This window comes from Arachis stenosperma, chromosome 8 (genome assembly GCF_014773155.1).
Source record: "Arachis stenosperma cultivar V10309 chromosome 8, arast.V10309.gnm1.PFL2, whole genome shotgun sequence".
Lineage (NCBI taxonomy): Eukaryota > Viridiplantae > Streptophyta > Magnoliopsida > Fabales > Fabaceae > Arachis > Arachis stenosperma.
In genome coordinates, this window is record NC_080384.1 from 46,598,028 (window position 1) to 46,658,975 (window position 60,948).

General features: G+C 33.5%; 6 protein-coding genes across 13 annotated transcripts; 3 read left to right on the forward strand and 3 right to left on the reverse strand.

Annotated features, from left to right (window-relative positions):
- The first annotated feature begins 6,718 nt into the window (after window positions 1-6,718).
- LOC130943634 (transcription factor bHLH130-like) lies at window positions 6,719-11,016 on the forward strand. Its single transcript, XM_057871599.1, has 7 exons — window positions 6,719-6,847; window positions 7,417-7,955; window positions 9,494-9,816; window positions 9,988-10,158; window positions 10,418-10,483; window positions 10,594-10,662; window positions 10,798-11,016. The coding sequence occupies exons 2-7, from the start codon at window positions 7,442-7,444 to the stop codon at window positions 10,855-10,857; spliced, it is 1,203 nt and encodes a 400-aa protein (XP_057727582.1). The 5' UTR covers window positions 6,719-6,847; window positions 7,417-7,441; the 3' UTR covers window positions 10,858-11,016.
- A 423-nt stretch (window positions 11,017-11,439) lies between these two features.
- Window positions 11,440-15,911, reverse strand: LOC130943635 (putative pentatricopeptide repeat-containing protein At3g23330). 5 transcript variants are annotated; one of them, XM_057871601.1, is made up of 5 exons: window positions 15,542-15,911; window positions 15,044-15,111; window positions 14,489-14,718; window positions 13,672-13,995; window positions 11,440-13,139 (listed from the first exon to the last, which is right to left on the reverse strand). In XM_057871601.1, the coding sequence occupies exon 5, from the start codon at window positions 13,114-13,116 to the stop codon at window positions 11,599-11,601; it is 1,518 nt and encodes a 505-aa protein (XP_057727584.1). In that variant the 5' UTR covers window positions 13,117-13,139; window positions 13,672-13,995; window positions 14,489-14,718; window positions 15,044-15,111; window positions 15,542-15,911; the 3' UTR covers window positions 11,440-11,598. The 5 variants fall into 5 exon arrangements, with proteins under 5 accessions (XP_057727584.1, XP_057727585.1, XP_057727587.1 ...); XM_057871602.1 differs by lacking the exon at window positions 15,044-15,111 and having other exon boundaries at window positions 14,512-14,718; XM_057871604.1 differs by lacking the exon at window positions 15,044-15,111 and having other exon boundaries at window positions 11,440-13,108.
- Window positions 15,912-23,597: 7,686 nt separating this feature from the next.
- LOC130943435 (dehydrodolichyl diphosphate synthase CPT3-like) lies at window positions 23,598-26,624 on the forward strand. Of its 2 annotated transcripts, none has more exons than XM_057871311.1 (2): window positions 23,598-23,834; window positions 25,270-26,624. In XM_057871311.1, the coding sequence occupies exon 2, from the start codon at window positions 25,325-25,327 to the stop codon at window positions 26,321-26,323; it is 999 nt and encodes a 332-aa protein (XP_057727294.1). In that variant the 5' UTR covers window positions 23,598-23,834; window positions 25,270-25,324; the 3' UTR covers window positions 26,324-26,624. The 2 variants fall into 2 exon arrangements, with proteins under 2 accessions (XP_057727294.1, XP_057727293.1); XM_057871310.1 differs by having other exon boundaries at window positions 25,284-26,484.
- Window positions 26,625-29,108: 2,484 nt separating this feature from the next.
- LOC130946909 (ras-related protein RGP1-like) lies at window positions 29,109-31,030 on the forward strand. The gene is made up of 3 exons (XM_057875805.1): window positions 29,109-29,504; window positions 30,154-30,650; window positions 30,785-31,030. The coding sequence occupies exons 1-2, from the start codon at window positions 29,131-29,133 to the stop codon at window positions 30,611-30,613; spliced, it is 834 nt and encodes a 277-aa protein (XP_057731788.1). The 5' UTR covers window positions 29,109-29,130; the 3' UTR covers window positions 30,614-30,650; window positions 30,785-31,030.
- A 305-nt stretch (window positions 31,031-31,335) lies between these two features.
- LOC130946910 (pathogenesis-related thaumatin-like protein 3.5) lies at window positions 31,336-32,177 on the reverse strand. The gene is made up of 2 exons (XM_057875806.1): window positions 32,104-32,177; window positions 31,336-32,000 (listed from the first exon to the last, which is right to left on the reverse strand). The coding sequence occupies exons 1-2, from the start codon at window positions 32,150-32,152 to the stop codon at window positions 31,336-31,338; spliced, it is 714 nt and encodes a 237-aa protein (XP_057731789.1). The 5' UTR covers window positions 32,153-32,177.
- An 11,784-nt stretch (window positions 32,178-43,961) lies between these two features.
- On the reverse strand, window positions 43,962-60,684 carry LOC130946948 (clustered mitochondria protein). Of its 3 annotated transcripts, none has more exons than XM_057875857.1 (28): window positions 60,575-60,684; window positions 60,184-60,479; window positions 59,972-60,033; window positions 59,253-59,442; window positions 59,014-59,154; window positions 58,734-58,890; window positions 58,457-58,650; window positions 58,266-58,367; window positions 56,929-57,064; window positions 56,632-56,760; window positions 55,672-56,044; window positions 55,150-55,254; window positions 54,802-54,920; window positions 54,267-54,375; window positions 54,087-54,185; window positions 51,891-52,025; window positions 51,574-51,744; window positions 51,019-51,105; window positions 50,506-50,640; window positions 50,144-50,290; window positions 49,470-49,538; window positions 48,562-48,720; window positions 47,915-47,971; window positions 47,794-47,834; window positions 47,431-47,550; window positions 46,909-47,218; window positions 46,726-46,833; window positions 43,962-44,729 (listed from the first exon to the last, which is right to left on the reverse strand). In XM_057875857.1, exons 2-28 carry the CDS (start codon window positions 60,470-60,472, stop codon window positions 44,262-44,264), a joined length of 4,212 nt encoding a protein of 1,403 aa, XP_057731840.1. In that variant the 5' UTR covers window positions 60,473-60,479; window positions 60,575-60,684; the 3' UTR covers window positions 43,962-44,261. The 3 variants fall into 3 exon arrangements, with proteins under 3 accessions (XP_057731840.1, XP_057731838.1, XP_057731839.1); XM_057875855.1 differs by having other exon boundaries at window positions 58,734-58,896; XM_057875856.1 differs by lacking the exon at window positions 60,575-60,684 and having other exon boundaries at window positions 58,734-58,896; window positions 60,184-60,562.
- Between the last annotated feature and the right edge of the window lie 264 nt (window positions 60,685-60,948).

The window sequence follows — 60,948 nt, forward strand, 5'->3', positions numbered from 1 at the left end:
ATAAATATATATTCTCCTTCCTTCTAATTTTTAAAAAATCACCTTTTTAATCTATTTTAAATTGTGTTAACTAATATTAACTTTATCCAATTTTTTAAGAAAAAATAAAATATTTTTTAAAAATATCCATTAACAAAAATTTTATTTTTTATCATTAAATTTTGCTTACCGAATATCCTTTAATAAATTATTTTTTTATTGATTAAATTATATTTTTATCAAAATACTTTTAAAAAAATTAATAATTAAATTATTTTTTCTAAGATACCTACCCTTCAATAATTTTTTAATTATTAAATTGTTATTTTACCAAAATTTTTGTTAGCAATTATTTTTATATTTTACTATTAATTTTTCGATATCAATATATATATTATTTTAACATTAAATAAAAAATAATTTACCACTGTTAATATGTATAACAATTAATATATATTGATATTGAAAAATAATCTTACTAAAATTTTTTATTTAATGTTAAAATAATATATATAGATATCAAAAAAATTAATAGTAAAATATAAAAAATTGTTAATGAAAATTTTGGTAAAATTATAATTTATAATTAAAAAATTATTGAAGGGTATTTTAGAAAAAATAGTATAATTATTAAATTTTTTTAAAAATACAATTTAATCAATAAAAGAATAATTTATTAAAGGGTATTTTAGTAAGCAAAATTTAATGATAAAAAATAAAATTTTTGCTAGTGGGTATTTTTTAAAAAATAATTTATTTTTTCTTAAAAGATAGATAAAGTTAACATTAGTTAATACAAAAAATTTAAAATTGATTAAAGATGAGGTTTTTTAAAAGTTAGAAGGGAGGATAATGTATATTTATAAAATAGAAGGAAGAGGAATGTCATTTTAGCATCTCGTAGGAGAGAACAGCAGAATTTTCTCTTATTTATTTTATTGAGTAATATTATATATTTAAATTTTTTTATGAACTAAATCCAATCAAATTAAATAATAGGACTTAGAATAATGTTAAATATAATTAATTTTTTTTATGTTAAACAAACTTGATTAAATTTAGTTAAAAAAAAGTTTGAATGTATAATAATATTATTTTTAATGTAATGCTCTAACTTGTATATTCAATCTATCATCATTAATTAGTTTGTGGTTTAATACCAAGATTTTGTTATGCTAGTGAATTTCAAAACCTAAGGTAAACAAATTTATATTTTAATGGTTTTTTTTAATTGAAGGAGAAAAATCACATCAAACTAATATTAATTTGATCTAATTAAAGATGATAGATAGACTAATTTATCCCGCTAATAAATTTTGGTTTGTCTTGTCAAGAAAGACAATGAGAATTTCTCTCTCACTTATTTTTTTGGCTGAGTTAATCCACCATAATTTTTTTAATTAAAAAAATTTAAAAAATAATATTATTATCAACTGAATTAAAAAATAAAATTCATAACTTATTAACTAATTAATTATAAAAATACTTAATAAAATTTACAAGTTAAAAAAAATTAATTTAAAAGTATACTTTTATTAAAAAATAAATTAATAGACATCTACTAACTTATTTTACTCCACCAAAACTCACAAGTTAAGCGATACAATTTTGATAAATAATTTTTTTTTTTTGGGACAAATTCAATTTTCAAGTTCAACCTATTTGCTACCCTAGATCCAACCACATATTACAGTATTTTTGTACCTGGAGACATAAATAAGTAAATTGCTATTGACTTATTATCACTGTCCGTACTCCTATAGTTTAGTATAAATTAATTATCACATACTCAATGCAAGTAGCTCCATGAAATTTGCATGAATTATTGTGGCACTGCATTGCTTGCAGCGATAGTAATAATGAATATTTTTTGCGAGTAGACTTTTATTTTCAACTTTAACTTTGCAACTCTTAGAGGGAAACTATGATCCATTCAACAACAAGAGTTGACCTTCAATTTAATTTGCGTAAAAAGTTAAATAATTCACGAGATAAACATGTACAATAATCGATCATCTACTAATTAATAAACATATAATTAATCATTTTTTTTATGTTTAGTTATATATAGCTTTGTATGTGGACTTTCCAATATGGGATGGTAATACCAAAGAGGCAAAGACCTTCTTCCGTGTGTAAGACTTTTCTTTTATTTACTTATTTATTTTAATTTTAGAAAAGAACAAACTTTCTGTGATACTGGTGTTGGAGGCTAGCACATTTTTTTTTCCATGATATGTTAACTCAGTTCTTTAAATTTAAAATTTAAGATTTAAGATTTATAACAAGATTTAGAATTTAGGGTTTGATTTAATATTATTAGGCTCTAAAATTCAAAAACACTGTACTTCTTACATTTTAAAAGACGCATTAACATTCGGTAATGTAATATATATCTTAATGATATTCGGACGAATAAATTAATGGGTTCAAGTTAAAGTTGATCCACTATCAAAATAAATTAAAACTTTCTCTATACTAGTTTTTTTCCCATTATTTATAATATTTAAATATTTTATCTGAAAATTAGATATACTAAAGGTTTAAATTATTTTTTAAAATATATTTTTCGATTTAGCAGATGTTAAGAACTTTATTCTATTTTATGATTAAGAAATTTATTTAATACTTAGCTTATAAAATAACCAAACCATTAAAATCTTACGTCGAAAATTGTATATTTTATTAGAAAAAGTATAGGTAAACAATGAAAATACTAAATAATGTAAACAATAGATATTTTGGATGTTCATTTTATTAGGTGTGTGGATGGTTATTCTAATATTAAAATTTAGGTGAGTAATTTAGACGTGTAATGTGTTTTTATTTTATCGGTAATTGTTCATGCTATTCAAAAAAATCAGTAGTTATCTAATATAACCCTTTATTATTTTTATTATTTTATTATAAAATATATAAATATTTAATTAATCTCATATAATACGTACATTCGAACATATATATATATATATATAACGTGCCCTTAAGATATACGTACTACTTAATTATTTCTCTTCTTATCACTTCTTTGAAACGATTTTGGAAATCTGATGGTCTTGCCTTGTTTTCATTTTCATGGTCAGCAAAATAAAACTTTCCACACATGATGATGGACTTGCCTTATTTAAATTGGAAAAAACATTCTTAATTAAAAAGATATATAAATAAATCTACTTGCTACAGTGTGAAGGCAAAATATTTTGACTGTAACATAATAAAGATAGGAAAGTGAAAGAAGCTACTCAATCTCAGTCAGCAAATTTGTAAGACTTCAAATATTTTTTCTTTTCTCCCTCTTATTAGTCTTTTCTGGGCTACTATACTCCAAGGTGAACAATGATGGCTTGCATGAACAGGTCCTTTTCCATTCACATTTGTATTTCTTTGAATTTGAATACTTATATTATTCAAATTTAGAACCTTATTCAAAAATTAGAAATATAATTAAAAAATTAGTCTTTTTTTGTCTTACTGAGTCAGCAGTCTAGATGGTAGTGTTAGTGACTATACTGGTGTCTATGCATAGAGATTATTTTTTCCTTAGTTTTTTTTATACATTTTTTAAATAATTATTCAAATCTTCTAAACGAAAAAATAAATGCATAGTTTGTTTATTATTTATAAAAAAGTAAAACATTTTTTCAAATAAAAGAATTTTTAGAGCTAACATATCATTTTTTCTTTTAAATACAGTTTATATAGAAAAATGATTTTTTTTTTACCAAAATAATAATTTAGTCATATTACTTATAATCTTTTGAATAAAATAATTACTTTTTGTATTTTTCTTTTCATTTTATTCTAAGCATGAAGCCTATCTATCATTTTTTAAGGGTGATTCACCTACATAAAATAAATAGAATTTAAAATTACACAAATATTTTAAATTATTAGAATTGGTTATATTTCTGTCTTAAATATTTTTATATATATCGAATTAAATTAACTCAATTTATACTATTTATATATAAATCAAATTAACTTAATTTAATTTATTATATATATGCTGTATCAATAATAAATCTTTAGTATAAATCAAATTAAGTTAATTTAATTTACATAAATCGAATCATTATATAGAGATAATCAAAATAGGATATATAACAAATTCTAATTTAAGATATCTACCTACTTTTAAACTCTAATTAAAAACTCTTATTAGGCTCCCATTTTAATAGTATTCAAAATCGTCACAAATGGATTATAACTTGCCACGCCATGGTGCGAAATAGTTTATTCATATCACAGTTTTTCATTGAAGCACATACTCGAAGGGAGGGAAGTAGAAGTTTTCGAAGTTCTACATGACTCTTTTAACTTTCAGATAGAAAAAAAAAAATTATGAATTTCTAAATAAATCATACCCTTACTCTCTATAAATTAAATTTCGCCTAAAGTCTAAAATTTCAAAATTTCTAACACATATTTGTCATTATTTTGAAATTATATATTTTTCTCAACCATGTTAAATATATACTAAAATCAGCTATCAAAATTAGCTACTAGTATAAAATATATGTTAAAATATAAATACATATTAAAAATAATTGAACAATATATATTTTTATATACAAATACATTAGTGACTAATTTTTTTTTCTACAACTATCATTTTTATTTCTCTCTAGTCCAACTTTCAATAATCCATTTCTAGTTTGGTCATGGTTTTTTCCTTATTCTTTTAATTTCAATAATCCTGTGGTGTATTTTGTTCTTTTTTGTAGTGTTTTCTTTTTTCTTTTATTGGTGGTGCAATTACTGTTTATATCTGAAAAAAATATATCGGAAATAATATTTTGTTCATTGAACATTTACAGATCAGTAAAGGTTTTAGATTTATTCAGAGAAGAAAAAGAATATCTCATAATATTGTAACACTTTTAATTTTATGACATATTAAAAACAAAAGAGATTAAAATTTAACTCTATTTTTATATATTAAAGATTGTAAAGAATCAAATATTGAGCTTAATTTTTTATTTTAGTTTAACATAAAAAATATTTAATTTTTCCTGGACGTAGATCTAAGATTTTTTTATTGTCTATAAATGTCATATGGTTATTTATTTATTTCTATGTCATATAATATATATATAATCATGTAAGTTTTCTTCTGCTCATGTAATAGTGTCCAGTTGGGATAAACACAAAATTTAAAAAAAAAATCATCTCTATATTCTAATTAAGCAATTTTTAAAAATATATATATCAAAAGTTTGAGATTGATTATTCAATTCAGTTATTATATTTTAAAAGTTTTATAATTGAGCCTTTGCATTAAATAAAAAAATTTTAATTAATTGTTTTTTTAAATAAAATATTCTTTGATTCATTTTTATGTTTGATTTAGCATAAACTATAGGATATTTTAGGATTATATTATTTTTAAAAAAAATAGCAGCCAATACAAATTAAATTAAAATTTTTATATTATATATAACTAAATTATAAATTTTTAAATTGTAAAAATTTAATTAAAAATTTAGTAAAAATATAAAAACTAACAAAAGAATATAAGAAATCTTGAATCGTAAAATTACTGCTGAATTATTTCAGTTATGAAAAACTTTATTCATTTTATTCCTTTTTTTTCTTCTCATTCCACCGGTCCACCCTAGCATACCCTAAATATAAAATGGTCCATATTAATTATGTGTTTTCCAACCAATCACTGGGGTTTGCCCAGTTGTTTTAGATCACTAGAGGTTAGTTGTTAGTAGAGAAAATCGAAATTTTAAGTAAAATCGAAAAAGTAAATTAAATACGTAAAACATAAAATTTTAACAAGATTTAAATTGTAAAATTATTAAATTTAATATAAATTTTATAAAATCAATTGACTTATTTAAAAATCATAATATTAAAATTCTAACCACTATGGTTGTTAGTACTCTCTCTCCCCATTTCCCTAGGTCTGAAAACCTTTTCCTAACAAAAAAAACATGTTTTCAACCAATTACCACTTCTTAACAAGTAAAAGTCATTGCTAAAGTTTAAGGACAACAATCGTTATCAAAAAGTGCCTTTTTTTCATGTTAATAATTAATTAATAATTGCTTAGAAAAATGGTGATAATTATTTTTATTAAAGTAAACAATGAAAACATTTAGTAGGATATAATGGAAGAACCTAATAAAGCTAAAAGATAAATTGCCCCTTCCAGAAATCCAAAGAGCACCAACCATAACTTTGGCCTTTTTTATTTCCCACATCATCATTAAATCCTTATTAATTATTTAATCCCATATACCGCGAGGTATAGTTAAAATAAAGAATGAACTTTAATACCATTTATATACAAAAAAATGAACTTCAATAAATTATTTAAATAATTAATAAAATGATAAAAATATCTAGTAGAAAAAAAAACCTCTATGCCAAGCATATCTTATCAAATTAATTATTGTACTTTCCATTCTTCTAATTATTTATTCCAGGCTAATTTAATTATTTGTATAGCATAAGTCATAAAAAATAGCATAGCTAAATGTATTTTATATTAGTTATGATTATGATAAGCAAACATATTAAGATCCCTTAAGCCAGATTTAGATCCCTTAAGCCGGATTTAGAAGTTTGGGCATTTCATTGGTTTTGGTTGGTCAACGGGAAATAAAGATAATCTGAAGATTAAAAAGTTATATGATGGACCACCATATGTCAGCAAGCAAGGGTATTTTGGTAATATTGACAAGTTATAAAGGGCTATTATATTGAACAACACACTACATTATATAAACATGTAATATGCAATGTTCCAATGGCAACACCAAATTCTCAACTTTAATTTGTTCTTCAAAGCTCTCTCTTTTCTATATGCTTCAGTTTCCAAACTCAAATGAATATAACAAAATTTGAATGAACACATGTAAGCTCCTTTATTGTCTCTTCTCTCAAGTTCTATGTTCCTTTTGAGCTTTTATGGTACCAAACAAAGGCTACACAGAAATAATTGAAACCATGTTTTTCATGATGATGATAATGTCTTAACAACGTTTTTTTAGCAGGTTTTTATGTTCTTTGAATTTTGTTGTTTAAAGCCAGAATTTGCATTTCCCTTGCAACAAATTTGAACACAATTTGTTTGTTTTTAATCTTTTTAGTTTCTAGTGTATCTTGTCTTGTGTCAATTATGACTTTATAGTTTTGTATTTGAGTCTCTATACTTTTTATTTGAAATTTTGTAAGATTTTTAACTATAAAAATTTTTTTTTTTGAGATTAATTTATATCTAATGTTTGGACATTTTTAACCTAAATTTTATTGTGCGATTGAGTTAAATCTAAAATGACATAATTTTTCTATATTCATATAAGAGGTCGCGAATTTAAATCTCTCTATCTTTAATTAAAAAAAAAAAAACCTAAATTTTATTGTACGAACAAGCAAAAAGAAAGTTATTTTGTTTAATTACTTTTTTTGGCTATTTTTTTTCAGGTAATTGTGAAGAAGAGATATAAAGATGAGTGTTGTGTATAGTCATGCTTTAAAATACTCCCAAGAAATGGATTCAAACAACATTAATTCTGGATTATTAAGGTACCGTTCTGCTCCAAGCTCAATGCTCACAAGCCTTATGGATAACATCCATCACGGCGGCGGCGGTGGCGGCCACGAAGAAGCCTTGAGAACTGAATTGGAAAAGTTGATCTCATCCAACAACAAAAGCAAACATGTTAACAATTCTTCAGAGCATTTGAAGAGAGAAGAAGGCAACAACAATTATAATTACTCTTTTGGGTCTCAGAATCATGTTATTTACCAAAACAACCAGCACTACCATCAAATTCATCAAGGGTTGGCAATGGCATCATCATGTAATAATGGTTTTGATGGAACATTTTTTGGTGCAACGAACTCAATGGATTCAGAGAATAATAATGATAATGGCACACAAAATAAAATGGGTTCCAATCTCATTAGGCAAAAGAGTTCTCCAGCTGGTTTTTTCTCCAATTATTCAATTGATAATAATGGTAAGTATTATATTATATGCTTTTCTCTGTCTTGTTTAATATAATTTCACTTTTATTAGCGTACTTTTTTTTTGGTCGTTGACCATTTGCCAAAAATAAAATATTTTGTTACATTTTTTAAAATTTTTAGTCGATCTCCAATCATCTAAATAATTGGTTTAAACAGTCCTTATAAACAGTGATATGATGATAGATAAGGAATTGCTTAGACCAGTAACAAAGATAAATTAGGTCAATTACTTAGATAATTAAAAAATCGATTATAAATTTTTAAATTATAAAGAAATACTTTATTTTTTGGACAAATGGATAGAGAAAAAAAAAAGAAATTTTTACTAACCGGAGATTAATAGGCTAGACTCGTTAGGTTGGTCCAATCGTCTAAGGAGGGAAGCCTTCGAGTGGGTTCACATCTTCGGGGCCTCCGTCTGACTTGTGAGCGTGAGTGGATGGGGGGTGGTATCTGCAAAGACATTCCGATGCCTAAGTCAGCAAGAGTATGAGTAGATCTAGAGAGTATTGGGACTTAGAAATACCTGAGGGGTGTCAGTGTATTTATAGTGGTGAACCAATAACCGTCCCTTTATCTTAGGGAGGTTGCGATGTGGCTCCTGGAAGCGGGTTAAGAGATTTTAGAGGCAGTTATTATCGCTTTCGATTCCTTAGAACAAGTCGTAGGGAGCACTGACTTCTTAGGGGAAGTTCGGTGTACTGTGAGGCTCAACCCTGTGGGTTAGGCCTGTCGTTTGGACCTGGGCCTTAGCGTGAGGTGAGAGTATGAACAACTATGATTTCTCATTCTCCTCTAAGGTTTTGTTATTGTTAATGTGTTGTGGCCTAAGTTTGAATCAAAATTGTGTGATATTAAATTATTAGTTGAAGCGGTATCATGTGTTTATTACATTTGTAACACTGTTGAATTAATATTTAATACAGAAAAAGCTGACCAAAGATTGAAATAAAATCTGATTCCTTTTTTGAGCAGTATAATTTGAAAGCAATTGGGAGTTGCATGTCTGGAATACAAAGATAGATCACATTCTTCTTGCGAAGAGAGTTGACTTAATAATAATAATAATTCTTATCAAGAAATTATATTAAATTAATAAATTTCTCTGATCCAAGCTAAAATTAATTTTTATTCGAAATTTTGGCTTTTGGAGAAAAAGGAGAGGGGTGGAGAGGGAATCTTAGAAATGAATCCCCCCAAAAAAAAAAGCAGAAGAATTTGCTTTTCAAAGTGCTAAAATTTGAATCAAAATGAGAATCTTCTAATTATATGAATTTTCTTCTTTTTTTTTATGACTTCGATAACTTTTTTTTTAAATATTATATATTTTATCATAATGTTCTTTCTCTTAATATATGGCTTTTGTCCCCTTCTTATTTAGGAAGAGATGGTCTGATTTCAAGTAATAAAATTTCATTTCAGATTACAAAGAAAGACGAAAAAGAATATTCTTTCTATTGGTAAATATGTTTTCTTTTTTTTGGCATTGTAATGTTCAAAATAAATAATTAGTATTTTTCCATTTTAGGTACAACAACATCATCAAGAAGTAGTAGTGGATTGCAATGCACTTTGAACTTCTCATCAAGATCATCTTCTTGCTCCAAAAGCCGCATGCCTCAAATTGTTGAGAGTGGAAATGAAGGCATGGAATCAAATTGTGTTGAAAATAGAAACCTAATAATAAGGAGTGATGATAGTAATAATAATAATAATAATAATGGCAGTACTAAGTGTTATATGCCAAGATTCACTGGTGACGTTTGGGATGCTTCTGAATTCAATTCCTCCAAAAGAGGCGCTAACAATGGTGAAATCATGTTTTCCACTTCAAATGCTATGGAAGCTCAGGTATATAGCTCAGATTTTGTTAAATTTTACTTATTTCATCAGTTCCATTATTTAAACATAGTGATTTAGACCTCAAAATTGATATGTGACAATATTATAAATATTTAATTATTGTCACATAATGCTTTGATGATTGTTTATTGATTTATTTATTTTTCTATGACAAATTAGGATGTAGATTTTGGATATCAAAAGGTTGGTTTGACCCACCATTTAAGTCTACCTAGTTCTTCTACCAAGATTGGTGGCATGGAAAAGCTTTTTCAAATTCAAGGATCTGCTCCATGTAAGATTAGAGCCAAAAGAGGATTTGCCACTCACCCAAGAAGCATTGCAGAGAGGGTAATTTAATCATACATACTTGAATTACAATTTTGTTTTAGAAATTTTTTTTTTTCATAACACTCAAATTCTCGCAGTCCGTTTCAACACTCATTATGTCATTATAAATTTAAGTATAATTCTTGCTATACACCCTAAACTTTTATTTTCTTTTACCACTAGAGATTGAGTTTGATGTCCACAAGCGTCAAATTTTTAAGCGTTTAAATATCACATTTTTTTAGACAAATTCATATGTCATTCGATTTAAAACTTTTAGGAAAGAAGAACAAGAATAAGTGCAAGAATCAAGAAACTACAAGACCTTTTCCCAAAATCGGACAAGGTAACCTTATTAGAACATGGATTTTTTATTTTACTTTATTTAATTTTATTTGAAAATTCATTAGGCAATTTGATTGATGATATCATGCTTCTTTCCCTTTAATTTGGCAGCAAACAAGTACTGCAGATATGTTGGATTTGGCAGTTGATTATATCAAAGGCCTTCAAAAACAAGTCAAGGTACAAAGAAATTTAACATAGATCCTAAGAAAAACTTTAAGCTTACATATGCACTATCCTTTTATTTTAGAATGAAATAACAAAGTATAGTCATTCAATAAAATATATTAACTCACTTTTTTTGTGATAATGTAGATACTCACAGATACAAGGGCAAAGTGCAACTGTTCAAGTAATTATCAGAAAGAACAATAATATAGAGCCATTGCTTGATTCCTTGACTTTGTAGATAACAAAATGAAGAAGGGAATTGTTTTTACTTTTTGTATTTTTTTTCCCCTTCACTTATTATATAAGATAGTGCTGATAGTGAAGATCTGATATTGTCACTTCCCTTTATAACTTTTCCCCTCACTGTTTTCTCTTGGTTTTGTTTGTCTCTCTCTCTCTTTTTTTTTTTTTTGGTTTTTGGGGGGGGGGGGGGGGGGGGGTTGGTTTAAGTATATCCAAAATTAAAGAAAAGAAAATCAAGATGTATTAGCATGTTTACAATGATAATTCTTTACTCTCTATTTTTCTTATTATGACTTTTGATGATATTACACAACATATAATGAGAAGCTTCAAAATAAGATCACTGTTCGAAGGGAGATATGCTAGAATACCAACATTTTAGTAGAAAAAATGGAATAAAAAATACAATGGCGCCTTTTGAAGATGGAATTAACTCTGTTCATCTTCATCAAAACTATGAACACCAATTAGAAGCTAAAGAATGAAGGTAGAAGTTGAGTGTATAATAAAGTCATGAAAGAAATATAGGGTAGAGGAAAAAGAAAACTGTAAAACTAAATGTCAACTACATTCAAAGTAAATGTTTCTTAGCTATAAAGTAAGCCGAATATAATTATGTTCCACAAAACGTGTTGAAAAATTCATGATGTATAAATTACATGTTCCATGCTATAACTTCGTAAATAAACTAGCTTTAAAGATCTACAAAGCCATCATGCAGGTATCATCATGAGTAACACTACCAAAATCATCATCCAACAACTGAGTGTTGCTAATTTGATGCGTTATTCTTTCAATCAAATGAGACAATGGATGAGACAAATCACCTTGATAGAATTTATGAGCCCTTCCTCCAATACAGATCCAGCTACAACCAGGGGTTTTAATCAAACCTTGTTCTCTCATTCTTTCTCTAACAGTGGCAATTCCATCAAGCATACCATGAGACTGATAGATGCCACATAGGGCTATGTAGTTACTAGCATTATTTGGTTCTAATTGGAAAAGATGATGAGCTGCAATTTCTGCAATCTCAACATTCTTGTGCATTACACAACCAGCAAGAAGCGCACCCCAGACACTTCCCGTTCCCAACGATTTCATGCTCCTCAACAACTCAAGTGCTTCAACAAGATACCCAGCGCGGCCGAAAAGATCCACCATACATGCATAGTGTTCGGCACTTGGCTGCAATCCATAACCGGAACTAATTGAATTGAAAATTTTCTTTCCTTGGTCTATCAGACCAGAGTGGCTACAACTGGCTAACACTGCTGTAAGTGTGACAGAATTTGGTGTAATTCCTCCATTAACCATCTTTCGAAATAGCAAGAGCGCTTCCTCCCCATTTCCGTGCATACCATAACACGATATCATGGTAGTCCACGTAACCACGTTCACGCTGCGCATTGTCTTGAAAACCTTCTCTGAATCATTTAAGCATCCACACTTCCCATACATATCAATTAAGGTGTTACCAATGGGAGTATCCACATCAAACTCGCAGTTCTTAAAGACATACCCATGAACTTCTTTCCCTTTCATTAAGTCTCCTTCCCTCCCACAAGCAATTAAAATGCTAGGAACAGATATGGAATCCATCTTCCCCCCATTTGTAAGCAGCATTTCTCTGAAACAATTGATAACACGCAAATACAAGCCAGCCCTTAAAAAGCCAGAAATCATCAAATTCCAAGCCACAAAGTCCCTACAGAGCATCATGGAATACACCGAGTATGCCTCGGTTATCAACCCAAATTTCACATAAAACTCGAGCACAGAACTAGCCACAACAACATACCCCTCATAGCCAAGCTTTATCACCCAACCATGACACACCTTACCAAAACAAGCATCACCTACTCCTACACAAGCCTTAAAAAGTTGAGGCAACGTATAATGATCTGGAACAAGATTGCAACTCTTGAACTCCCGAGAAATAGCTAAAGCATTGGAATACAAGGAATTCTGAATGTAGGAGGCGATCATGATGTTCCATGAATGCATGTTTCTTACGGGCATTGTGCCGAACACCTTCCGAGCATGGCGGAGAAGACGCAATCTACAGTAGGCTAGCAAGAGATCTGTCTGAAGAGTGAGATGCGGAAGCAATCCTTGGAGAATAGTTTGGGCATGGCATTGCTTGACTTGCAAGACAGCAGAACACCACACACAATTTCGGAGCAGAATCGACAACTTCAAAGCTTTGTTCCTACACATTTTGATCGTGTCATGGGTTCTTCCTATAACAAACAACTAATTAGTGATCACCGTGTAAAAGATTGATCAATTGTGCTAAAAAGTTCATGTTTATCCTTCATCATGATTTAGGGAAGCCTGGAACCTTTTCTGTGAAATTTTCATATAGAAACATCTCATTTCTGGAACTAGCCTTGTGCAATTACCTAGATGTTACTTGGGAGAATGTTTAATCCAGCAGTTGCAACTTATCATAGAAGATAAATAAATAATCATATTTTCCCACATGTCCACAAGCAATTATTAAAGAACTCCACGATAACTCAAAACGAAAGAGCACAAAAGTTTCAAAAATAAAATGACGCAATAATAATTGATACTAAAAAAGTAAAAACTTAATTGCTTGTTATTTGTTTAGATGAAAAGACGAAGCATATATTATATATACATGAAAAAATTAGAGAGCAAATACTTTTTTTTTAATCAATATTAACTAAGATTTGAAGTCAACAATTTATTATACTATTATGATTAGGTTTGGAGGAAGAGGAATCAGTTGATTTTCAAAGAAAATACCCCTTATCAAGCGACAAGTTCGGTGGTGGAGGATGGGTGGTACAAGGTCAACGTTGAGGGTTCCGTGATCCACGACAATAAATCGAGGAGGGCAGGGACGCAGGGTGCTTCAAATTAGCGGCGAGAGGAGCAAGGAGAAGGAGGATAAGGGTGACACGTGGCACCGCATTGAGCGAAGCCTGAGACGGTTCAGGCTTCCGGAGAATGCTAAGTTGGAGCAGGTGAAAGCTTCCATGGAGAACGGGGTGCTTACTGTTACGGTTCCCAAGGAGGAAGTTTCAGATCACCTGCCTCAAGAGCCTTCAAGAGTTCAAGTTAAAGTCCCTTCTCACCCAAAAAAAAAAAAGAAAACTACAGTTTAGAATTAAACAAGTGTAATAAGCAGTGCTATGCATAATTTTAAGTTATTTTATTAAAATTATTTTAAATTATAATAATTTTATTAATAAAAAAAATAACATATTATCAAGGTTCTGAGAACCGAACCGATCATCGAACCGTTTTAGTTACTGGTTCACTAGTTTATTGGTCTAACCGGTTTGACTGTAGTTCAACCAAAAAACCATTTTAGAATAAAATAATAAACAAATTACAAATAAACATCCTAAAATATAATTATAGTCTAATATAAATCTTAAAGTATCTTCTCAATTTAAAATACTACATGAAATGTCATTAACCAAAACCATATAATCTTATCAAAATACAAACTCAGAATTAAATAATAACAAGTGAAATTAAGATAGTGCTTGGTTGAATGTTCTAATATAATCTTATAGCATTTAAAATATGAATGTTGTCGTACAGTAGGACTTACATTCAAACTGATATGCTACATACCCAGAGTATCATACTTCTCTTGTATTTATACTTAGTTAGTTGTTGGCTATGCCATAACTTCTTGGGAAAGGGATAACATCCCTAACATTGGTAAGACCAGTTATGAAGAGGACCATAAGGTCGAATCGCAAAGTGAAACCAGAGTTCTTCGCAGTTCCATTTCGCTGAAGATCAAGGAACCATTCGTACTTCTCTCGCGGCAAGATTCTGACATACAAATGTAGAAAGACAAAGAAAAAAAATTATTTCTTATTCAACAAGAAAACAAGCAAATTCTTCAATAGAACTAATACAAACTGCCACCTGCAAAGAAACAACTAATTTATCATGAGTTTGGTTTTGTGTACAATAGTACAAAAACTCAAAGAACCAGAAGACTTTGAGATACTGAAATTGAAACCAAAATTTCAGTATACTTACAATTGTGCCAACAGACACATTCAAAATGATCCGAAATTTATATAAATTTGTTACAAATAAACCTATAAGGAACCTAAAGAAAGATAACAAATTTGTACAAGAAGATCCTTACCAAACTGGAAGTCCGATAATTAACAAGTAAATGATCCCAAAACTACACCCAAGATGAACTAGCAGCACCTAATGCAGCATAAAATCACAATCCAGTTCAAAACAGATCCAATCACAAGACATACACACTTCAAACAGGTAACCAACAATTCTACACCAAAAATCCACACGAATACTTTGAACTTAATAGGATCGGATCAGATCTAATTTGATCTCAAATCAAACTACAGACAAAACAAATGCAAAATTTTGACTCAAAACCAGAATTTATAATCGGGAAAATACTATCAAAGAAAATATATGGAAGCAAATGAACAGAGCATAAAAATTAAAAAACAGCAACAAATAATCACCCTAAAACCTAAAATCAATAAATCTATCAACAAAACTTCAAAAACAGCAGATTCAAAAATTAAAAAACACTAAAACAGCAGCCTGGAAGGTTCAAAAATTAAACAGCAGATTCAAAATTAAAAAACACACAGAACAAATTTTATACCTAGGGTTAGAAGCTGGAAGCCTGGAAAGAAGCAGAGCTGGCGGGGACCGTGGCTGGCAAGAGGCAAGACAGTGGCTGACGGGGTGGAAGTGAGAAACAGAGCTGGCGCCGGCGGGAAGTATCTGCGCGACGGAAAGCGGCGCTGGCGGTGGTTCCGATTTTCGAAGATCAAACAGAGCTGGAAGCGCGACAGAAAGTGGCTGTGCAAACAGAGCTGGCTGACATTGGCTACACGGAATTTGCGACGGCGGCGGTGGCTGAACGGAAGTTGCGCCGAAAGCTCGAGGTCCAGCCGTCTAGGTGAGTACTGCTTCGCGTTCCGCTTTTGCCCGTTAGTGGAGACTGGAGACTGGAGACCGGAGAGGAGAGGGGTATTATTAGGGTTCACTTTCAGCAAGCAAAAATGCAGCCGTTTTTAACACATTTCAAAAACCGGTCGGGTCACGATTCGGTTCAACCGACCGGTTTTCGACCGATTTGACGGTCTATTGTCGGTTTTTAAATTTGGTGGTTTTAAACTTTTAATTTCTGTCCGAACTTTGTATGACAGCGGTTTATGGTTAGACCAGTTCGATCGACCGATTTGAACCGGTTGCATATTATGCTTTTAAAATATTTTTTTAACTTGGTATTAAGTGTATCAATTCTAATGTAGTTATTAATTATTTTTATTAATTTATTTTTTTTAATAAGTCAAACATATATACTCAATGTCAAATTAAATAACCTAATAATAATTAAATTTACCAACAAATATTTATATATTATTTTATTGTAAAGTAAAAACATATAAAAATTAACTCAAAATAAACAACAATAAATTAGTAGAAATTGAATGCACAAATTTCTTTAATAAATAATAAATAATTTAAAATCACTAAAAAATAACTTAACGTTCTCTTTTGATGTCTCCAAAACATGTACCTGAAATAACATTATGATAATTTTAATATCCTCAATATGTAAATGTGGAATAAAAATGTATTATCAATTAGCACCTAGAATTTTTTAGTTTTTTTAATTGATAGTAATAAATTTTAATAAATCTGACTAACAGATTTAGAAATTACCTTTTCATTATAAGTTCTCAAAAATTTTTCTAAATACCACATTCATTGTACAGTTATCTTTCAAGTGTCAGTGATCTTGCAACAGATAGACTATCTTTATTCTTTACTCTTGATAATGCAACGTATAATTGGCCACTTATTTAGTTTTAGGGTTGTTTGTGGATTTGGTTGTAAGAGGTAGCAATTATTAAATTGATAGTTGAAGTAGACTCAAAAACTCTTCTGTAAATAATTACTAAGGGACCCGAAATAAAAAAGCACTCAGATAGCTTAGTTAAGTGCATAGCACAGTGCAACAAAACATATAGAATTATTTTTTGTAATATCTATTTAGTTTATTTTTTATTTTTATCGTAAACTATAGTTATTTTTAAAATATTTATTTAATATATCATGTGTTAATATTAAGAGTGTTTTCTAAAAAAGATATATTTGTAAAAATAGAGATAATATGATTACAAATATAATAAATAAATTAAATAAATAAAAGGTTAAACTAATATGCTTACCAATACCTTTGTTAAAATTTTTAAATTAGAGAATAATTATGTATTCCGTTGCTTGGTGATTACGTAGATGATTGAGTAACTGGATTGCAAATTGATTTGCACCTTATTTTTTTATTTCTCAATGAAAGCAAAAAATAAGAGAGATAATAAGTAGTAATAAAAAATGTTGCATAAAAAAATAATTGTTACAAAAAAATCTCATTGTGATATATTAAAATTTTGCATATGTGACTCCTTCTTAAAAGTTATTCTGCACGCGTATGCAGTGAAAAGATATATTCCACTTGATTCTTCAATCACAAAATTTGGAAAGACATAGAACCTTTTTCTCGATCAGTTCATTCTCAAACATCTTTGATAAAAAAATTTTGATTGAACAATGAATTTTATCACACTGCAAAACAAATTAAATATAAAAGCTATTGACACTTATAAAGCTATTAAATCGCCATATTTTTTACTCGTGTAATGGTTTACTTATCAAATAAACTTAAAGTACGAACAAAAGATATTTATAAACCTATCATCACTTAAAAGAATTATGAAAATAATCAACTAATCTTATCATCTATTAGAATTAGAATCATTTCTATGTAAGCTATCTTAATTTTATCAAATTTGGATGGAACTTTCCATAATCTTATTAATTCTTGCTTTTTTTTATATATACTTTTTTATCACATAATCTACCACACAGGTGACACTATTAATAAAATCGTAGTTAATATACTCTAATATTTTTTATGGAGATATTTATCACAATTACATCAAAATTATGCCATTATGTATTATTATTAATCTTTATGATTAATTTAATACACATACTTGTTTGGTATATATATTATATACATTAATTACATGATTATTATTCATTATTTGCTTCTCCCATTTTGTCAACTTCTCTTATTTAGCTCTTTCGAAGAAATATATTACTATTAATTGTAGATATTTGTTATAATTATAACAAATTTAATTATTACTCTAAATAAATAAAATAGATAACAATTAAAATTATTTTTTAGTCTTTTATATTCAATATTTATTATAAATATAAAAAGTATAATAACTAATGAATAGAAATATAAATAGAAAATAAAGCATATCAATTAAAATTAAACTTATGAAATGATTGAAAATGAATAATATTTGGCAATTATTTTAGCATTTAATTAAAATTTATTGCTTTGTAATGAAATTGACCAATAACTTTTTAATTATTTTTATCGTATATTGCCTAATATATTTTAATGAATAATATCTAAAATAAGTAAATCAATAACAATGGTTGAAAAGATATTTTTAACAAATTAAATGTGAGAAATAGAAATAAAAAATTAATAAAAATAATAATTATAGGTAAAAATAGCATTTTTATTTTGGAAGGAAAAAGAATACGAGCAATTGTTTAATAACCTGTGACATGCACGTGATAATGAATTGTTCAATAATTCATACTATACATGTGATAAGGTTGAAATTATAATTTTAAATTATTTTATTGAATTAATTTGAAATGTAATAATTTAATTAAAAAAAATAACATATTATGCGTTCATTTTTTCTTAATCTGACATTAAGTGTATCAATTCTAATGTAGTTATTAATATTTTTGTTAATCTACTTTTTTTTTTCTAAATTTATGATTGAAATAACAATTATAAATATTAATAATTAAATAAGTCATTATATTATAAGTATTTACGTTTTATTCCCAAAATTAATAACGTACTATTTCTTTTTTATTAAATGGTTTTTTTATTTATATTACCCATATATGTTGATCATTTGGTAAATTATTTTTTATTTGTAAGATATATTTATTTTTTTAAATAATTATAAATATTTTCTTATTTAAGTAGACATATATATATATATATATTAAGTTATTTATGTTAATTATTTTTTGATTTTCTAATTATGAATATTTTTTTGGGCCTACAATTATTCAATAATTTTATTATTCCATTAATATCATCGTATATGTAATAATATTTATAAATCATAGTAATTTTTTACTTATATATATGTATATATTAATTGGTTAGTTAATAGTTTTCTTATTCTCATAATATATTTATTTTGTTAAATAATTTTAAATATTTTTTTATTTAATGTATACATATATATTAATTGTATGTAAATATATTTAATTTTTATATATTAATTATTTTCTAATTATAATTATTTCTTTTTGTGCCTACAATCGTTCAATAATTTTTTTATTCTTTATTATTAATGTCATCGTATGTGTAATCTTTATAAATTATAATAGTTTCTTTATTTATGTATATGTACATATTAATTTTTTTAAATAATTCTAAATATTTTTTTATTTATGCATACATATATATTAATTATACATAAAAATATTTAAATCACATATATTAATTATTTTTTGTTATGATTATTTCCTTATATATATATGATTATTTTTTATTCTATAATCATGCAATAAATTTTTATTTTTAATATCATATGTATATTCCCCGATCTCTATTCATACGCACGATTAACAAATTTTTTTAAAATAGTGATGTTTTAGTTTTTTTTTTTTGTTTCACATATCTTCATATGTTAGCAAAAAAAAAAGTAAAATCACATATTGTGATTCTTTTCCTTTTACCATACCTTAATCTTAATTAATCAATCTTGTGTTTACACAATATAATTAAATTTTTAATCACTCTAATCTATTAATGAATTACACTTCTCTTAGTAATTGCTACTAATCTATAATACAAAAGAAAAAAGTGATACATATATCTAGGAAAAAAAATAAACTTAAAAATCAGAAAAATATTTTTTATTAAAAATAACATATTCAATAAGAATAGTCGTAATATATAAATTGAAGCAATAATTTAAATTTATCAAAAATTAATTTAATCAAATACCAATAATAGAAATAAATTACTTAAATAATATTTAATCTATTCTAATCCTTAGACATGTATAGATTATTCATCATTTATGATTATTAACAAATAGAAATAATAACGAAATAGATCTTCCATTATTCATGACTTCTCTAAATATTTTGGCAAAGTAAATTAACAATTTTTTTTTCTTGATTCGTTACATCTGTAAAAATTAAGAAAATTGTGTTTGTGGTTATTTATTTGACACAAATTGATTGATAAAAAATAAATAATGTCAAAAAAATCGATCGGAAGTATAATATAATCCATTGATTTTTTTTTTCTTTATTTCTTAACTCAATTAGTAGGAAGAGTATAAAATCCCAAGGATTTGCGTATCTTAGTTCATATGCAATACATGAATCAAGACCTACATTATACAATGCAATTCTTAGAGTATCATCAATATCGACTTCTACTTGCTCACTCATGCTATTAGCATCTCTCTGCCAATAAATACCCCTTAAACTTTCAATCTCTTCCCATATGCTCCTCCTCGCCCAATCTCATTGTGATATTTGTGCTGCATCTTCAAATTTTTGAAATAAACTTGTACTCTTTCAAAATTTATTTTCATGAAATTGTCTTTCCACATTTTGTTTTTTTTTTCAGTTTTTTTGTTTTATAATTTAACTAAAGATAGTAAGATCATCACTAAAGTTTATATAAAATCTAAATAGAGAATCTTAACCGAGTTAAAAGTTGTACAGAGTGTAGCATAGCTATTTCTTATCATTAAAGACTCAAGAAGGCAATAGGATAATAGGGGATCTTAAAGGCACATTAATTCCAAAATATGAAAGAAACAAAAGTTTCACAACCACGCAAAGTACAAACAAAAAACAAGTGAATTATAAAGAGGAAGAGGAGCTTCCAATAAGTAATCATGGCTGACAAAGCAAGCACTCAAATGAAATAATACATACAATTGATTAATTTGTACAAAATTTACTTTTTATCGTAAAACATATTTTATTCATGGATTAATTGATTGTTTTAGTAAAACAATTGACTGGTTTAAAAAAAAAACATATGTTTTCACTACTCAATGGATTTCATGAATAATAGAATCGATTGTCTTACTGAGGAATTGCAAATTAAAAAATTTTATTCATTAACCAATGGATGAATCAATTCAACGATGTAAGATGAAAAGGGCTCTTTCTCAGTTTCACAAACCAATCTATTACTGTAATAAAGAAATCAATTAGATCTCTATTTTTATGGCCGTCTTTGTCAAAGTTGTCGAAAAAGCCTTGCAGCGAGTAGCGTCCAATGCGTCAGCTAAATATATCCGACTTTTGAAGTTACTGAAGTAATGTTTCGGATCAGTTGTCCCATTGTATAGGTTCATGTCAGGACTATTGAAGTTCTTAGAAACTTTAGCCCTCATGATATCCTCAGTGAACGGGTCTTCTTCCCTCAAATGGGTATCCTCCCGATTTGCGCGAGAATCCTTATTTCGGAAGTTAGATTCTAGTTTCGAGAGATTTTCTTCGAGCTCTTTTTGTCCTCGATTTCTTTCCTGAGACTCCTCTCCACCTCACGTTGTCGCTCCAGCTCTTATTCTAGTTGCTCGAGTTGACCTTGGTAGCCATGTAGTAACCCTATGAGATTGGTGGTATGAGGTTGACCCTCCCCTCCGGGTTGATGAATCTCAGAGGAAATTTTCTTTGATCCCTGAGCACCCGAGAGGCTTTCACCATGCGGTTCCTTCGTCTTTGATAGAGGTACTGTTGCCTGGTCATTATTGACCACGTCCTAATGCTCTTGATCGGACTCAGATGCGGTGTGTCCGTCTTCATGTTGGTCGTATGTCGTTGTGCATTGATCTCGGGTCCCCGACAATAGCGCCAATGTTCCGTGGGATACTTGAAACCGGATTGATTAGGCTTGAATACGTGGCCCAAATGTTTAAAGAGGTGGGCTCCGCTTCGGTTCACGTTTGTGAGTCGTCTTTCGAGTTGTTTGTATGCTTGAATAGGTGGGGCGTGGTACCTGCAAGACACTCTCCGATGCTTAAGTCAGCAAGGAGTAAAGCAGGCTTAGAATATTGGAACTTAGATGTACCTGAGTGTGTCAGGGTATTTATTGGAGATGAGCCAATAACCACCGTTGAAGTAGTTCCACTTCTGATGGTGAATAACCGTCTCTTTATCTTATGGTTGTTGAAATCTCTCTTTTAGAAGTGGGAGAGAGATTTACGGAGGTAGTTATTCACTTAGATATGTGTTAAGCGTTGGCGTTGATCCCGACCTCTTTGTGGAGGTCGGATTGGTGGTAATGGCCAATCTTCTAGATTGGGCATTTTAGCTTAATTTGGGCCTGGCTTATCATTTGGGTCATGGTATGATCAATACTAACAAAAAAAATTATTATATTCTCATGGGATGAAAAATATACCAGCATAAAAATTTTAGAAAAATACCAAAAAAATTTATAAGTCATTGAAAATAAAGAAGGGTTTAAAATAAAAAAATACCTGAATGTAACAAAAAAAATAGAACTCAAATTTTATACTATTTAATATTTCAATTTAATTTATAAAAATACTAAAAATTTTTAAGTAAGTCAAACAAAGTTTTATGAATCTCTTTTATCTTTGAATAAAAGAGAGCTAATAGTAATTAGTAGAAGACAATTAACAACATAAACACGAGGATGAAAGAAAAGATAAAAATTAAATTTGACACCATATTAAAATCTAATTTTAAAAAATATAACAACAAAATAAAATTTAAAATAGATCTTTTACCTTTTAATAGATAGAACATAGAAGAGAAGGAAAAACTCGATGAAAAAAACTACAGAATTGGAGAGACTGGCTTTGTGATTTTCATAATAAGTAAAAGTGAGTATTTAATCTTTGTAGGTAAGATATCAGAGGAGTGATGAGAGATGAACACGATAAATTAAGAGATTCTCAACTGTAAATATCGTGTTTTTTATTAAAAATATTTTTATCGTTTTAAAACTCTAAATCCTAAACACTGGGCTAAGTTTGTTGGTAATATATTAAGTGATGGCCATAAAGATGATCCAATGGGTTGTACTAAAAATATCGTGTTTTTTATTAAAAATATTTTCATCATTTTTAACTGAAAAAACTAAAAATAAAAAATATCATTTTTAGTTTTCTACTCCTTTTTAAAAATATTTTCGTTAAAAACATTTTTAAAATGTTTAATTAATTATATTTTTATACTTTATTTTTATTTTTATCGAAAATGAAAATGAAAACTAATCAACCCCTTACTATTTTTGTAAATATATAACACTAGTCTCTATATATAAGACATGATTAATCTTAAAAAATAATTGAAAAATCTAACTTATCCATTTAATTATCTTTTTAATTTTAAATTTTTTTATCAGTTATTATTCTTAAAAAATAAATATTTGAATTTTTACTCTGAGAAAAATAATTAATAATAAAAATTTGTATGCAGTATATGTAAGAATGATCATATAATTTAATAAATTCATAATGAGCGGAAAAAATTGGATGTGGTTAAAATAAAAAGAAGTTGAAAAGTGTGGCACTGAGATGTTACATGTATTTTATTTTGACGTGGTAGCGTTCCCCAATCTCTGAATCTCTCAGACTAAGTCTCACTTTCCTCCTCATTGCGCTGCCGCCACCCACCTTCACGGCCTCGCCTCTTCTCCTGCTTTCTTATTCCCTTCGCCGTTGCCGTCACAGGTGTGGCCATCCGGTTCTTCTTCTTTCCCTCTGGCCGTGTGCCGTTGCTTCTCCTCTGAATCGAACCCTGATCTACGTATTGTGGTTAATCTGGTGAGCATTTTTTCTTTCTTTCGTTTTAATTTTTTAAATTAGTTTATTGGTGTTGGTAAAGATGTAGAAGAAGGATCAGAAAGGTTGAGAGGGAAGACTATATTTTGGGTATAAGAATGAAAGAACCATTACTGCAGAACAAGAGTGACCAAATGTTTCTTTAGGTTTATGGCAGAACAATAGCAGTAAATTTGTGGTATCTATGGTTTGAAGAGAAGGAACCTTTCATTTGTTTAGGGTAAATTTTATAACTTTTTGTAAGTAAATCTCTAATTCTGTGGTATCTATGCTTGATTTTCACCTCATCCCCCAACCCTAAATTTGGGTTGTGAGTGTTTCTCAAATCAGAATATTATTCAATCTGTGTCCCAAGTTATGATCAAATTTGGTTTTGCAACATTTTAATTTGCACGGGCTGCTTGGATTTGTGAATTAACTCAAGTTTTGATAGTTGAACAAGCTTGGATATAGTCATGTATTGAATTTAGGACCTTTAATTAGGATGGTGATTTAATTTTAGCCAGTTAGTGTTAAGAGAGACTAAGAGTATTGGACCACTGAAAAAAAATGCTTGCATATAAGGTAGGATAATGATTTAATCTCGTGCTTGAAGGACTTTACTAAGAAAAATATGCATAATTGTACCAGGGAGAGAACATCCTCACAAAATTCATGATGCATTACTATCCCCCCCCCCCCCCCCCCCCCTTTTTTTTTTGTGGGTGGGTTGGGGGTGTATGTATGTGTGTTTGGATGTAATAAGTTCAGTGTGTTTGGATGCTAATTTTGAGTTGAACATGTTGATTTTTTAGTTGAGTATAAATTTTGAATTAAAAAATGTTATTTTTTTATGTTAAAATGCTAATTATTAAGTTAAAATTGCTAATTTTAAATTTAAAGATTAAAGTGCTAACTATTTTGTTAAAATTGTCAGGGGTATCTTTCAAACACACTAATATATTATGCTTGGCAATTAACATTTGGAATTGAAAAATCAATCTGTCTATGTCCCCTCGAGGAAAACTATGACTAATGTCAAACTAATAAGCCTTTTAATATTTTTCTAACATCTTTGCTACTAACTAGGAAGAAACAGGTATCTGGAGAAGCAACTTTTAGTATTATAACTCTTTTGGCTGATACTGGAATGATGCTTAGATCCTCTATAAAAACTTGTAATCCTGAATAGAAACCATCATTATTGACAGAAAATATTCTCATCAAATGTAACAGTAAAGTTCCTAATTTTAGAAACCTATTAGCTTGCACATGATTCAAGTTTTAGACTAAACAAGCAATCATATAAACTGTTAATTACTGATTTTCTGTATTGCATTTATGTTTGACATTGTTATTGCTTTTAAGCTGTTGAGCTTGTATCTTGATAATGTGCTCCTGTTGCTTTAACTCTTTCTAATGCTAACTTATAACAAAGTTTTCCTCTGGTAGGTTTATCTTAGACACTTTGAGTTGCATTGCTGAACACATCCATGCACAAAGATACTGGAGGTATTACAAGCAACCTGCTTGGAGGTTTATGCAGCTGTCTTAGGAGATGCATATTTGGCATATTATCTATTGGTCCTGTGCCAAATCATATTGCTTTTATCATGGATGGGAATCGAAGGTTTGCAAAGAAGACTAACTTGGCTGAAGGGATTGGCCATAAGGCTGGATTTTCATCTCTCATTTCCATGCTTAGGTATTGTTATGAATTAGGAGTGAAGTATGTAACTGTCTATGCATTCAGCATCGATAACTTCAAAAGAAAGCCTAAAGAGGTGCAATCCTTGATGGAATTGATGCGAGAAAAGATTGAGGAGTTGCTTCAAGATGAAAGCATTATCAATGAATACGGTGTTAAACTACATTTCATTGGAAACTTGCAGTTATTGGCTGAACCTGTGAGGATTTCAATGGAAAAGGCAATGAAGGTCACTGCCCACAACAAACAGAGAGTATTGTTAGTTTGTGTAGCCTATACTTCAAGTGATGAGATTGTGCATGCTGTTGAAGAATCATTCAAGGAAAAATGGAATGCAACAGTGTCCAATGGCACAATTGGACAACTTGACAGGTCCCCGAAAAGAAATGGTATCCGAGTGAATGCTCAAGATTCTTGTGAAGACTATGCAAAACAAGATGCCGATGGATCCACGGATAGATCCGGAAAAACTGAAACTTCATCATGCAATGGGATGGTTGAAATAGCAGAAGAGGGCAAGCATGATCAGGGCGAGCTTCCGGCTATTAAACTGACCGATGTCGAGAAGAACATGTACATGGCAGTGGCACCTGACCCTGACATCTTAATCCGAACTTCTGGAGAGGTTCGTCTTAGCAATTTTCTTCTTTGGCAGACTAGTACCTGTCCTTTGTATTCACCAGCTGCACTTTGGCCAGAAATAGGGCTAAGACACTTAGTCTGGGCAGTGTTGAACTTTCAGAGACACCATTCTTACTTGGAAAAGAAAAAGAAACAGTTTTGATTGTAAGTCTTGTAAGTCTTGTAAGTTGTAACACTAACAATCAAACTTCATAATGTAAAATTACAAATTATTTGTCTTATTCAGATCATCTTTCTTTGACTAGTGTTGCCCATTTTTTATACTCTTGACTATCGAGTGTGCACGGGATCATGAAGTTGGCACATATGACCAGTGCCAGAGGATCAACAAATTCTCTTTTTTTTCCCACTATAGCCTTTCCCCCTGAGATTAAGAGGAACAAGGTAGTGTGCTTGAAGAGTTATTTATTTGAATTATATTCCTGCATCTGGTGACTTTTACTTTTTCTTGAAATGGGTTCTATTTGATGAAGAACATCATCTTTGAATTGACAGAAGGAACTTAAAGTTTAAAAAGTAGCCAGAAATGCATCTCATATAACCCTTTCTTCACGTTGTTCATAAAGCCAAACTACCTCACATAATATTATATCAAGTGCATGTACGAACTTTAAAAAAGGTTACATTGAGGACAAGAAGAAGGATGTGGCGCCTAAGGTTGGGAAAAGACAATGGCTCAGGTGGTTGGTTCTTGTTTGTGCATGAGAATGGATTGCAAGCCGAAGACGTTTATGTCTTTGAACTGATTAACATGGAAGATTTAGTTTTTAAAGTTCATGTTTTCAAAAGGCACATCCACTTGCATCTGATTCCCTTATAGATGAATTGAGACATTTGTAGTTAATTTTGGAATATACGAAGTAAGCATCTATGGTCATGATTAGCTTAAAACATGCATAATTTTATTTATCAAACTTTGTGAATGATTTTAATTTGTGAAGTTTGACTACAGTTTTGAACGTGCTTGATTGTAACCGAATTTCGAAGTATAATTTTGAGAATGTTTGATTATTATTATTATTATCTTTAGTAATGTTTGATTATAATATGAATAGCAATGACCGCCAAAACTGAAGTGGTTCCAACTCAATACAATCAAGGATTAACTAGTTAGGCATGAAGTTTCTGCAGATAACATTCATATACATAAACTTAATTAGAACCTGTTGATTATCAGGCCAAGCTCCAGAGAAGAAGGTATCTGCTATAAATATCAGTCTAGATCAAAATTCTCAAGAACGTATCACTACAAAGTTCTGTGGTCTGTGGCATGCTCTTCTAATTGGGGCTACATTTTCATTCGTGTGGGTGCACGTTGTACATGATTGCACAAAAAAAGTCTAAACAGTTGGGTATAGATTGCCACTGCTATTGAGGAGCTATATGTTTTGCCGCGTGTATGATTTCTTAGGCTGATATGTATTGTATTTTTATAGGTATAAAAATAGAGTGGCTAATTTTAGTTGAAAGGTACCTGAGGATAGTTGAAACTAGAACTAGTAAAAGGAGCAGAGAAAAAAGCAGAGAAAGAGAGAGTTAAGAGAAAAGATAGCTGAGTCCAGAGTTAACATCTGCATCTGAATTTTGTTAACATTCATCACTGACTGAATGATAGAGTATAGAAACTATCTATACTCTAAATGTGGAAGGTGGTGAGACAGTGAAACTATTCTAACTAAGTAACAGATTAGAGTAACTTCCGTCATTAGTGACTGATTTGAGTGTATAAATAGTATTTTTAATTGGATTTTGATTTTTATTTTGATAGATTGAATTGGGGATTTAATTTCCAGCTTGTCATTTTAAATAATAAATTATAATGTCAGATCATTATGTACTTCTCAGAACTAGCCATGTTATCTCTTCTATTAGCTAACTGAGCATTTGTTGTCAACCAAAATGGTCTCACTTGATAGATGGGCACTTTTCTTAAATTTTAAAATTTTTAAGGGATTTATTTGTCATTAGTGTATTTTAGAGTTATTTTTGTTATCGATAAAATTTTTTGAATATTATTTTAATAGTTTATTCGGTTCATAAATAATAAATGTTATATTTAAGATAATTAAAGTATTATATTATCATTTTATTAATTTTGCCAACTTTTTTATTTTAAAAAATATTTTTCAAAATTTTGATACTTATAAAGTATTTATTAAACCAATTTCCATCTACCATCTCGGTTTTCCACTTATTCATAGGAAAAAAATGACCTAAGTAAATTTTTAATCTTTATAAATGGTTTAAAATTCCACTTTGGGCTTTGAAATTTTATTTCTAGTTATTGATTATAGAAAATTCAAATTTTTTTATTATAGAGTTTATTCTTAATTTATTTCGTTAAATACTAATGTATAAATTAAATGGTAATTATATAATCAAATCATTTTGATAATTAAGTTTAATTAAGTTGGTCTAATAACTTATTCGCACAACTAATCACCCACACATATTTGCGTAAATTCACGCTACTTTTTTTTTCTTAGAAGGTAAAAATTAATTAAATTTGGTTATAAAAATAATTTATTTATCTAGTATTTTTTAAAATTAATTTTAAATATCAAATTTAATATATTAAAATAAGTTAAAACAATTAAAATTTAAAACACATAAATTTTCTAGGATCAAAACGAGAAAAATATAATTATAAAGACCAAATTAAAGAAAAAAAATTGTTTCTTTCAAAAGAATCTTATTTTAATTTTAATATACCGATAGTTATAATATTTTATATAATCGTTTTTTTTAAATGGCTATTAATATCAATATCAGGAATAATTATTTTGATTGATGTGATATTATATAATTAGATATACGCATGAAATTGATTTGTAATAATTATGTATCAAAATTAAATTCAGGTTATGTAAGTCATAAAAAATTGAAAATGAAAAAGCAACGCTTTCCGTGGCAGTAACCGTTGTGAGAAAAAGAAAACACGGAAGCGTGATGAAGACAGACAGTGTGATATTCCACTTCCCATTCCTTCCCTCCGTTTCCTTCTCAAAATGCGTATCCAACTACCGCCTTATAAAACACTCTCTCTCTCTCTCTGTGGCTTCCAACGTGTTCTTTGCTTTGTTTTCGAAAGACGCCATGGCTCACTGGCAAGGTGAATTGGAAGAGGGAATCGATTACATGTTCAAGATTGTGATGATTGGCGACTCTGGTGTTGGCAAGTCTCAGCTCTTGAATCGCTTTGTTAAGAACGAATTCAACTTGAAATCCAAGGCCACGATCGGGGTTGAGTTTCTCACCAAGACGGTTCTCATGGATCACAAAGTTGTCAAGGCACAGATTTGGGACACTGCTGGTCAAGAAAGGTCCATTTTTTCTCTTTGATTTGTTCATTTCTTTGCTTATTAGGGTTTTATTCTATGAGCTTTTTTGTGATGAGCTAAAATGATCATATTTATATGGATAGAACTATGAATATAGCTGAATTCTGTGCAAGATCTGATCTTCTTTTGAGATAAGAAGACCATCCCTGTAATTTTAACAAGATTGATTAGTGCTGAGACTCATTTTCCTGCTCAATTTTGTTTACATTTTACATCTTAGAGCATAGCGCATTTTAATATAATCAAATCGCAAGATCCTTGTGAATGATGGTCATGAAACATAATGTTCATCAAAGTTCTTAGAATATGTTTCTTGATTCTTGTTTATCGCCTTACACTGCAACTAAATTTTGGCGAGCGTGTTATGAATTAAACTTGTTTACCAATATCCACATTAATTAATAATGCTGACTTCAGTTTGTTACTTATGTACTTGAATGTTTGCTGATATTCTTCCTAAGAATGTCCTTGAAATTCTAGTCAATTCATTTTCTTACAACAATATTGACATTTACTTAGACTTTGTTCCTGAGTTCTGAGAGAGACCAATAGTGTTAATTCATGTACCTTAATGAGAAAATGCTCAGTTGTTCTCTTTTTCCCCTTCTTGTGATGTTGGCATTCATGACAGATACCAAGCAATTACAACTGCATACTATAGAGGTGCAACTGGCGCGTTACTAGCATATGACATAACCAACCACCAAAGCTTTGACCATATTGAAAAGTGGTTGGAGGAGCTGAGGATGCATACAGATAAGAATATAATTGTCATGCTTGTCGGCAACAAGTCTGACCTTAGTTCTGCTCGAGCAGTGCCGGTTGAGGCAGCCAAAGACCTTGCTGAGAAGGAGAATCTCTTCTTCATTGAAGCATCGGCACTTGAATCCAAAAATGTGGAGTCAGCATTCCTCGGTCTCCTCTCCCAAGTATATAGAACTGTGAGTAAGAAGCACATCATTTTGGATGGAACTGAACTGAATTGGGATAAAGTAAACCTTGAACTTGGAGGAACAAAGATTAAGATCCCATTACAAGAGCCTGAATGCCAAAAGGCTAAAAGGATATTCAATTGTTGCAGCATATTTTGAATTCTTTTTTTTCACCCGGTGCCGCCATAGTCTTCTGGTAAGTACTATCCTCCTCATTTCAAGCGCGTGCTAGTGTGGATTCTACATATAGTCTTTCTACCTCTAGTATAAAACGTGTCATCATCATAGCTATATATTAGAAGATTAATTTATAGCTTGTGTATTCACTAGGCAAATCATCTTTCCTCCAACTAACAAGAATTCGGGAGAGACGGTTGCAAAGATGAGCTAACGAGTTTGTGGGGATTTGGACAAGGTGACCTCATTAATATTAAATTTGAAAAAGGTTTATGTTCTTCTGTAAGGATTAATGGGGTTTGCATATTGATGCATTTGATGGAACTATTGTTCATACATTGGTTTTGATTTGATGGATCTCCTAGGTTTCTTTTCTTTTTTTTTTTTTTTGACTATCTGCATCTCATTTCGCAGATTTTTGTTTCATTATTTCCATCATAACCTTATATTTGCTATTCCTTTGTTGTAATTAATTCCTTATTTTCTTAATTCGTAATGAGTTTATTCATAATATATTCCTGTCTTCATGTATAGTATAACATTTCCGTAGAAAGTATACTCTTACATAGCTTGTATATAAAAGAAACTACAAAATCTAGAAAAGAAGTTATACAAAATCCAAATGTAAACCCCCCCTTTCTCCAAAAAAACAAAAACAAAAAAAAAAACTGAAAAAGATAATGTCTATTTTACCCCTCCCCTCCCTAACAAAACCTAATTAAATAGTCAGCTCCTTGGCAAGTGAAAGTGCTGGTTGAATCATCAAAGGCATAGCTATAAGCCTGAGGACAAGAAGCCTTGAACACCTTTGAATAGTTTGTTGGTTGGCACTTATTTGGGCTATTAAAGTCTCCAGTGCAACAATATTGTGGCTTGTTGAATGCCATACATGCACTCTTACAACCAACAATTTTCCCATTTCTTCTCAACTCCAATCCACTTGGGCAGTTTCTGTTCAAATCCGAACGGCAAGTGACAGCCTTACACTGACCGGATCCTCCGGAGGGGAAGATTGACACTGGCATGTTGTAACCATCAACAAGGCTAACGTCATAAAAGTCCCCCTCTGGGCTGTCTAGGGTAAACTCTGCTAGCGAAGCTGGTGGCACTCCCCCAGCACCATCACACTTGAGCTTGCCTCCACAATCACCGGTGACGCACAATCCACTACCAGAGCTATCAAAAGAGCATCCTCGTCGACCCCAGAACCGGCCAGACCATGCTTTTGGTGCAGTGATGTTTACAGCTTGACCAGATCTTAGTTGAACCCCCCCATCCATGAGTTGTGGCTTTCCTGATGCTGTTAGGATCCCAGGCCAAATTGTGTTCCTGCATCTATTTTGCAATGTAAAAACCGTTGCGTCCACTCCTGAGAAATAAAAGGGTAATAAAAAAGAGGCAGATTGTCACCAAAGCTGCAATAAACCTAGGAAAAGTAAGTTGTGTAACAACTGATATGTAATTATCATTACCTAATGAGAAGGATACCATGAGAAGAAAGAAGAGGTGTTTCAATGCCATTTGAGATGCCTTTTTGTTGTTTCTAATTTGTTGCAATTTTATACTTTTATACTTCACGACTTGCATGAACCAGTAGGCAATACTTATAAGCAAAGGTAAATGAGGAGGTTCAACAAACACAATCTTTACAATGAGAGAGATAGGGCCAAGTTTTCTTGACGACATGACAACTGTCAAGCTTGGCAATTGAAAGAATCAACATGTTACCAGCACTTTTTTAATTCAGATTCTACATTGTCCGAAATTTTCTTAACTGAAATTAAAGAAAAGGAGACCAAGTCATTCAGCTGGGAACTGAAAGAATCTATACAAGTTCACCCAACTAATTATGAACCCTTGACTACATGCATGTCATATATTTTTGGGCTATTTTGTCTTGAATAATAACGTTAATCTTTCTGTTGCCAAAACTCTACAGGTAGGAAGAGGTAGGTTATATATATATGGATGATTAATATGGGCCTATATTAAGAAAATGATAAATTTTTCTTGTACATCCTCCTAATAATTTTCTTAATTACCACTAAATATAGGAAATATTTACTAATATTTCTAATATGATGTATTCTAGTATCATTTACTCGTTGTTGAGTATTAGGAATATGGCATAGAAGACGTATAATTACTACTCTTTTGGTGATTTTTTAGTTCTAAGTTTTTTTAGTTCTTGTTACGGTGGGTAACCGGAGATTAATAAGGTGGATGACGTTTGATGGCCCAAGTGTATGAAGGAGGAGAACTCCGGGTGTGTCTGCAACTCGGGAGGCTCCGTCCGACTTGCTCGCGTGCAGGAATGGGGGGTGGTACCTGCAAAGACACTCCGATGCCTAAGTTAGCATGAGTGTGAGCAGGTCTAGAGAGTATTGGGCTTAGAAATACCTGATTGGTGTCAGTGTACTTATAGTGGTGAGCCAATAACCACCGTTGGAGTAGTGCCGTATCTTTAGGATAATAACCGTCCCATTATCTTGGGGAGGTTAAGATATGGCTTTATGAAGTGGTTAGAGAGATTTCAGGGGCGGTTACTCATTTGAATGAGTATTTATCTGCCAGCTAATCTCATAACCGACTTCTTCGTACTGAGTCGTGGTGGACACCGACCTCTTAAGTGGAGGTCGGTGCTTTACTAGGCTTAATCTATTGGATCAGGCCTTTCGATTGGACCTGGGCCTTTAACATTGGGCCAGGGTATAAACAGTGCCCCTACTTGAGCCCGAGTTCCTTTTAAGGCTTGGGTTCAAGTATTTAACTCGGGTTCGTAGCCGACCTTCACGGGTTTTGAAACCGACGTGATTTTCGCGACCTTTTGTTTCTGACAGTTACGTCAATTCAAGCGTCGTGTCCGTTGGGGAAGCGTTTAGGGATTGAGGGCTTTGGTAACGGTGCAGTCTCATTAATGACTGCCTCGTTTTTACTATTATGCCCCTCAGCCTATTTATAAATACTTTCCCTCTCTTTCGTTTTTCCGTTTCTGCAATCTTTCAAACTTTTCTTTTTCCCTGCTCGTGCTGCATTCTTGTGTTCGAAGATTTCCGTTCTTTCCAACCTTCGTTTCTTCGGATAAAGGTTAGTTTTGTTTCTTTTATGTCATGCTTCGCATTTGCATGTTTTGTTTTGTAAGTAGATAGGTCGACCTGTAGATTCTGGCTTCGCATCTCTCCTCTTTAGGGGCCGTGTTTTTTTATTTTTCTTTTTCTTTTTCTTTTTGTAGGTTTCTGCCACTTTTCTTTGTATAAAAAATGGCTTCCGTAGATGTTCTTTCTTTGTGGGTTGATGACACTGTTCTTGGGGAGGAACCCCTGGTCGATGCTGAGTTTATCACTCATCTTCGTACTCATCACCGGCTCTGTACTTCGGAGGAGGACGAGCCAAAATATGAACTAATAATCCCGGGTCCTGAAGACCGGGTCTGTTTTGGGAGAGAAAATGAGGCGGCCCCTCATTTTTTCTTTATGTATGAGTGCATGATCACCCGTTTGGGTGTTTTTCTTCCTTTCTCCGATTTCGAGATATCTGTTTTGCATCACTGTAGAGTTGCCCCTACTCAACTTCACCCCAATTCTTGGGGTTTTCTGAAGATCTACCAGTTTATCAGCCATGCTCTGGACTTTCCGACCTCTTTGAAGATTTTCTTCTTTCTTTTCCATATGACTAAGCCCTTTAGTGGGCTAAACAACAAACAGCAGTGGGTATCCTTCCGAGCCATACAAGGTCGGAGGATTTTCACCCTTTTCGACGAATCTTTTCACGACTTCAAAAACTTCTTTTTCAAACTCCAAGCTGTAGAGGGTCACCACCCCTTTTTCCTGGATGAGCATTCCTCTCCCCGCTTCCCCCTTTATTGGTCGCCGCCTTCCTCTTGTGAAAAGTATGGTCCCGATGACCTGGACGAGGTGGAGGCGGCTATTGTGGGGTTTTTCCGAGAAGCGTGGGGGAAATCCCCATACTTGGATACCCGGAAAATCCTCCAGGGAACACCGACTTTTGTTCAATCTCAATTAGGTAGTGCATGCATTCCTGATTTCCGAGTTGTTTCTGCCGACTTGCATTCTACCGACTTGTAATTTTTGTTATTTGTTTTCTTTTGTAGATATGGCAAAAAGGAACGCTCAGGAGGCCTACCAAAGGGTCCAGGAAGCCAAGGCGAAGTCTCGGGCTAGGTCCGGGGGTGCCAGGGCGATCACCTCTCCTCCTCCTCCTCCTCCTCCTCCTAAGAACACTGGCACTCCTTCTCAATCCATTGTCATTTCTTCCTCGAGTTTGCCCCGACCACCCCCTTCTGCCCAAATTCTCTCCGAGCCCGAGAAGAAGAAGCGCAAGACTTTAGAGTCTGGCCCTTCTTCTTTTGATGGTGGGGTTAAGGCGGATGCTCTTGCATTCGTCCGAAAGAACATCTATCCTTTTATAAATATGGATGATGTTTCTGTTCGAAACCACCTTACCACCATGGCCGAGGAGAGTTTTAGGACGGCGGGTGTTTGTGGCAAACTTTTGGACATTTTTGAGAAGACTCCCCTCAGCTATTTGGGGGCAACCTCAAAAGTTGAGGAGTTGGAGGGGAGGCTTCTTCTTTTTGAAAAACATGAGAAGGAGTTGAAGGAGGAGAGAGATAAATTGAGGAAGGAGAGGGATCACCTTAGGGAGGAGGTAGGTAAGCTACGGGCTCAATGCACTTTGGAGGCAAATTTGAGGAAAACAGCACAAGACAGCTACCACAGTTTATTTCAAGATATTGTTGCTGTGAGGAAGGACTTGCTAAACTCTCGGAACGCATACGCCGAGTTGGAGGACTCTATCGCCGATGGTGCCGAGGAGTCTTGGAGAATTTTCTTGGAACAAGTCAGAGTTATTGCTCCCGACTTGGACCTTTCTCCTTTACATCCCGACAAGGTAGTTATTGATGGCGCCATCGTGGATCCTCCTGCCCCCGAGGTCATTTCCGAGTCAGACCTGAAGACTCGGGGGCAGAGGATTATAGAGTCTCCTCCTCGTCCTAAGGATGCCTCGGGTTCTTCCTCCGTTCCTCCGGCCGGTCCTGGTGGCGCCCCTCCTGAGCCTAGCGGTGGTGATTCCTCGACTCCTTTGAAGAAATGACTCTTTATTTTTTATGGCTATATGGGGGCCCGGCCTGTGGGTCCCCTCTTTTTAAAACTTTGTTTCTCTGTTGGTGGTCGTGAACAATTTCCTTTTGGCCTTTTAAGGCCGTAAACAAAAATATTTATGGCGATTGCCCCTTTTAAACAAGGGCGTAGAAAAATAAATGCCCTTTTTTGGATAAGGGTTCTAAGTTACTTCGTGCGTGCATGCTTTTTTGATATATTTTTTGATCTTTTTTGAAGAAACCTCTTTGTTGGCTTGCTTTTCTCGAGCCTTTTTCGTTCAAGGGCTTTTATGCAGCCTTTAAACTTTTTCCAGGTTTTCCTATCTCTTTTGTTATCCTTTGTACTCAACTTTACTTTAGTGAGCTTCTATGACTTAGGTTATTTTTGTGATGCGTTTTTCCTTTACTCGGAGCTCGGTTTTCTTTTACTCGGAGCTCTTTCGAGTTCGTTTTACTCGGATTTTCATTTCGACTTGAGAGTCGGATGATTCCTGAGTTCTTACGATCAACTCATATAACCTCTTTACGCCGACTTGTACCTCGTCGTTTTATCCTGACGACCATCTAGGTCGGTTCATGGGATTTTCACGCTTTGTCGAGCTTAAGTCGGCGCGTTTCGTAGAAAGACTTAGAATAAAGAAGGATGCTATAAGAGATATTGAAAAAAGATCTTTATTAATTTGGAAGGTACCTTTTTGCTACTAAGGGTCTTGATAGCCTATTTTCCCTTAGCCTCTATTATGATGCCTCATTAAAAACCCTTCTCCAGAAAAAACCCTTTTCTTTGGGAAAAAACTCGTGAAGTTGGGAAAAGAGTACATCAGGGAGTAGAGTTCGCTTTTAACTGTAGTACCTTTTCATATTACAAGCATGCCACGACCTTGGTAGCTCAGTGTCATTTAGGTCGGTTACTTTATAATAACCCTTTCCTAAGACTTCTTTGACTTTGTATGGTCCCTTCCAATTTGCGGCGAGTTTTCCTTCTCCCGATTTGTTGACTCCAATGTCATTTCTGATTAGGACCAAGTCATCTGTAGCAAATGTTCTTCGAATGACTTTCTTGTTGTATCTGGCAGTCATCCTTTGTTTTAATGCCGCTTCTTTTATTTGGGCCCCTTCTCGGACTTCGGGGAGCAAGTCGAGCTCCTCTTTGTGCCCCTGTATGTTTCCAACCTCGTCATGGAGAATTACCCTTGGGCTTTGCTCATTGATTTCTATTGGAATCATGGCTTCCACGCCGTAGACTAGTCGGAAGGGTGTTTCTCCCGTGGCGGATTGGGGAGTTGTCCTATAAGCCCATAGCACCTGAGGGAGCTCTTCAGCCCAAGCTCCCTTTGCTTCCTGTAGCCTCTTCTTGAGTCCTGCCAGTATGACCTTGTTAGCTGCCTCGGCTTGCCCATTGGCTTGTGGGTGCTCCACCGAGGTGAATTGGTGCTTGATTTTCAGACTGGCTACTAGACTTCTGAAGGTGGCATCGGTAAATTGAGTTCCATTGTCTGTGGTGATGGAATAAGGTATTCCATACCTTGTGATGATGTTTTTGTAGAGGAACCTGCGACTCCTTTGAGCGGTGATGGTGGCTAGTGGTTCGGCTTCTATCCACTTTGTGAAGTAATCTATTCCCACGATCAAGTATTTAACTTGTCCTGGTGCTTGGGGAAAAGGGCCTAACAAATCCATTCCCCATTTTGCGAAGGGCCAGGGAGAAGTGATACTGATGAGCTCTTCGGGTGGAGCTACGTGGAAATTTGCATGCATCTGGCATGGCTGGCACTTTTTCACAAAGTCTGTGGCATCCTTTTGCAAGGTCGGCCAATAGAATCCTGCTCGGATTACTTTCCTGGCGAGTGACCTTGCTCCTAGATGGTTTCCGCAGATCCCACTATGTACCTCCTCCAACACCTCGGTGGTCCTTGAGGTCGGTACGCACTTTAATAATGGCGTTGATATCCCTCTTCTGTAAAGGACATTTCTTACCAGGGTATAGTGTTGTGCTTCCCTTCGGATCTTTTTGGCTTCTTTTTCCTCTTTAGGGAGGATGTCGAATTTCAGGTATTCGACTAAGGGATTCATCCATCCGAGGTTTAAACCGACTACCTCAAGTGTCTCTTGTTTATCTTCTGTTTTTGCTACCGAGGGTTCTTGAAGGGTTTCTTGAATCAGGCTTCTGTTGTTTCCTCCTGGTTTGGTACTTGCTAATTTGGAGAGGGCGTCCGCTCTACTATTTAGATCCCGAGTTATGTGTTTAACCTCGGTTTCTGCGAAGCGCCCGAGGTGCTCCAAGGTTTTTTCCAAGTACCTTTTCATATTAGGGTCCTTTGCCTGATACTCCCGCTTATTTGGGAGGTCACCACCTGTGAGTCGCTGTAGATTGCTACCTTAGTGGCACCAACTTCCTCTGCTAGTTTTAACCCGGCAATCAAGGCCTCATATTCTGCCTGATTGTTCGAGGCCGGGAATTCAAATTTTAAGGATACCTCTATTTGGGTTCCTTTTTCATCTACCAATATTATGCCTGCGCCGCTCCCTGTTTTGTTGGAAGATCCGTCTACATAGAGTTCCCATGTAGTCGATTTTTCTTCTTGTTCTCCTGCATATTCTGCAACGAAGTCGGCGAGGCATTGGGCTTTAATTGCTGTCCGAGTTTCATATCTCAGGTCGAACTCGGAGAGTTCTATCGCCCATTGAACCATTCTCCCTGCAACATCCGTCTTTTGGAGGATTTGCTTCATGGGTTGGTTTGTGCGGACTCTTATTGTGTGAGCCTGGAAGTAAGGTCGCAACCTTCGCGAGGCTATCACTAAGGAGTAGGCAAACTTCTCAAGTTTGTGATACCTTAGTTCGGGGCCTTGTAGTACCTTACTGATGAAATAGACCGGGTGTTGTCCGACCTCGTCTTCTCTGATCAGGGTTGAAGAGACAGCCCTGTTTGCTACGGATAGGTATAGGACAAGGTCTTTTCCCGGTACTGGTCGTGTTAAGATAGGAGGTTGACTTAGGAATCTTTTGAACTCTTGGAATGCCTCCTCGCATTCCAAAGTCCATTCAAATTGGCATCCCTTCCTCAATAAAGAAAATAGTGGAAGGGATTTTAGTGCCGATCCCGCCAAAAATCTGGAGAGGGCTGCAAGTCGGCCATTGAGCTGTTGAACCTCTCTCAAACAAGTCGGGCTTTTCATTTCTAGGATGGCTCTGCATTTGTCGGGATTGGCCTCAATCCCTCTTTGTGTTAGCATGAAGCCTAGAAATTTCCCCGCTTCTACTGCGAAGGCGTATTTTGCGGGATTTAGTCTCATCCCATGCAACCTTATAGTGTTGAAGACTTGTGAGAGATCGGCTAAGAGGTCGTTTTCTTGCTTGGTTTTTACTAACATGTCGTCGACGTATACCTCCATTAGGCTCCCTAGATGGGGGAAAACACTTTGTTCATCAGCCTTTGATACGTGGCTCCTGCATTCTTTAGTCCGAATGGCATGACCACGTAGCAATAGTTGGCTTTTGGTGTGATGAACGATGTTTTCTCCTGGTCGGGTTCGTGCATCGGGATTTGGTTATATCCCGAGTAGGCATCCATGAATGACAGGTATTGGTACCCCGAGCTGGAGTCCACCAGGGTATCAATACTCGGTAGAGGATAAGGGTCCTTAGGACATGCCTTATTCAAGTCGGTATAGTCGACGCACATTCTCCATTTGCCATTCTGTTTCTTGACTAGCACTACATTGGCTAGCCATGTTGGGTATTTGACCTCTCTAATAAAGCCGGCTTCCAAGAGCGACTGTACTTGTTCTTCTACTATTGAGGCTCGTTCTGGGCCGAGCTTGCGTCTTCTTTGCTGTACAGGTCGGGACCCTGGGAAAACCGAGAGCTTGTGGGACATGAGCTCGGGATCAATCCCGGGCATGTCGGAAGCCTTCCATGCGAAGAGGTCGGAATTAGCTCTTAGGAGTTCTCCCAACCTTTGTTTTAGGGTTTCCCCTAGGTTGGCTCCTATGTAAGTGTTTTTTCCTTCCTCCTCACCGACTTGTATCTCCTCGGTTTTTCCTCCCGGTTGGGGTCGCAGCTCTTCTCTGGTTCTTGTGCCGCCTAACTCAATGGTGTGGACTTCTTTGCCTTTTCCTCTCAGATTTAGGCTTTCGTTGTAGCACTTTCTTGCCAATTTTTGATCTCCCCTCACCGTTGCTATTCCTCCCGGGGTTGGGAATTTCATGCAAAGGTGGGGAGTAGATACCACTGCTCCCAGGCGATTAAGAGTAGTCCTGCCGATTAAGTCATTGTAGGCTGATCCTTCATCTATGACTATGAAGTCTATGCTCAGAGTCCTTGATTTTTCCCCTTTTCCAAAAGTGGTGTGAAGGGGTAAGAATCCCAGTGATTTTATTGGCGTATCCCCCAATCCGTATAGGGTGTCGGGGTAGGCTCTCAACTCTTTTTCATCTAACCCTAACTTGAAGAAGGCGGGCTTAAAAAGGATGTCCGCCGAGCTTCCTTGGTCTACTAGGGTTCTGTGGAGATGGGCATTGGCTAGGATCATAGTTATCACCACGGGATCATCATGCCCGGGAATTATCCCTTGCCCATCTTCTTTCGTGAATGAGATAGTGGGGAAGTCGGGTGTCTCTTCCTCGACTTGGTAGACTCTTTTGAGATGTCTTTTGCGAGAGGATTTAGTGAGGCCCCCTCCCGCAAATCCTCCCGAGATCATATGAATATGTCTCTCTGGAGTCTGCGGTGGTGGATCTCTTCTATCCATATCATCTCGCTTTCTTTTCCCGTGAGTGTCCGACCTTTCCATGAGATATCTATCAAGCCGACCTTCTCTGGCCAGCTTTTCTATCACATTTTTGAGGTCGTAACAGTCGTTGGTGGAGTGACCATATATTTTATGGTACTCACAGTAGTCGCTGCGGCTTCCCCCTTTTTTGTTTTTAATAGGTCTAGGGGGTGGCAGCCTTTCAGTGTGGCAAATCTCTCTGTATACATCCACTATAGAGGTTTTGAGAGGAGTATAAGAGTGATATTTTCTGGGCCTTTCGAGACCGAGTTCTTCCTTCTTCTTGACTTCTCTTTCCCTCTCCTTGGATGAGGGAGGGGGTCCGGGTCGCCAACTCAGGTCTCTTAATTTCGCATTCTCTTCCATATTGATGTACTTCTCGGCCCTTTCTTGTACATCACTTAGAGAAACGGGGTGTCTTTTAGATATGGACTGTGAGAAAGGACCTTCTCTGAGCCCATTGACTAGCCCCATTATGACTGCCTCTGTGGGCAGGTCTTGTATCTCCAAACATGCTTTGTTGAACCTTTCCATATAGGCTCGCAAAGACTCTCCGACCTCCTGTTTTACTCCCAGGAGGCTCGGTGCATGTTTTACCTTATCTTTCTGAATTGAAAACCTCATCAGAAACTTCCTTGAGAGGTCTTCAAAGCTGATGATAGATCTTGGTGGGAGGCTATCGAACCACTTCATTGCCGCTTTTGATAAAGTGGTCGGGAAAGCTTTGCATCTCGTAGCGTCGGAGGCATCGGCTAGATACATCCGACTTTTGAAGTTACTTAGATGATGCTTTGGGTCCGTGGTCCCGTCATAGAGGTCCATATCAGGGCTTTTAAAGTTTCTCGAAACTTTTGCCCTCATGATGTCCTCACTGAAGGGATCCTCTCCACCCGGGAATTGATCTTCTTGGTCGTCACGGGAGTTATGGCCCTTGAGGGAGGATTCTAGCTGTAAGAGTTTTCTTTCTAACTCTTTTCGCCGTTCCATCTCCTCTTTGAGGTACCTTTCAGTTTCTTTCTGCTTCTCCCGCTCTTGCTCCAATTGTTCTAAGCGACTGTGGACCAACCCCATTAGTTCAGTTACGTGGGATGGTCCACCCTTTTCCGATTCTCGCTCGTCTGAAGGATTTGCCTTCGGGTTTTTTACCCCGGAGGTGCCTTCTCTATGTTGATCATTAACTTCCTGGTGGAGGGTTACATCCACGTTGTCATTACCTGCGTTCAGATTCTCTTCTTCGGAATTCGTTTCCGCATGGACTTCTTCGTGGAATCTATCCGCCATCGATGGATGATCTCTCGGGTCCCCGGCAACGGCGCCAATGTTACGGTGGGTAACCGGAGATTAATAAGGTGGATGACATTTGATGGCCCAAGTGTATGAAGGAGGAGAACTCCGGGTGTGTCTGCAACTCGGGAGGCTCCGTCCGACTTGCTCGCGTGCAGGAATGGGGGGTGGTACCTGCAAAGACACTCCGATGCCTAAGTTAGCAAGAGTGTGAGCAGGTCTAGAGAGTATTGGGCTTAGAAATACCTGATTGGTGTCAGTGTACTTATAGTGGTGAGCCAATAACCACCGTTGGAGTAGTGCCGTATCTTTAGGATAATAACCGTCCCATTATCTTGGGGAGGTTAAGATATGGCTTTATGAAGTGGTTAGAGAGATTTCAGGGGCGGTTACTCATTTGAATGAGTATTTATCTGCCAGCTAATCTCATAACCGACTTCTTCGTACTGAGTCGTGGTGGACACCGACCTCTTAAGTGGAGGTCGGTGCTTTACTAGGCTTAATCTATTGGATCAGGCCTTTCGATTGGACCTGGGCCTTTAACATTGGGCCAGGGTATGAACAATTCTAATCTTCAAAGATGAAAATGAATAATAGGAGATCTTCATTGTGAATCGTTAGATGATTCAGTCAAATATGTCAAATCATCTAAGGATTCATAATGTTATCTTTATGTAAAAGTACTATTATGGGAGTGTCTACCGTGAATAATTAATTGTACCAACATAGAATTAGTAAAGTCTATAAATTATTTTGATCTCTTGATTAATTAGATTCGAATGCCAAAAATGAAAAATCTTACTGCTAGAAGATTTGTATTATTGTATACCTTTCATGAGATTTCTATCAATTCAAGTCAGTCAAGTTTATGCTAATAAGATTAGAATGTAGTGGTTAGATACTAGCCAGAAATATAAATAATTGAACATTTTTTTCCTTTTAAAGGGGAAAACAAATTGGTGAATCATCTCAATTGCTGAGTTGCCATACAGGCATACGGATACAGGTATGCGTTAGGTATGTTTGGATACATATTTAATAAAAAAAACTGTTTCACTATATTCAACACATATTCAACATATACATTTTGAATATGTGTTGGATACAATTAGATTTTTTTTTTTCAAATTAATTCAAAATAAACAGCTAACCAAGTAAGGGAGCTCTTTTTCAAAAGGTAGAAACTCACGACAAAATCATTAAAATTGTTTTCTTGTAAATATTTTATACATTTCATACATATTTTATATTTTTTAACAAAATAATAAAATGTTAAAATATTAAACCTTTTATAATAAAAAAATGGTCAAATATTTGTATTTTTATTATTTAGATTATATATTCCTTTTCTCATATCTTCTCATTTACTGTAATCGTTACTTAAGATTTTAGAATTTTAACACTTTTTATTTTTTTGTGAATTACATATGTAAAATAAACTGGTTATAATATTACACAAATGTCTTAAATGAAATTTTGTTATCGCTTGGCCCTTTTTCAAATCTATGTAAATCATTGCAACTGATAACAAATTAGGATTTTCAACTAAATCATAACAGGCTGTCATGATTTAGTTTGGAACATGCAAGTGTATAAATCGTAAGAAACTATCACAATTTAGCATGTGAAAAGGAAATTATAATGGATAATACAAAGTGAATATATACATAGATAGAATAAAGAATGTTGGCATATTTAATCCTAAAATTATGGAAAAGTCTAGAGAGACAACTACAACATAAACCAACACAAGTCAATTTGTATTTTCATTTGCAGGTGTTAGAAGAGGGTGCTCAGAAACAGCGCTGTGGAAAATTGATGAGGATGTAAAAGGTTGATATGCATTCTGAATCTGGAATGTCATTGAGCATGCTTAACCGCCTTATTCATGTTTCTGTGATACATTATATCCCCTTTGACTAATAATTTCAATATAAATAATATCTTGATTGATCAATCATGATTCAAAACTTAGTATAGGTTCCAACATTCTTAAGATTAAGTATTGTCCAAAGCCTACATTCCGTAAATTCATAATACAGCTAAATTAGATGTTATTTTAGAATGGTTATAACATACTAAACAAATTCCTTATCATAATGACAAATGAATCATAAAGAATTTATGTAGAAAGAATTTATCAACCACTATTGATCACAGTATAACAGTGTCATACAATATCAGCGGCACAATCTTCAATTTGTAATATGCAATGAATGAGCCACAATTCAACTGGCAGCTAAATTTGTTAACAGAAAATATGTTGATATGCAAATTATAGTCCTATCCTCAAATCCAAATTTTATTGTGGTAGAAAATTCAATTATGCTTATGTATCTCAACCACCTACATCCAACAATAGATGTTTTCAATGGCTATGACCCTAAAAAAAAGGAAAATTCAAAAACGTAGCTATTGCCAACTAATCAAAGCTTAGTTTATCAAAAAATTCAAGCCTCAACCTTTGGTTTTGGTTTTGATTTCTGTTTCTTTGCATCCAACGGTGCCAACCCTTTCCCCAGTCCAGCCGGAGCTTGTTCTTGTTCTTGCGTCGGGACTGATTGGTCTTTTGTAGCATCTGCTGGATCACTTGAACGAACGCCATTCTTCTTTACTCCATTGACATCCCCATTGCCCAAAACATCCGGAGCCACGCCGGAATTTATGATGTTGAAAAGCGGTGTGAGCGGAGGAGGATGTGATTGTACTTGTACTTGAGGGCGCACCACCAGGCCCCTGGCTGCTGCCTTCTTCCGAGCTATGGCAGCGGCACGTGCAGCCCTTTGATCGACTCCCCTTCCCCTGGGGAGGGTCTCAGCAATCATTGCGGCATTGACAGATTTGTTTGTGGGTGCACCTGAACTTCCAGATCCCCCATCTGTAACTGCTTGGAATGCTTGTACAAACTCAGGACGTGCCTGTCATCTCAGTGGAAGTTGAAAGAATCAGAGAGAGATAAAGGCGCAGAATAAAGATATACTTAAGATGATCTAAGAATAAAGTGAAAACAGTATCAAGGTTGAAAACTAATATAGCTACAGTAATGAATATTGATATCAAAGAACATCATTGCATTAAATATTCAGTATTAACTAATAGCTATAGCCCACAAACACAACATCTATTATAATATATAAAAAGAGAAATTGAAGTAGTGTTTAACAAGCTAATGCCACCTAAATTTTAAATTTTCTATGAATTTGTCCGTCAACATAGAGCAAACAACCTATCTATATAATCATATTTAGAATATCATAGTAAATAGCATCTATGTAACTAAGCTATCATGAATTTTATAATTTCTCATGTTAAATTCTTCAATTATATAAAAAAAATTATATTATAGATATTATATCAAGGGTCTAAATTCTAATATTGTATGTCCTACTTGTTGAGTAAACTATATTTTATAAAATTATAAAAATTATTTAAAAGAAATCAAAGTAATATTAAAATAAGCTAATGACACCTAAATTTTATGTAACCAACATATCAATTTCATAATTTCTCACGTTAAATTTTTCAATTATATAAAAAGATTATATCATAGATGTTAGTTCAAATCAAGGGTCAGTTCTAATATCAAGGGTCAAATTCTAATATTTCATGTCCTATTTGTTGAGTAAACTTTATTTTATAAATTAAAAAAATTATATAAAAGAAGAGATTAAAGTAGCACTACAATAAGCTAATGATACCCAAGTATTTTAAGTTCTATATAAAATTATCATGTTAACACTAAATTTAACTTTTAACAACATAGAGAAATTATCATAAGCTTATAATAATGGTAATAAAATTTGAAAGACAAATCTATGAATAAGTGTGATGACTGAAAACACTTTGTAAAAACTGAAAATTTTGTGTATATTCATAAATGAATAGGATTGTATGTCTTATTTGAGTGTTATACATATATAGTTTCTATCCTATACTAAAAATGTCATAAAATGAAAAAAGTAAATCCATATATTTGTGAATTAATTCTAAGCCAATACTTAGAAAAAGAAAATAAAGGTCAAACATGTTATGTTATAGGTTTATACAAAATATGTAAGAATGTTTATATATAATACAGTATTTACCATGTTTTAAAATTAGATTAAATAATTCTATTAGAAAATATTTTGTTAAATAACTTTAAATTATTTTATTTTTTAACATCAAAGAATATTCTTATTTTATATTCTTGTATTTTTTCGCGCAACGCGCGGGTTTAAATCTAGTGATAAATAAAATGACAAATCAACAAAAGAAAAGGAGCAACTCTCAAGAGAACATCAAGAGCCTTTCTGGCGGGTGCGGGATTTTGCTTTTGAGGCATTCACCTGACAAAATAAGGTGTGGAAGATAACCAGTACATGGAGTGAAAGTTTCTGTTGCTACCAAGTGCTGAAAAGGAACATAAGGAGATGGAACATGGATACAGAACTTTTCATGTTTTTCAAAGTAAACTATAGAGTATTGACCCCTCCACGGGGAAACACAAAGAAACTTCACTATGATCAATGAAAATTATAATAGTTGGTCAATGATCAAATCACTCACAAAAAGTCCTCCCTATTGCAAAGATTTACCATCCAAGAATTTATGAATATTGGCGAAGGGCAGCTCCATGCAAGTGTCAACAACGGATTCCATAGCTTGAACTCATGACCTCAAGACTCCATGGATAGTTGTATAAAACTTACACACAACTAAATTGCCAAGTAATATTTCATCTTACTTGAATGCAAAAATTGTACCCAAAAAGAAAGAAAAATAAAATAAGAGAGCAGAAAATTTTGGAGAACTGAAATTTTCTGAACCTTTCTCGGGAATAAATAGAGACTCAATCCCATTTAACCAAGGGAAAAGTAAATACTAGTAGTGAAATGTGTAATTTCATTCAACCAAGGGAAAAATATACAGTACCTGTAACTCACGAATCTTAAATGTATTTATCCAGTTTAGAGACTCCTGTGTTTTCGGATCATCTTCGCCAAGTTGTTTGACAAGTATCTCAAATGTTTTCTTCTCATGCTGTCAAACCAAATGCAACATAGGCTCATGACCTAGTAATAGTAGAGAGTAGAAAACAACTCACGCCTTACATACCTGCAGAGAGAGCTTGAATGCACCCATAGAGTTGAATATAATAGCAAGAGCATGATAACAAACAGCAGTTTGAATATGTTTCTCGCCAAGAAGCCGTTCATTCTTCTTTAAAGCTTCTTGTAGATAACGAAGAGATATGTTCATCTTTTTCAATTCCTGATACATCATTGCTACGTTTACGAAAGTTGCGGCAACATCAGGATGATCAGAGCCTGATGATAAACTTAACAGGAGCAAAGCACGAGTCATGTAGGGAAGGGCAAATTCAGTTTTTTCCCATCCATGATAGAAGAGTGCCATATTAGCATAACTGCAATGAACAAAATTTCAATCGGGGTTCTAGAGCATAATGTTTCATAACAAACACCAATTTTTCTGCAACACTATCACAATAATTTTTTTTTTAGCCACAACATCCGATTTTGCTTGGTAAACAAAAAATTCACACGGTAGAGGGATGCATATACAGAACCCCAAAATCATTATGGAAATGAAGCAAGCAGAATAAAAAAAATAAAGTACCTGTGAGCTGTGTCAGGATGATCTAGACCAAGACAAGTCTCATTGATAATCAACTCTCTTTGCTGTTGTGCAACAGCCACATCCATCTCTCCAGCATGATACGTAATCATTGCAAGATACCTGAAATTTAATAATTCATAATTAGCTCAAATATTTCAGGACCATATTCAAATATCACATGGCTCAAAAGAATGCTTGTTATAAATTTTCAAATTGTAAGCATAGCAACTGCAAATCAAATATCACAACAATTTCAGATCCATTACCAAAATTTTAATGGCAATGCAAGCTAATTATGATTAGACTAAGACAAGAGGATAAAATTTAAGGATCATGCTAAAATGATAGAAACAACTGACATACCGACAGCACGTAGCAACCTCACGATGCATTGGACCTGTAACCTGCAGCACAATGTACAAGAATTATTATTTTATGCACAACGGCCATTCAAATACAGATACAGAAATACAGGATTTCGTACCTGTTGAAGAATTCGGAATGCCTCATTAAATAGATTGTAAGCTTCATTGAGTAATCCCTGGATCAAAAAAGTAATTACCTAAGTTATTAAATTTGTTGTCAGAAAATAAATCATGCATCCAACTCCACAATCCACAAAATTGACTTTTACGCTGAGAAACACAGTTGTTCAAACACTGTACAATTCCCCAGTTTACACACAAAATAAGAATTACCATTGCATTACCAGTGATGAGTACAAGTATGAGAATGCTATATTAAGGTGCATAATTACTTATTAACCAACTCAGAAATTGAAAAAATAAATGACATTGACAAATCTAAACACTACTACTAGTATGAAAAAAATAAAATAAAAACCTTTCCCATGTAGGTTCATGTATATGGATTAAAGAATACCATTGTGTTAAATACTCAGAAGTGGACTGGCGGAAGACTAAGGAACACTATAAATAAAATTAATAAGGAGAAATAGGATTTAAGTAGCTTGTGTATAGATACGTTTGTGATTTAAAATTTCTGAAAAATATGAAGTCATTTTAAACAATAATTAAAAATTATGTTATGTTTTCATAAGTTCAACAAAACAGTCCCAGGAGTAAATAAATGTGATCATTCTACCAAAGAAAAAGGGATCACAGTAAATACAGCTGACATATGACTTTTTGCTGCATCCGTAAGTTTCTTGGCATCTGAACAAACTGGAACTGAATGCCTGACAACTGGACAGAGATCCAAGATATCTGATGGTTGGAAGGGTGCTGTAGAATTAAGATCATATTTACGAGATGCAACAGTTATACCAACCTGAAAACCAAACATTGAAAATATTAACAGAATTAATATCAAAGTTATTCACAAAATTAAATCTTTTGTTTGTTAAGGAGTGCTGACATTGAAATGCATTAACTTAAGCTTAACAGGATTACTATTGTAGAGAATCATGGTTAATGGCAGAAGTAGAACACTATTCAACAACGATGAACAGCAGAGGTAGTGGATGATGTCAAGATCCTATCAACAGCTATTAACAAGTATTATCCTAGCACAACATGAGAATAATTATTAATTATTATCAGTTTGCATACATCATTTGCAGACAGTGGGTTCAGGCTCACAGTGCACACAGCACATAATAAAAAAAATATCTGCCCTATAATAAAGGTACAAAATTGATATTATTTTCATATCATACAGAGATAGTTTTACCATATCCTATTCTTATCCTTCTTTTCTTTAATATTTCATATAGACAAGGTTAAGATGAGAAATTTTTTTCCCCCAGAAAAGAGCTTACCAAGTAAGCAAAATCTAGACCAAAGAATATATTTTGAATAATCCACAATTCTTAGAAATAAAGAAGATGCCACACAAAGGTATCAACAACATACAACATACGGCAGCACGTGGAGCCGACACCAAGTATATGCAGGTTTAAGGTTTATCCGAAACATCAGAAACATGTAAAGACCAGTAAAAATAATTTGTACAACTAAGACTGTTAAAAAAAATTATAAATAAATAATCAACATGAATTGACTGAGGCTTATACTTACCTTCCGACAAAGATTACGTATAACACAAATTTTCTTCACACGTGACCTTGAATCCTCGGGTAACTCAAACTGCAGCAAGTTGAATTTTAGTTCAGAGATATATAGCAAAGTATCAAAAGAGAAAAAATAGTTAGATTCAATGGTGAATTTATGGACCTAATGAGCAAAGCCCACACTGATTATAACCATAGCAACTCATCTCATTTGGCTAAGCACAATCAAAACATGATATGCAAATGCATTCACGCGTACTCTGACCAAACTGAAAACACCCAAAATCATCATGTCAACATCATCCCACTGAGCATTATTGAACTCATCGTAGGCATTAAGCATTAACGACAAAGATTACGTATAACAAATTTTCTTGACACGTGACCTTGAATCCTCGGGTAACTCAAACTGCAGCAAGTTGAATTTTAGTTCAGAGATATATAGCAAAGTATCAAGAGAGACATAGTTAGATTCAATGGTGAATTTATGGACCTAATGAGCAAAGTCCACACTGACTACAACCATAGCAACACATCTCATTTGGCTAAGCACAACCAAAACATGAAATGCAAATGCATTCACGTGTACTCTGACCAAACTGAAAACACCCAAAATGATCATGTCAACATCATCCCACTGAGCATTATTGAACTCATCATAGGCATTAAGCAATAACATACCTTGTATTTGGTCATTGCAAATTCTTGGATGTCAGACCATAGAGATTCAGAGCTTATTTTCGTGTACAAAGGTTGACTCTTCCTTGAACCCCCCTTGCTTTTCCATCGTGCTCGTCCTCTAGAATTTTTTCCTGCTGATTGTTGCTCCTGTAAATAAACATGGATGAATGGCTCCTAAGGACCTCATAAGAGCATACATGACATGCTAATTAGCCAGAGCTTCATAGTTTATAGGGTTTGACAGAAATAAAAAGAGATAAGGAAAAAAAATAGTTTGCACTCAGATCAATTCAAGGTCAAGGGATCATAAGAAAAGAATGAGAAATAAATATTACAAGGAAAACAACCATATTTGGAAAAACCTTTTTTGCAGTTCTGGATTGTATGCCATTTGAATCTGGTTTCCCAGCAGGAGCTTGACAACTTCCAAATATGCAGTTCAACAAATGAGATAATGCAGGAGCAAGATCATGATCCTCTGTGTCTCTCAACACATCCTGAAAAGTGTAAATTGCGAAATTTGAGATCTATTACAAACCTGCTGGTTTAAGAGAAGAGATTTTGAAAAAGGATGTGCCCTCTATAATATTCATGTTTATACAACATTTTTAACCAATAATGTAATGAAAGCCTCTAGTTAACTTGATATTTGGAAACAGAACAGAGTTTCAAGAATAAACAAATTAAACTCTCAAGCACTCACATACACATACGAATATTCATAAAATTGGACAGCTCCAATGTACACTGATTCTTACAGAAAATAACAGGACTTAAAAATAAATAAATATTAAACAAACGACAAAGGAAAAATCATTTAAAAATTAAAAGAAGAGGCAAATAAATGTTAGAAGAGTAGAGAGCAATTCTAGCACCTTGATAATATGTTTGGATGATCTGACAACAATCTCGTTAATGCAAAGATCCCACATATGAGGAAGATGTTTAGTCCCATCAGCCACCTTTTACACAATGATAAAAGGACAAGTAATGTAAAAATTATAAAAGGAAAAGTAAAAGGAATACAAGGAAAACCATGAAATAGATTGGAACATAAAATTCAGATGACAAACTCCCAGAGAAATCATTGCAGCAATATTAACCAAGCCAGGGTACATAGGGCTACTAAGATGGCTCTTAAAAATAATATATTTTTTCATGTGATAATTTCAGGTAGAAACAAATTAATGTTTAGATGCAGCATTTAATAAGACATTTCTCTTCATGAATTTCTTTTTTTTTTTTTCGAAGTTATCAGGACAATCTTTCTTGAGAAGCTTAAAGTAATCTCGAGGGAAAAAAAAGGGCACAATTTATACTTTTTCTAGTTCTTCCTTTTACAGAAAAGCTCATGCAAACATGGTAAAAGTATAAAAACTAAAAAGTACTTTTAATATATACACAGATTCAGACAAACTCAAAGTGCTTACTTTGCCAATATACCGAACATTAATTCCACGAGCATGAAGTGTTTCTGTTAATGACTGGCCATCCATAGGTGTAACTTCAAGCTGCCAAAGACCTTTTATAAATTTTGGAATCACCACATCAGTAAGATATTGACCAACTTTCCTCACATTGTCTTCATCAGCAGCAATTTCCTGGTGGTATGAACAAACATGGCAATATAAGAATATCACGAAAAGGATGCTTCAGCAGAGAGAGGCACACAGATATAGATACACATGGAGGAGGAATAAAACTATTGTTAGGCATAGTTATATGTAAATAAAGACTCAGAAGAAACCTCTGGGCTCCCAGCTAGTTTGAATTCAGTGAAAACATTAGGGTTAAAAACTATTTCATCACAATTATCATAGTCCCCAGCAGACGCAGATGAAACTTCTTCGGCATTCTCAGTTGCCTTCTCATTTGTTAACTCCTGCAAAGAGGAAGCAAAAGCACATAAGCACATAAGCACAAATTTAGAGTTGTAAAAGGGAAACATAATCTCTGAGAAAATATCCCATATTCCAAAAAGCCATAAACCGTTAAAAGTATAAAAACCATTCATGTGACTTTACTTAACAACTTGAGTTTGTGAGAGAGAGAGTTAAAAACATGGTATTTGAACTTCTATGACCATGTGGTCAAGAGTTAGATCCTGGTTTGCTCCCTTTCTTCTAAATAAAGTTAGACTTAATCACAAAGTAGGATAATCCTATACAATATTTCATGTATCAAACTCAGACTCTTGAGTCGGGGCTGTGTTGCCTCTACCCCTAACAGTATAAGCTTTGGGGTCAAAATGGTTCATGACAAACTAATAAATAGCGACACCATTTGACCTGATGCTTTTTTGAATACTCAAATACACACACAACAAATGATCATTCGACAAATGCAAACACACATAGCCAATGGATCCAAGGGAAAAGGAACTGCTGAGATAGTCCTGTATTTTTCTTTGGAAACACAAGGAAAAGAAGCAACAAGTGCCCAAGAATTAATGGTAATATTAACAGCATCATATGTGCTAAATTACTTTTTTCCTTGAATGGTCTATATAAACTATAAGGCAGTGTTTGTTTTGTCATACATGTCCATCAAGAGATGGACACGGTGGTACATGTCCACCGTTTGGTTCATTAGACATAAATTTTCGATGGACACGGTGACACACAGAAGCACATAAAATACATGTCTTTAGTGTCTCTCCTTTAACCTAAGACACTAAGACACAAATTATAAGACACAAACTTTTCTAATCTTATCCCTTCTTTTTTTCTTTAATTCCAATTTTATCCTTTTTCTCTTATCCTCTTATCTTCTCCTTTCTCTTTTTCTGATTCACCTCCTTTCATCATATACTCTCATCTTCTTCTCCTACTCTTTCTTCATTCAACCACAGTCTCTCTCCATTCCACTTCTTCGCCGTCATCGCCGTCGCCACTACTGTCATCTCTTCCTTCATACGTTGTCGTAACCACTGTCGCGTTCCTTTGTCATGCTGCCTCCGCCGAGGTTGTCTCCTCCGTTCTCTGCCTTGTCGTTGTCGAGGCTTCCTCCCATGTTTGATATTGAGGCATTTCCAAATCAAACTCGCACCTCTCTTTTCAGATCTGCCTCCGTCTCTCTTTCACGCCGCTGCCTCTCTTCCACCGTATGGTCATCTATTTTGCTGTGTTTTTCTTTCCAGTTCTTTGAGTTTTTTTTTTGTGACAAGAATAATTGTCTGTTTTTAATTTTAATTTTAATTTTTTGTTTATGACTGTAATTAGATCGTGCTTTTTGCATGCAAGATGAGAAGAAGATAATTGGGGGCGGGGGAGAGTTTTCTGTTCTTTTTATTTATTTTTTATTTAAATTTTGATTAATCTTGTTGTTAGAGTGATTTTGTGTTAGTTTGTTGATTTGTTGAATTGAATTTGTAATTGCATTAAAAATTATTAATGGTGATAATCTAAGTTAACATGATAATGGTGATGGTGATAGAGATAGACAAGTGATAATGATGGTAGGGTTATTAGTGTCATTTTATTAAAATTGTAATTTGAATGCAGGGTCCTGTACTTAAATACCAAACAAGTTTAAGACTTTTATGTCCTACTGTGTCTATGTCATTTTATGTCTTTATGTCTATGTCTTATGTATTTCCACCCACTAACCAAACGGAGCCTAAAGTATCTAAGAGTCTTTATCATGTATTCTAGCCCCACAGATTCTGGAAAGGAAGTGTATAAACACCATGCTGTAATGTGCACACATATGCATGCAACAAAGTATGATCACCATTAGATGAAGTTGAAAGTAGTAGCTTATTTTTCAAAATCAAGGTGGAAGGGAGACTCCTATATAAATAAATGTTACACATCATCTCATATGAACTAATAATTAAAAGTCCACATTATTCTAGAAGGAACAGGAGCAGAAAAGAATTCGCTTCAGAGAAAAGACATCTTAATCAAGTAAAAGGAAACTAATAATAGGCAAGCAATTTTACCTTATTGTCAGCATCAGCTTCATTTTGAAAATTAGTGGCCAAGTTATCTGCACCTTCAGAATTAGTCTCCTTGGATTTTGATTTCTCTGATGCTTGGGCCTATTCCAACAATAACAAAAACCATCAAAAACTGGAAAAAGAAAATCTTCAATGTTATGGACAACTGAGAATTGCAGTTACCTGGCAAAAGGCAGCAATTAATTCTGATCTCAATATACAAAATCGGGAACCAGGTCCAGTGTAGTTTGCATCTCGAGGAGTTACCCGCAACAAATCTAAGATATAGTGCCTGATTTGATTAAATAGAGAAGTAAACAATAATTAGGAAAAGATAAAATAAAATAAAATGTCAAGTTTGCACTACACTAAAGATTTATGTTGTAAATATATATTTTTGAAAAACATCCTATCTTGTATATTCATTTAACATTCCCCAATCAAGAATAACAAAAGAGAAAACCAGAATGGAGTAACATAAATCAGAAGTGTCTAAATCACAACCCTAAGTATATTAACTGCAACGATTATGTTGTTGCTTAACTATTGTTGATGAACTTTCTACTGATTAGTACTCAATAACATTCTTCAACCATAAATAATATAACCAGAAATCATGCCTATCCTATGAACCAGTAGCAAATCAGCAGAGAATAGATCACCAACTACAGAGATAGACAGTATTAAAAATAACAAACAAAACCAGAATAGAAACTACCTGTCATCACCGCCAACAATTCCCTTGCATTCCACTGGTGCAGCTAATTTGAAAGCATTTCCAGATCCATCAAGGACTGAGTGTTCTTTTAAATGAAGGCATTTGGCAGCCTCCGATACCTGAAAACAAGAAAAGAATAAAAAAGATCTTTTATGAAAATTTCATTTGATAGAGTAAAGAGTAGCAATGCCTAAAAGAATGTTTATTTAGAATTTATGGATACTTGTATTTATTTATTTTACCTATGTAAGAAAGGTTTCACTGCAAATCAGTGTCAATTAAAGCCTAAAAGTCAAATAAAGTACACTCACTGAAAATAAATAAACTTTCAGCCTTTCTCTTCCTTACCTTGGAATGAAAATCTTCATTCCAGCAAATTTTCTTTCCATTGTCAACGGAGCCATACTTAAGAGACTCCGACTTGTCGCCTTGAAGAATGCCTGGTAATACACTCTGCAGCAAAATATGTAACTTGAATCACAACAGAGATTTAATGGTGAACGGGATTTATACATTAAAAAAGCAGTAAATTTAGTTTCATTTTCAATATGAATAAAGAAGTATAATATCCAGCAAGAGTCTCCATGGAAAGAATTCTACATTGAATAACAATGTGGGATCATTGATAGCAACCAACAAGACATATGTGGAAATACATTTGTATATTTATTTATATTTACATTATTTTTTTATTAAAGAAAAATATCAGCAATACAACACAAAATATGTTCACTAAAATTGATGAGACAACAAATTCAAATGTCCTAGCTTCCTCTACAAATAAATTGGCATCATAAACTGAAACCATATATAATTCATTGCATTTTCTTGAAAGAAGAGAAACTTAAACTTCAGATTCACAACACACACCTGAGCAACCACTCTGTGACCCCTGTAGTCAATTATAGCCATAGCAAGATTGTAGAGTCCATCCACGTCAGCTTCCTGGTAAGCTATTGTGCCCTTCAAATCATTATTTGCTGAAGCATAAGTAGCCTGCTCACTCTCAGCCAACTGTGCCTCAGGAGAGATCTCTTGAGCAGCTTCCACCCCATTATTAAGATCTTCGGAACTTGAACCGTTGCTTTTTCCCCCATTGGGAACCTGAGAGTCTGAAACATTTTCAGAATCTTGCCGAATTTCTGTGCTCTGTATATTTGAATTAGAGTCTGTGGATTTCTTTGAGAGCTGCTCAAGGTCGGCATCAACAGCAAAACTAAAAAATATATTGTTGTGTACATACCTATTTCCAAACGTTTGTCAAAAGACACTGATTAGGCAAAACAACTTACCATGAACCTTTAACTTTGATGGAAGAAGAGAAAAAAAGCACAGCTGATAATAAGAAATGACTGGTTACAACAATAACAATTTCTGTTCAAGTTGTAAACAAAAGAAAGGACTATTGCATTTTGTACCAAATTTCTTTTAAGATATCTCAGAGCCATTTATGTCGGAAAATAGAGTAGATGTCCTTGATATATGTATTATCTTAGAATGTCAATGAATATCTCTTAGGACTAATTTTAATATTTAATATATATCATCATTTGATTACAATTTTCTTATTTGTTTAGAACTGAATTAGGGGTTTCTGTTTCCCTATTATTAGGATTAGTGACATGCCTCTTGTAAAACACATGACACAACAGAATCATGTCAGAATTTTTAGGGTCTTATATTTTTGTTTTTGTGCTCCAACCTAAACCCACAATCAATAAGGACCATTAATTTCAGAAGAGAAATCTATGAGAAAGGATAAAGAAATTGTAAAAAGTGAACAATATGTTAAACACATTTAATAGAATTAAGACAGTAGCTCCCACTAACATGTGAAAGCATTCCGGGTCACTTGGGTTTATTGGAGGAATGCATCCGTTGATCACTCCAATAGCACCATTAGTTGCTGCATCAACAAAGTCTGACGTCACCTTGTAACGTGCTCTATCCCTTATCATCCTGCAGTAATGCATAACTCACACAAGCAGCAAAGATAAACAAGTCATCACCAACAAAGAGAAAAAAAAAACACTAGAAAAATCATACTTATAAAAGACAATGGGTTATTGGGAGTAAAGATTTATAAAATTTAAAATTAAAATAAATAAAAAATAAAAAAGAGGCTACCTCTCCTGAAGAGTTGTATGAGGAAATTCTCGACAAGATTGCAGCTCCTCGTTCCAATCCCTTTGCATGCCCATTGGTTCACTTCCATATAAAAGGGTCAATGAATTCTCAGCCCTGGCCGGATCACGAGTGTGATCTGTCAACAAAAGAAACGCCAGTACAAAAACATCAAGATAGCATTCTCATGTACACCTCTCATAGTACTAAACTGTAGCGATGTGCCGAGAAGTAATAAATAAATATACTACATTAGATAGAGAGAGAGAGAGAGAGAGAGAGAGAGAGAGAGAGAGAGAACAGATCCATCAACCAAGGAAATTAAAATGAAATTACATGTCATTGATGGTTAACTTCAGAGTCAAATAAGTGAGAATAATTATGAAATATTCCATCTAATAACTTAAACCAACCCAAGTTTCCTACTTGCCTTCCATCAACAACAAATGAATTTTAGATCATATTAAAGTTGGATATGTGTATCAAATATTACTCCAAAAAACTACCAGGATAGACTAAAATCTTCAAAATAGACTTCTGTTCAACAGTAGTGTCATGCATTAAATTAATAAAAAACAATAGTGACATATCTTCCTAGGCAAACTATTTCATGGAGCTTCCCATGAATAATTTGAGGAATGAGTGATGGAAAAATTGTAAATACATGAAATAAGCATGTTGGCAAAATCATGAACAATAAAACTTGTCCCGGGGAAAATTTTGAATTATTTGTGACACCTCTATGGAATAGTTTGCCATCTTCAATCCGTCTTCCTTAGCATCCTCCTAGTTTCCAAATAAGATAGATTTTGAAGTTTTTTACGTTCTCGAGATATTATATGCATTTGACTTTTTACCTTGTTTAGAAATTAGGAGGATGAATTAGAAGTGTATACTATATTATTGCATAAGTGATTACCACTTTTTTGTGTTTTTATTTTTTATTTTTTTTTTTTGGGGGGGGGGGGGTGTTCTGGAAAAGGACAAGGCATAATACCGTTTTTTTCCCCATATGATTAGTGTTTGCCATATATTTGGTCTAACTCATGAACTTTGGAGGACTTCTCCTCTTGGTCATGTTGATAGATTGGAAAGCAATACTTTATAGATAGCTCTACTTTTGGTTGTTTTTTGCTATTGTACAGAGGATCTCTTATCCTCCTTATCCTTGTAATATTCTTCTATCAGTCTTAAATCTTAATGATATTCTTATTTTATCAAAATTCAAAAAGAACATGGAAAACCAGCCCAATTATCCCAACTAGAGAAGCAGACGTTACTATAACTGACATAAACAATTGAAGATATAACATTGATTAAACACTAGAATTTGAGCTCACCGGGAACTGGGTATAACCCAAGCCACGAATTAGGTGGCAGCAAGGACTGCAAATTTTCAAAGGGATGATATGCCCGTCTTCGATCCAAAATTTCACGGAAAGCTTCAAATTACAAGAAAGGGAACAAGTATTATTTATTAAGTCGCACATTTGATAAACTTGCATCAAAGGCCTTTCTTACAACTCATTACCTTTCTTGAACTTGGGGCTAATCTTTTGTAAGAGAGCAATAAGAGTTGTTGCTTCCCATGTAGCTTTACTTGGCTTCCAGTCAAAATTGTTTGCTGTGCTTGAGTTGACATAAAACACCCTTGTAGTTCCCGTTATACAAAATGCATTACCCTCCAATGTTACCACATCCAAATAAATCAAGTCTCCAACAAGCCTGAAAATCATAGAAGCCTAACTTAAAATGCCTACCTAAAACAAGGAGGTGAAATCCTATTAAGTGAAGAGATTTCGGGTTACCTTCTATAGCTTGGAGGAGGATTGAAGGATGAAAACACTATGCTCTCCACACACTTGACATCTTTCAATGGGGACGGTAGTAAATTACCCAATGAACCAGAAGGATCCTCCATAAAACCAAGCCCGTCAAGGTCTCGAACTTCAGTTTTTGAAGAGTCTGATACTTCAAGAAATGCATAGGCGGACTTGTAACGATATATTTCAGAGATGAGGTAGAAAATAGTACAAAATATCAATTAGGACAGAAAAATCCAATGAAGACAATACAACTATCATATACCTCTGGAGTTTGCAGCTCTATTTTTTAATGTTTCATTCTGCTTTGCAATTACGGATGAGAATGAAGCACGAACATTAGAAAGAGAAAACACATCTCTAGTTCGGTGAACATGAGCCCTTATTGATCTATCATCATACATTGCTGCAAAAAGCATTTTTTCCACAATACAGCACCGTACTGTTAAACAAATGTCTAAATTAATTCATTGCTTCAAAAACCCTAAGTCCGTTGAAAGTTACCAGGAACCACTTCCAATGAGCAGCCACCAGTAGTAATATCAGCCACATCCGAAAGTTCATTGTAATCCTCCAGGTGATGAGAGGATCCATCTTTTGTGTGTAAGATCAGGTCATAACATGTGATGAAGCCCATCTCTGGAGAATCAAGAAGGAACTGCCTTACATCAATGATGCTGTCTCCCGGGTTCAACTATGGATCAATTAAACAATAAATCAGAACATTCTTTTCAAGATAGGTAACAGAAAAATCATATGCAGCTAGCATGTGAAACCCCACAAGTTAATGGTATCAAACAAATTAACAGTTACAAACAGCAAAATCAAACATATGCATAATTAAACCTCTGGTTCAACTGTGAGTCATTTAAAGTTTAAACAACATCCTGGAACAGACTTTTCAAGATAGGTAATCAACAGTTCAACACATCATGCGGCTAACATGTAAACCCCACACTATAAATACATCAAATGGAATCAACCATTATAAATGCAGAATCAAACACATGCAAAATTAAACCTCTGGGCTCAACTGCGAAGCAAGTAAACAACACTCAGAACACTTCTTTCAACATAGATTATCAAAACATCATGTCGCTACAGTAACCTCAAAAAATAAATACCAGCAAATCAAATCAACTATTACAAACGCAGCAAACATATCCATAATGAAGCATCTGAAACAACAACGTAAACAGAACCTCAATGAAATATTAACTCACTTGTACTTCAAGCTTTTCCCCGGTTAGTGTTTTGACAGGGACGGCGTAAAGATTATCCTCACCTGCACAGAACACTTAAACTTCACAATTAAACCCTTAAGAATCCATTTTTTTAACTATTCACTTAAAAAAAAACACAATTAATATAACGGCTTCTGAATTGAAAATGATGCATAGCAATCAAAAAATCCAGAAAAAAAAAAAAGGTTGACCTTGCATTAGTTGTGCCTCTGAATTATGTGTTTCTTCCTCCTTCACGTTCTGAGGATTAGAACTAAATGCAGATTCAGTTTCAGCCGCAATTGAATCAGGTTTTCCATTTTCATTTTCCGAGTTTGCTATTGCAGCATTATTATCCTTTGCAGGAACGTGCTTCAAGGAATTTGAAACGTCATCGGAAACAGTATTATTATTAACATTACCATTCGTAATACTACCGTTACTGTTATTATGATTACTGGCTCCTTTTCTGCTCCTTCCCTTGCTTGATTTTCCAGCCATATTTCTCCTGAGAAAAAAGATAAAAACATCAATGCCGAAGAGATTAAAAAAAATAAAACAGTGCGTTGAGAGAAAGAGAGAGAGAGCGATGTGAGTGTTTACTAGAGCGAGCGAATGAATGAAAGAAATGTGAAATGTGAAAAATGAAAGGAAGAAGGGAAATAGTTGGTTTTTTAGAGAAGAAAAAGAAGCATGATTTATATATAGAGGGAGAGCAGGGTTTTAGGAGAAGGGCGAGGTTTTTAGTTAGAAAAGAGGAAGGGTGACACTTTTTAGTTGTGAATAGTGCGGCCAACAAGGAGGTATCAATACTTTTCCATTTCCACTTCTTTTGTTGGTGGGCTGGCTTTGGGCTTCTCTGGATGCAATTCCATTTCATCATTGCTTATTCCAATGCTTTAATTTTTTTTCTATGAAAATAAAAAAATATTATATTTTTTCTATACAGAGTAAACTACTAAAAATGTTACTAAATT

What these genes read in the sequence shown, in the direction of transcription:
- LOC130943634 (XM_057871599.1), top strand. Translation starts at nt 7,442, where the DNA reads ATGAGTGTTGTGTATAGTCATGCTTTAAAATACTCCCAAGAAATGGAT. An exon ending in CAAGAAGCATTGCAGAGAGG is followed by an intron (nt 10,159 to 10,417) that starts GTAATTTAATCA and finishes TAAAACTTTTAG; the next exon opens with GAAAGAAGAACAAGAATAAG. An exon ending in GCCTTCAAAAACAAGTCAAG is followed by an intron (nt 10,663 to 10,797) that starts GTACAAAGAAAT and finishes GTGATAATGTAG; the next exon opens with ATACTCACAGATACAAGGGC.
- LOC130943635 (XM_057871602.1), bottom strand. Translation starts at nt 13,116, where the DNA reads ATGTGTAGGAACAAAGCTTTGAAGTTGTCGATTCTGCTCCGAAATTGT.
- LOC130946948 (XM_057875855.1), bottom strand. Translation starts at nt 60,472, where the DNA reads ATGGCTGGAAAATCAAGCAAGGGAAGGAGCAGAAAAGGAGCCAGTAAT. An exon ending in CTCATTGGAAGTGGTTCCTG is followed by an intron (nt 59,155 to 59,252) that starts GTAACTTTCAAC and finishes TGCTTTTTGCAG; the next exon opens with CAATGTATGATGATAGATCA. An exon ending in CAAAAAGTCATATGTCAGCT is followed by an intron (nt 47,972 to 48,561) that starts GTATTTACTGTG and finishes TTTTTGATCCAG; the next exon opens with GGATTACTCAATGAAGCTTA.
- LOC130946909 (XM_057875805.1), top strand. Translation starts at nt 29,131, where the DNA reads ATGAAGACAGACAGTGTGATATTCCACTTCCCATTCCTTCCCTCCGTT. An exon ending in GACACTGCTGGTCAAGAAAG is followed by an intron (nt 29,505 to 30,153) that starts GTCCATTTTTTC and finishes CATTCATGACAG; the next exon opens with ATACCAAGCAATTACAACTG.
- LOC130946910 (XM_057875806.1), bottom strand. Translation starts at nt 32,152, where the DNA reads ATGGCATTGAAACACCTCTTCTTTCTTCTCATGGTATCCTTCTCATTA. An exon ending in CATGGTATCCTTCTCATTAG is followed by an intron (nt 32,001 to 32,103) that starts GTAATGATAATT and finishes TTTATTTCTCAG; the next exon opens with GAGTGGACGCAACGGTTTTT.
- LOC130943435 (XM_057871311.1), top strand. Translation starts at nt 25,325, where the DNA reads ATGCACAAAGATACTGGAGGTATTACAAGCAACCTGCTTGGAGGTTTA.